Consider the following 70,497-nt stretch of genomic DNA (forward strand, 5'->3'; position numbering starts at 1 on the left):
ATGTCCAAATATAAACACAGCCAGCGAACAAATGACGGGTCATCAGGAGGCCTCCATCTTTGAGCTGCACCCTTCAGACCTGACAGCCAGACTTTAGTTGTGAATCATCGGGGAGGAGGAGCTGCAGTTAATCCAGAGAGGCAACAAAGAGATTCTGAACCCAGGGGTTGTTCCCGAACAGCATGGATGAGAGAGGCCGGAGCTCCCTGGAGAGTGCCGCTCGGTGCGACTCGGATTTTGTCGCAATTCTGTTGCAGCCTGGCGAAACCCTACCTGTAAGCTGCACGTGAACAGAGAGAGGAGAGGTGACGTGTTTGTGACTGAGAATGACCCTCTGAAACCCGACCATGACATCAGGCGTTATTGTTTTCCTTTAAACACCTCATTCCCAGATATAGATTAGATAAACAAATAAATGTCTGTTTGCACATCAGTACACCTTGAACATTTCCATTTCAGCGTATTTATTTACAATGACTCGTCTGGAGTTATTACACATTACATGTCTATAAAAACTGTGTGTTAAATAACTTGAGGTTAAACAATCAGAGCAGTATGAACACCTAGAGGTTTTGACACTGTTATCCACATTTCAATAAAAATGGTTTATTTAACCTAAATGTTTGGGTTTTAATACAAAAAAGATGAGCACTGTTTATTTGTTTCCAGTTAAATCCTAAGGATGTAATCAGTTTAAAGGTGTGGGAAAAATGTCATAAAAAGTGTGTTGTTATAAAATGGCTCCACGGATCTCCAACCCACCTCAGAGAGGAGATATAACCCCCATTAAAAAAAAAGCTGCTATTTTTACAGAATAAAAAAACAAAAAAAAAAACCGAGAAGATGAACCCTGTTTCCCTCCTCCTCTCCCAGAGGTTGGAAAAAACAACAACAATAGGGCCCTAATTTGAAGGCTTTGTCTGAATTCCCTGTCGGAGACATTTGGAGAACAAAGGCCGGCCCTGGTCCCCTCGGACGGTCCGGGACATCGCTCTGATCTCCGCCTGGTGACTCCCTCCCCCGGGTCCCGTCAGGGGTGACAGGGGGGCGGCGACCAGACAGACCAGCGGGGGTGAGGGTTGTCGTCGAGCGGCCACTTTTTTAAAAAATAAAAAAAAATTAAAAACACCCCCCCCGGCTCGGTTGTGTCCAAAAAGGACAAGAGATTGAGGCGAGAACGCTACGAACCGAGGAGCTGAACGCCGAGACAGATGCTACACAGCCGCTCCGCTCGCGCCGCGTTTCTTTTTAACCCCCTGCTGAAGCCCCGCCCCCTGTTTAAATCAGGAGGAGGGGTGGTGTTAGGGGGGCTTGAAACCGATGGGCTACAGGAGGAGGGGCTTAATCCCGGGGCAGCTAGAAACCGCCTCGGGTTTTTTTTTAAACCAACGTTTTTGCAGAGCGGTGTACTTCAAAGAAAACTTATGGATAATAAAAATTCCCCGGTCCAACTGTGCTGAGCGCGAGGAGGAACAGCAAGGTCATGTGGAGGAACGGGAGGGGACGGGGGGCGGGGTTTGAGAGCCACAGTTAACACCAAAAATGCCCCCTCCCTTCCTTCCTCACCCCCACCAGTGACGCCTTCTTCTGAATTTTAACATAAATGGTCCTAAATGAGAGGGCTGTGGCACTTCTTCCTCCTCTTCTCATGCAAATGCGCGGGTTTGTCCCCGCAGAGTTTTCTCACCTACAGCCCCGCGGTCTGTCATTTGCATATTCCCGAAAAGCCTGGCTTTGTTCCCCCGGCTGGGAGATTAGTTTGAATGAATCAAAAACTGCCAGCATCGTGTGAAAGCAACAATGACAGTGGCTGGTTTGATAAATAAAGGCTTAATGATGCAGATCCACACGGAAGACAGAAGAAGATAACAGGAAAAAATGAGCATTTTCTGCTGAAACGCTCTGATTCCTGAAGAGGATTAAAGTGATTAAAGTTGGTACAACTAAAAGAAGCAGAGCACTAGCTAAAAGCTAAAACCTGAAAGTAGCAAGGGTTTGCTAAAAGCTTAAATCGCAAAAGACTAGCTAGAAGCTAAAAGTGACAAATGGCTAACTAAACTTAGCAGTAGCCGTAAATAAAAGTATCAAAAGGCTACCTGCAAGCTTAAAATAGCAAAAGGCTAGCTGAAAGAACCAAAGGCTTGCTAAAAGCTTAAATAGCAAAAGGCTAGCTAGAAGCTAAAGATAACAATTGGCTTAGTCGTAGTAGTCGCAATTAAAAGTAGCTAAAACGTTTAGCTACTTTTAATTGCGATTTGAGACTTTCAGCCTAAAAGTCTCAAAGTATCAAACATCTAGCTACAAGCTAAAAGTAGAAAAAGGCTAGTTGAAAGTATCTAAAAGTTAGCTGTAAACTAAAGGTAGCTAAAGGCTAGCTAAAAGTACCTAAAAGCTAGCTGCAAGCTAAAAGCACTGAAGGCTAGTTAAAGGCTAAAAGTAGCAGAACAGAAGTTAAAAGCTAAAAGGAGCCGAAGACGACAGGAAATAGAGCAGCGCTGAAGCAGGTTTCACAGAGAACAATGTTTTTGAATGAACTGGGGAAGATGTTTGTAAATAAAGTGAAATATTTTGAAAACTGTAAAACTTACAGAAGTCACAGCGGCCGTCTCTTGAAGGAAACTGTTTCGATAAACGGAGGGCCAAAAAAGTATGAAGTATACAGAAGTAAAACAGACACAAAAATAAAGAAAACAGGAAATTAATCGTGTCAGTATTCACACTGCTAGGAACTAATAGTTAGTAATTAGTAGTTTATGTTTGGGAATCTTGTGGACAGTGAACAGGAAGTAAACTCAGTAATTCATCAGTCAGGTTAATTATTCTCTCTGTCCTGATAACTGAGGTCCACATTAACGACCTGTGCTGCTGTGATATTTTAAGGTTTACTGTGTCCCAGTTGCCTACTTTCTGCTTCTCACCTGCAGTTTTTGTGCATAATCAGAACGGCTTTAAAGAGATAGTTCGGCCTTTACCAGGCAGGGTTGCCAAGTAAGAAATGACGAACTGTAGCGCTGCTGCTTTAAAACGACTGTGTTTTAACTATCACACGTGCTCACTGAGGTGCTATGTCTCGGACAGATGAGTGTGTTGTGATTGGTGAACATGTGCACAGAAAAGGAGGAGTACTCCACTCTAAAACTGTCTTATAACAATGGTAATTAGCGTATATCTAGCAACACAGATGCTGGGCTTTCAATGAGACGTCCAGGCAGTGTGGAGCATCTAAACAGTTATATCTAAAATGGTGGATACATGGACATTTGTTTGGACTCACGGTGAGGTTGGGTCGCTGCTACATGTTGAAAAGAGTGCGTAACATAAACACCACTCTTTTATCCGCCATCACCACTGTTATTGATCTACTCGTGCATGTGCAGAACAGCTATCGACTGCAGCCGTCTGCCGTGCGCATGTGCGATTTCACACGTTGCTGCTTCCTCTGAAATGCAAATGTCAGGGTCCGAAGAATCTCCGCTCTGAGACCTGGGATCAGAAAGCTGGTGGCGTACATGAGGGGCTGATTTACTACTACTTCGTTCCAAAGCGGCGCCTCCCCGAGACCTGGATTCAAAGAGGTTTCGGTGTCAGAGGATTTGATATCGCCATTGTTGCAACAGCAACAGAACGGTTCTGGTTTCACTTAAAAACAGCATAGTGTAAACAGACAAATAGGTCTGGAACAAGAGACGTTCATAACCTCTCCACAGAAACCTCACCTTAAAATAGCTGAACCATTCCTTTAAAAACAGAAACTTTTTTTTTTTTTTTTAAAAAAAGGAGAAATCCTGCTTGTTTTGAAGAGAGAGGGGACCTTGAAACCGCCTGGCCTCCTTGCTCCATAATTGTTTTATGCTGCTGGAGAGCGGCCAGAGCACGTTGTTGTTTTAATACGATGAAGGTGGACCGGTTTGATTGACGCTCGGTTTGGCCAATCGGGCAGCAGCGGTCTGACAGGGCTTCCTGTAGTGGAGGGGGCGGAGCCTATGAGACAATGCTGCGTTTCATTGCTGAGGAGGGCCTCGTCGTCAGGGGCTTTCTCTCTCTCTCTCTCTCTCTCTCCCCCCTCTCCAGTCCCAATTTTCCCCCAGTTTACCTTCGGACCAGCCTGGAATGGACTTCTCCAGTTTTTCCAGCAGCCTGGATGGATTTTTGGAGAAACGCTGGCGTTTTTAGCTCCCTCTCCGACATTTCTCTCCAGTGAAGTAAGCGCCGTACCGTTTATAAGTCAACGGCTATAAAAAAAATTACATTTCAAGTCGTAAAAATAACTGAAAAAAAGGGCGCGGAGGTTATTAAGTTCGACGTGTTTGCTTTTAATGGAGTCGCTAACCCGGACAGTCAGAACGGTTTCCGCCTATGAAAGTTTTTTTTTTTTCTTTTTCGTGTTAAATGGAGCCGTGAAAAAGTTTGAAACGTGGCCAGAATGCGGAGCTCCTCCGCCCGCCGCCGCCTCTCTGCCCGAGCCGCGGGGACCCGAGGACCGTAAACGCAGCTCCGACACACTTCCACAGCCATTAAAAGCCAACATTACCCTTATTTATTTCCTCTGTAGGACAAAAAAAGAAGAAAGATTTATTGTGTTTTTTCTGACGCTTTTCTGCAGAGCCCGCCCGCCTGGATCGTTTTCTCGCAGCCCCTTTTGACTAATGGAAATAACCTCGCTGTTTTTATCTTTTTTTAAAAATAATTGTCTTTTTTTATCTCAACTTTAAAACACGCCACACATAAATAGACTCGCTTGTGGTCGCATCGCTTAAAAAAAGCAAACAATTTGGTTGTGTTTTCACCTTTTAAAGCAACTTTTTCTATTCTTTTCGCCTTTAAGTTTTTGTGCGAACAGCTCTATCTAAAGGTTAGTTTTAGGTGTGTTTTGTAGTATTAAACTCGTACCTTAATGCTGTTTAATGCTGGTATTTTCTAATATACTGGTTGTAGTTGTTATGCTGGGCAGCCCCCGTGTCCAGACGGTGAACCAACCCGGACTGCGTGTACATGTTTCGGGCATCGGACCATTGCTAACTCCGCTGATTGTCGCAGGCTTTAATTTCCACCTTTATTTATTTTTAACTCGTCTGAAATTGTATATTTGATGCTCCTCCACTATTCATGGTGTATTGGCTTACGGTCGGCTCGGATGCGCTCGGAAAGGACGGGGTAAATTATTAAAATTTGTTTTGTTTTTTGTTTAAGGGGGCAGGCTGAGTCGCGGGGTCCGGGGGGCTGGTTGTAATGGTGGGCGGCGGAGCAGCTGCGCGGCCGCTCCTCCTGCTCGTTTCCCCGGGAAGCGGAGCTCCGCAGCGTCGGCTCGCAGAGTCGGGGAGGAGTGTCGCTCGGGCGAGAAATTATTTATAAAAAATAAAATACAAGTGACCGAATGAGCTGTTTTTTTGCGGATGTAACGCGGGCAGTTAGTGAGGGGTGTCCCCCTCTCCGGGTCCGGCTAAGGTTCGCTGTTTAGCTAGTTTCTGAAGTGTTTTTTTTTTCGAACTGCGTCATCGCTCTTACGGGCCGCTTTTTACCTAAAAAAAAAAAAACAAGGGAAACCTTTAGACTACCCCACAGTTTTTCACCACCTCGGTCTCCTGCTCGGTTCTGTGTCGAGTCATGTTTCTGTCGTTGTGTTTTTAGGTCGGCAGTATGGCTGAAAAGGAGTCCGAATCGCCTGGTTGGAAACTAAAGACATTATTATTACTATTATAGCCCAAACTGGCTTTTATTCCCCACCACCCCGGAATACTATCCGCACGGACAGTTCCCGTCAACAACTTTCCCCTCCGTGGATAATGGATGGCAGAGATTTCGGTCCTTCTAGATCCGTCCAGGTCCCGCCTCCGCTGCTGGCGGGGCTTGCCATGGAGCCTCACCGACTCGGAGCAGCGGCCGCGGCCGGGAGGATTCCTCCCTCGCCCGGCCACTTGGGCTCGAGCCACCCGCCGCCTCTCCACTCCGGGAAATATTTGCCACCGGCCATTAACCTGCATCCACACCACGGTAAGCGTTCGGCGCGCATCTATGTGACGATTTGACGTGTTAATTTTAAATGCGCAAAAAAAAAAAAAAAATGCGCGCAGTTTTGTGGCTTTTCCATATGTGGTCATGGCTTAGATGTAGGTGCGGTTTCATCTGAAGCCAGGTTTGGATTTCATACGGATGAAACCCCCCTTTTTATTTTTTATTTCCTTAACAAGTTTCAGCCCATGTAAAGGATTGTCGGTCGTCGCGGTGCACTTTAGCGGAAAATTGCCTGTCAGATTCCGCACACAGCACAGCAGCACCGTGTGCGGGTCAGCTGGTGATCAGGCTCTCATTTCATGCAGTGGCTTCTGCTGGAGCAAATCCGCCTTAAGACACCCAGGAGTGCCTGTTTGGTCGGCAGAGTGGACGTGGTGAAGTTGTGTCACCCCCTTGGATTGTGTTGTTTTATATTTATTGTTTTTTGTCTGATTTGATGCTGCTTCCTTCCAGCCCCACAGAGAGAATCTGTAAATGAAAAACGTGTTTGTAAACAAACTTTCAGTCCTGCATGCAGGCACGTATGTCACACACTTTCCCTGCGTTTGTGAAAACAAAACAAAACAAACAAAACGTTGTTTAGATAGGAAGGAGGCTCTGAATGTTTGCAAACAGTGTTGTGGTGAGGCGAAGAGGAAGTCTGAAGCACCATCCTGTAAAACCATATTCTGTGGAAGGCAGGAAGAACAAGGCTGTTGTCTTTTTTTTTTTTTGAAAACTGAAAGCCTGACTCTCATTGAGCAACTTGCATCCTTGTGAAGTCACGTTGCTGGTTACTCTCTAAACTACCCCCCAAAAAAAAAAAAAAAAAAAAAAAAAAGATAGTAATCATCATAAAAATAATAATAATATTCCACTTTTGGTCGCCTTTCGAGCGGGATGTGTAGGGCTTCCAGTGTTCAAAGGGCACGGCTCTGATGAAGCGTTAATTTGACACCCTGACAAAGCCCACACACTCCATTCACACACAAACATGAAAAGGTGTCAGAGATGAAATCGGCTCACAGCGAGGGGTGTTACGATGATTGATGGCTGTATTGTGGCAGAGAGATGTACCGGGGTGCAGTTTATTGCTGCGGCTCCTGCTGAACGTTCCCAGGCAGTAATCTTATTCAGGATACAATGTTTACTCTACAGTCTCGCTGCTGCAGTAGCATGTTTCAGTTCAGGGGAGGAGATACTCTCTTGTTTTTTATCCCCCCTCCCTCCCCAGAGCTGAAAAGCGCTCGTGGTGTGTGCGGACGTGCTCATATAAAGTGCAGCCAGAGGGTTGGGGTTGGTGGAGTTGACCCAGCTGCTGTTCCAGCCCGGATCGGGGGAGTTTAAACACACACACACACACACACACACAAAAAAACAGTATTCATTTTTATCCTGCCCACACACTGACCTCCTCCCATCGCCTCCTTCTCCGCTCACACGCGTTACAGGTCATTTAGCTTTACGGTGCGCCCCAATATCAGATCCCCTGCACGTTTAAAACCAACCAAGATCGCCGTCCCTCGTTCGTGATAACACTCTGCAGCCTTATTATGTAATAATTACCCGGCAAATGCGAAATGTTCACGGTGTGCCAGTTGAATTGCTGTGAATGAGCTGGGCGCAGTGAGCCAAGGCGGTCCTGATGGTGTTTCTGTTTACAAGAGTTTCCTGTCATTCAGGATATATATATTTATATATAGTTTTACTTGTTTTTCTTGGCTCAGTTCTTGAAAAAGAGACATGAGTGTTTACAGCTGCAGGTTCACCCGTTTGCCCCCAAGCAGAGTTTGTAATTTTTATTTTTTTGAAGGGGTTGTGAAGCAACTTTAAGCTTTTAAAGGCTTCATCAAGCTGCAGACAGTTTGTTTACATTTGTGCTGCTGAACTGATGCATTCTGCAGCAAATTAGTGCATATTTCCATCACTGCATCCCCCCTCCCCCCTTTAATATTTTTTATGTTACCGGGCTGGATGAATATGACGAGGTGCAGCTTGTGTTTGTAGATGTGAAAGGGCTGTAAGTGGTCCGCCGTCTACTGGAGTTCTGCCGGTGTTTCCAGCACCAGCTTGAGGCCATCTGTCCTCTCCTTCCCTCCTGTGTTTTCATCCGAGAGCAGCAGCGGTACGACACGGACACCGGGCCAGGGATGGCTTTGCTCCCCCTGAGCTGTGAAACGTTGCAGAGGGAACGCAGAGCATCAAGAATTCAGAATTATGCACTCTGGTGTTGAGATTAAATAATTGAAGCTTTCACTGCGAGTCTGGATTTTAATGCTAAGTGCTTTTTTTTTTTTTTTTCCAGGATCTAGCAGTCGTTTTAAAATCTAACACAATGTATTTTTCTGTTTTCTTGCGCTACTTTTTTTATTCTAAATGAATCATTGTTGCAGCAGCTTGGCAGATAATTCCTTCATTACTTTGTTGCGTAAATTGGACGCTGTTATCAGTGAATTTGAGAAGTTTCAAACTGGAGTTTGAAACCAGTGCCTGCTTAAAGAGCCCAACATGTCGCTGGTTGCAGCATCTCTCTTATCCTTCAGTGTATTCTCAGCGGAGGAGCAGGAGATCAGTGTTGTGGGCAAGTCCTTCGAAGGGAGGTCAATAGAGGCAGATGAAAACTGCTCCAGACAAATGGGAGAGGAGAGCTAAACGGGCACGATCTGTAGGGTGGAAAGCAGTGTTTTGTCTTGGGAAGGTTAAGAAGCTGAGCTTGCTGTTTGTGTGTCTGTGTGTGTGCGCAGATGAGAGGATTGTATGTTGGAACATGTGATTGTGCTTAGTTCAGTTACGGCCAGGGTTTTCCCCCGGGACTGTGGAGAGAAAAGAAAAGATTTATCTTGACCACAGCATATTCATACAGAGTTAAGACAAATGTGGTAAACCTGCAGTTGTCCTTCCATAAGGTTTCACACACACACACACACACACTTATTACACTTGTGTGTAATAACTCTTGGAGCTCGCAGGGAAGGCCAGAGATATCCGCACCACTTTGTCTTCCTTGCTGCTCGGTTGGTGTTTCTGTTTAGATTAATGTGACGAGTGTGTGTTTATATGTATTCAAGACCCTTGCATGGGGGGAATGTGTGTGGATGTGTGTGTTGGAGAGGAGGAGAGGAGGATGTGGCTCGGACATGTCCCTGCTCAGATTAATTGAATCCTTCAGGAGAAAAAACAGCCTCCTTAAGAGAATGCACAAGGCACCACTGGCCTGCTGCAATAAACCTGTCAGACACAGACAAACTACCAAACTACACACACACACAAATACAACACACAGCTGTCAAACATGAGTGATAGGATGGTGTGTGTGTATGAGAGAGAGAGAGAACTGGGAACAAGCATGCCACAGCATGCTGAAATACTCAAAGCATTACCTAAGTCATTCACTCTACCAGAACCCTCCCTTTTAACACAAACAACAGCCTCCAGCACACAAAGGTCACACACACACACACACACCGCTCGTCTGTCCGTCCGTTTGTTTGGCTGCATGTTGAGTCTCTACATGTTTCATTTCATTTCAAATAATATTATTCTCGGGGCTTTTAGGTGCGATAAAAGGATAAAAAGTGACATAAAGGAAACCCACAGAGAACCCTGTAACAGCCCGGCGTCTGATTCAGAGCTCCAGAAATGACCCGAAAATATCAGAACTGAGTCACACGCTGTGGAGTAAGGCTTCAGACCTGTCAGTCACCAAGGGTTGTTTTATTTAGTTTCTGGTAAACCAAAGTTAAACCTCCTCTGCGTTTAGATTTGTGGGTGACGTTGTTCCAAATTTCTGTCCATTTTTGTAAATGCGTGTTCATCTGTGTCGGCGCCCAGCTGTGCTCGTCGTTTTCTCTGACACCTCGTGATTTTTGCGCGCTTACACCTGTTGCGTTCTCCAGATATCGAGTGTCAGAATGACTCCTGCCACCTTGGCAGAGGAGATAAGCGCCTCGGTGTGGCACCGCGAGGCTCTCGAGGTGCGCCTCTGTCTAAGCCTTGTAGCAAAGTTTTAGCACAAAGCTTCGGAGAGCAGGATGGAATAAAAAATCTTGGCTGGGCGCCTTATTTTGACTGTTTGGCGGAGGTGGATAAGTTGGCCTTTGTGCGACTGGATTTAGGTGGCTCAGTTCCATTTAACTGCTTCAGTTACAGGGTGTGCTGGATCACTGTCACACTCCCGTGGCTTACTGAGCCAGCAGTAATGTTATTAGACACACACGCTTTTCCTGTTTCTCATTCAAAGCAAGTCCCGACTGCTCCTGCGGTAAAAACAGCTTTGTATAATTGATTAATTAGAAAAAGATGACCAGCTTTTGTCGCATGTTGTTGTACTTTAGCTTCCAAGTTTGGATCATCTGAAACATATTCCCTTTTTTTTATGGGCATATTAAACCAGTTAATTGTGTCCTGGAAGCTGCAGGAATGTTTAAAGTGAATTTTAAAGTTTTGCTTTGCAGCAAATATGTCAGCATGCCCTCATCCTTTCACTGCCGTGATGTTATATTCATTTTTACATCATGTTACATTATTTATGGGTGTCCTGATGCTAGATTTAAGAGTTCTTCAGTCTGGGTACTTGCAGATAACATTACATAATGTCTTTAAAAAAAACATTTCTTGATTTAGACTACAGCAGACAGTCTGCGATCCTAACATCATCTGTGTTTATCTGAAAATATCTCCAAACTAGACGTTTCTTTCCACTTTTTTTTTTAAGACCTCGGTTAGTTGCGCAGTGAAAGAGGAAATGATGTTACGGAGCTTAAAAGTGGTATCGGTCTGGAGTATCAGGGTGTTTTTACGAGTAAAAGTACCCGAGGCTGGTATCGGGACACCACCAGTCAAACGTCTTTAAAGCAGCAGGTCTCAGTGTTGAGATGCAGGCTCGAGATGATCTGCAAAAACTCAAATTCAATTTAAAATTGATTGCTGAAAGCATTTTTTTTTTATTGTCGTAGCTATGAGGGAATTTGTAGGTTTAAAGTCTAATCAAATAGTCAAGGCTACAAATCTGTTATTGTTATTTAGTGGATTAGAAGCAGGAAAGTCTGTGCACCACTTAAATCTTAGTTTTTGTTGTTTTTTGTTCCCAGCACCTGGTAGCAACGCGCTGCTCACAGAGCCACGGGGCAGCTGTAATGCATCAAGCTGCATCCTAACTCCTCTGTGCTTTTCCTGACAGGGTGCTATTTTCAACACAACCCTCAGGAGTTTGTCCTCGTTATTTTCCAGCCTTCCTCCATCAGCGCAGCGTAAGCATGTCGTCCGACTTTAATAACTTTCCACGTGAAACGCGGCAGCAGCGCTCAGTTGCCTGGATCAAGCAAAAGACCAAATGAAAGATTTTCGCCTCAAGGATTGTTTGTAACGGTGTTAATATTCAAGGTACTCTGTGAAACGTTTCAGCCCTCGCTGTTTCCAAACATTTCTACTTTCTGAGCAGTAATCATCAATGCTATGTACCTGTATATTCTACTGAAAGCATGGCAGTAGGTATTTTTGTAAACTGTTAAGTCTCAAACAAACTCTACATTTAATGTGTAACATTGTTCCGCTTCACTTGTACTCTGAAGTTGGAACTTCCAAGTCGGACAAATCGACTGGAACGCCTCTCAAAGTGGGAATTATAAGTCGGAAAGTTCACCAACCGTGACCTCATATTCCAGTATGGCTGCCTTAGGCGTGAAAAGTGAAAATAGCGGCCATGTTAAGCTCTTTGTCGAAACACGAAACACATTTGATTTACGCACAAGTTTGTCATTGCAGTTAAGAAGTGGAATGTGCTGCGCTGACGGAGACAGCCCTGGTCGTTTCCTCGGCTGTTATTTTATTTAGTTTGTTTGGCTCTCTGTTCTTATTCCACTAGTTAGTCTAGTGTGTCAGGCATAAACCTGACAGTTTTCCACCCCCCAAATAAAAGTGCCATTACAAGACCTTGAGTTGTGAAGGAAGTGGACCTAGTTCCTCATTTAGAAGTTGTTACTGATGGTTGTTTACTCAAATATCCTGTCTGGTTTTGTAACTCAAAAATCATAAAAGTATTATTTATATCTGAGGTAGTGCAGCGTAGTGACATTTGTGTGCAATTTTATGGAGTTGCTTCGCCGCATGTGGTGAAGTTATAATGTGTCCACGGATTGTCCCTTTTTTTTTTTTGCAACTCTTTGCATATTTATTGCTGTGATGCAAAGAACAACGATCAGATAAGACTTATTGCAGTTCTGTTTGCAAAACTAGTCATATGTTGAACTTCCCTTTTTTTAGAATTTAAAACAAACCTAACAGAAGTAGTTTGTCGTCATTATGAGTTGCCAAACAAACAGATGATTGGAAATGACTCGCAGTGGAGAAACTTTGGGCCACAAGCTCTCCGTAAACCTGGACATCCTTACCTGTGTGTGTGTGTGCACGCGTGTGTGTGTTTAAGGCTTGTCGTCTAGCTTTACAGGCAGGATTAATGCTTACCAGTTTCAGTGTGCCAGTTAGCTGTGCCAAAGATGGATAGAACAGCAGAGTTTTACTGTTACAATGTTTTTTTGCGGGGAATAAAAACCAGAGATCAATAGAGATCCCCCCCTCCCCAGCTAACCCTGCTCTGAGTGCCACTGATGGATAACAGATGGGTTCACAGAGTGTGTGTAGGTGTTTGTGCTACTTTTTTTTTTTTTTTTTTAAACCGCAGAATTTTCTCTAAAAATCTCTGCTCCTCCAGTATTGTTGTTTTTGGATTTGACTGCGCTTCAGTACGTCTTATATCGATTTGCGATCCTCTTCCTGGATAAGACGTTGTGTTTTCTTTCCACTGTGTGGGTGTTCTTGTGGAGCAGATACGCGGTGGCGTTTCAATCAGAATTAATCTTCAGTGGGCCATCGTTTCTCTGATATTGAGATTTTTTTTTCTTTTCTTTTCCTCCTTTCTTACGAGGATCTGAAAATGGATTCTTACAGCGTGTTGGGAGTCAGAGAGCGCGTTTCTTGGCAACTCTTATCCCTGTGTGGTAAACTAACTGTGCTTTGAACTGAGAGCCTGTGTGTGTGTGTGTGTGTGTTGAAGAGAGAGAGCGAGGGGAAGGAAAGGGCTGAGACTGAGAGAGGAAGGTAATGAAAGAGTAATTCCAAAACATTTAAAAACACATTTCCCTCTCAGCTTACATTTGGCTGTTGTTCCTGGAACAAGGAGTGCAAATGTTTTGCCTCGTACTGCCCCCTCCTTCTTTTCCCTCCTGTGGACTGTTACTGTTCAGAAAGGGGAAAACTAGGATTTCTTGTCTTGTGTGTGTTTCCACACTATGAACACGTAGAAGGAAAAAGAGCCTGAAGGTGGCGTGGATTGATTCGTCTTCGCCTTTTAAGTTTTTTTTTCTGCGTACTGAAGAAGCCTCAACGTTTGAAACGGAGAAATGAAAACTAGTGACATCCTACCAGAAGTTTAGCTTCGTCCACAGGAGGTGGATGTGTATATATTGTGCTCTTGGAGGGGTAATGTGTCTAATGTGCCTTAAACACAGCAGGTAACAATTAGAAAGTAACCGAGAGCTGAGGTGGTTGGTTAGAATAACACTTTGTGACATGTAGGCAAACACAGGAGTGATGCATTCAGACTGTGGTAAAACTGGATTTAAAACTATCGTGTCTCTTTTACTTTTTTCTTTTACTGCCAATTAAATCACTTCAAAACAACATGGACCTTTCTGGATATGATGTGTCAAAGAGATAGTTCAGATCTTTTAAAGCAAGGGTTATTTTTTAAAAACGCTTTCTGAAATTAATATCTTACCTGGGAAATAATTAAATTTTGACTAGATTGATGAGCTAAAGGCTAGTCCAAGTGGAGTTAAGGCCAGAGTTGTTTCCATTATAAAAACGACTCCAATCTTATTTAACTTAAATAAACATTTTTTAAACAACCCTTAGAAAAACTTGGACACTTAAAACAATATATGTATACAGTATATAGAAGAGCTGTTTTGTTTTTTAAGTAACAACTGGGCTACAGTGAGCTGATTGTAGCTGTTGCTCCATCTTCTGCTTTCTACTTGGTAGTTGAGTAAATATACAAGGGCATGACTGAATGATAAGTTATATTTGTTTAAGTATCAAACACTGGCTGAATAATTGGTCTACCTCTAATTGATAGTGATGTAAAGTTTTATAAAATGGAGTTTGCACCAATCGCAGTAAAATCTTTGCAGTCCAGGTTGATCCTGGTGCCACTCTGAGTATTTTAGCTCATCAAGCCAGTCAGAATTGCACGAGGGATGCAGCAATCGATTATCTGGAGACCAGAATCTGATCATTTTTAGATTGACGGGGCTGTCTGAATTTCAAAAATCACATTTCCTCCCCCTTGGTCAGTAAATGTACCATCAGTGAGCAGGTAATTTGTCCTAAAAACGACACAAATTTGTGCAAGCTGTAACATTTTATCATAACCAGACAAACTTTAAATTCAACATCAACATGTGCTGTTAATTACAGTTTAAAAAGAGAAATCACAAATTGGCTTCTTTTTTTTTCAACATAACACAGAGCTGTGTGATCATCAAACATGTGAATTTATGCAAAGATGGAAAGACTTAAATAAATCCCTGTAAGTCAGGGTGTGGAGGGGTCCACCTCGCTGTAAGTTCAGAGCAGAGAATAAAGGCAGAGCGCTTCACTGCTGTGTGTGTGTGTAAGAGTGTGTGAGGGCACCTCTGTGATTAATTGGAAAGCTGCATTTGGTATTGATTAAAAATATGTGTGTGTGGAGGTGCTGACGGACTGCGGCCTTAATGTACTGATTTAGATGCAGGGAAAACTCAGTGAGCGCAGCATGTCTCCCAAATTCCCACAGGAGTAATACAAAAACACACACACACACACACACACACACACACGTTCAGCCCCTTCCCCCCTTCTCCATATACAGACAGCAGCACCCTTTCCCCTACACACATGGTTAGTTTTATCAGCGTAATGGCTGCGTGTTCAGTAATGGTTTAGGAGACGGGTGATGGCCGAGGGGGGTGGGTGGGGTGGGGGGCTTGGCTAGCCATGAAACCTTTTGCAACTCCCCCGAGGCTGCGATTATAGGAGGCAGTAATGATCTAAAGGTTGCACGTTGGTCGGGCTGCGAACACGACGAGGGTAGAGTCTAATAAAGACGATCGATAACCATATCATGCTAAGATATGCGGATCGTTTTATGAGGATTCACTCGGTCAATGTTCCACTGGTGGAACTGGTTTTAATGGCGTGTGTGACGTCAGCGTGCTTCGAATGGAGCGCACGTGTGTGTGTGTGTGTGTGTGTGTGTTGTATATCTGTCAAAGCTTCGCATCGGCTCCACGGGTTGTCAAGTTTGGGCTGGAGGTGTGTTCAACCCTCCCGTTTGCTTGATTTACATAAAATCATTTTGATTTATGCAAACAGGAATTTGTTTACATTTCTCTTAAGTTTGCATAACATCGTTATTTGGTCAAAAATATTATCATATTCCTGCTGGAGGTGCCCCAGGAGAGACATTTGAGACATTTGTTGTTGTATTTGTCATGTGATTGTGAGCATATTTTAATTTTAAACTTCTTCTCAACAAAATAAGAGAGTCAGTTTTGTAAAAGGAGTGTTCAGACTGAGTTTCTGTTTCTGTCCCGTGAAGTCAAAGTGCCGGTTCAGTCCTTCACCTCCGTCCCGTCAAACCACCAGCGCCGAGGAGAGGAGAAGCACCTCCCTCCTCATCTACCCCATGTGGTTTCATTCCCGCCCTGATGGTTGTGGTTTTCAGTCCACAGTTACATTAACTGTTCACCTCTTCCTCGTGCAGTGCGTCTGTGGTCTGTCCTGTTGAAATGGAGTGGACGGCTGCTCTGTAATAATGTGATTACAACAGACTGCTTCGGTGTAGAAACATCAGCACGTATTGATTGAGCTCCCCTCGCCCAGACGCACACATAAAAGCACCATCTTGTACAGAATAAAAATCAATCGGCGTTGTTTGGTAGTTTTGTTCTTTTTAAAGAGTGAGTGACGGTCTTCGTTCTCCCCTGCAGGCGACGCCTTCTCAGCAGGCTCCAGCCCCTTCCTGTCAGGTTACCCAGGCCCCTCCCCGTTGACCTCTGACCCCGCATACAGATCAGCCAATCCCAGCGGGCTGCAAATGGCTCAGCTCTGGGCATCACATGCTCACGAAGGTAAATAACCTCACAATACATTTTCTTTTCTGTCTCCCCCCCCTCCTCCCCTCCCCTCCTTTTCTCTTCCAGTCCATAATTCAAAGGCATGAGTGGTGTCACAGTTTCATGGTGTTTTTCACAGTCTGCTCGAGTTCAATGCCCAGAAGGCTCGTTCTTCTGTTTCTCGCTGCTCCCACCAGCAGGATCCTGTTCCAGTTCTGTGTCACGGCTCCCCAGCTCTGTCCCAAATGTGTCTCTCTTCCTCCGTCCTCCACCGCTCCTTTTACTTTGCTGTTACTATAATCTATCTTTCGCTCTCCTCCCGTCCGATGCGCCTTTGCAGCTCTCCTGGCCCACTTTTCCACGACATCCCTCTCCTGCCCGAGCTTATAAACGCTCTTTCAGGCACACTTTCTTTAAGGCTTTCTTTCAGGACTGCTCAGTGAGTGATTTAATCTCGCTTCCCCCATGTCTTCTTGTGACTCCTTATCGCGTCTCATTCGGGTAGAAGGTCAGACAGGAGGCATCTGACACTACATGCTGGGGAGGTGAAGGGAGAAGGACAATCGGATTCTATTTAAGGTTTTCTTTAAAACTGATTGCATCACCTGAGTGACACAAATCTTGTTCAGTGCTCTCCAAACACGGCAAATCAGATTGAGCCAAATTTGATTAGATTGAATTATTTTGACGTTTGTCTTGCGCCTCTAAAGGCCAAGGATTGTTCAAGGGTACAGTATTGACATGTGATTGCATGTTAATGTCTGACCTGGAGCTTTCTGAGATTTATAGATTAAAAAAACTAATAAGATATCTTAATTTTGATATTGTCTTGGCTGTTTTTTGCTTTGGGTTTTCACAAAAAGGAAGGAAAGTAAAAAAATAACTAAGATTATAAAATAAATGGAGGTGTTTTGTCAACCTAAAAATTCGTTGCACTGCTGCGCTTAACATTTCACTTCTTTTTGGTTGCAGTTTTATCTTTATTTCTGCTCACACTCATGGAAAAAACATCAAGACAGGAGGACCAGAGACATTTAAAACCACATCTTGTAGTAATTCAACTTAGGATGATGAGCAAAATCCATGTTAAAGCCATCAGCAAGCTGACAAGAAAAATGTAGTGTTTATTTATTTTTTTTGTCTTTAAGAAAAATGCTGTACTGTTTGTACGTATCTAACCCCAGTCATGAGCTTACACTGTCAGTGGGTAATGTGGCCAACTTTGGCCAAGCATCAGAGGAAATGATAGCATCAGTAATAGCCTGTGCAAAAAAGAAAAAGGTCCACAAAATTTGCATTTTAGAAATATTAATACTAATGTAATATTGTGGTGAAGGAGCTGATAAAAATGTGAGTTCACTCGGTTAAAACCGAGGCACGCATCAGTGCAACCAGTGGAAAAAGTCAGTGTAGAGTCCTGTTAGTCCAGTGAAAACCATTTACAAATTCACAGTAGTATTTTAAATATAAAACAGAATCTGGTTTTGTGAAGATTTCTGTTTAAAATAAACAATTATAAGTCACATCATTAAGCCTATCTGTGGATGCTCAGCTTTTTATATATATCTATATATTAACAAAGAATAAAAAGTTAGGACTCAATGTAAATTTAACTCTAAGTGATGCTTTGATATCTGAATCTAAAGAAACTAAAATCTCCCTGCAGGTTAAAAAAAGCCATAACACTTTGTGTGATGCGGACGGACTCCATCGCAGCCTGAAAGAGATTTTTAATAGCCAGTAACCGAGTTTATAGCAGCTGAAGTTTCTAAAAGGTGTGGATATTTCTGGACAGCGTGTAAAGAGCCAGGCTTTAGACTCTCTGCAGCTGTACAGGAACCAGACGGTCAGCTGTTATCTGTGGTTAAAGGAAGCTTTGCAAGAAAATATCTTTATACGTGTTCAGACGTGCCTCAGGGCTTTTTTTTCTTTTTCTTCTTCTTCTTCTCCGAGCTCACTTTTGCTTTGTTTCGTGTTGGAGCAGCACAACGTTCCTAACCCTCTGGATTTGCACACGCATTTATTTCTTATCAATTTGTTTAACATGGCACCATCGAGGTTTACTCAGCAGTAAGCTTTGATCTTTTATTAGCCGCTTCCTCTGTCATTGGTAATGACCGTTTAAAATAAAACACACACCGGGGGCAGGGGGCTTTTTTGCCTCTGTCGTGGGCTTTGCCAGAACAAGTTTAGAACCAGCGGCCTATATTAGGATCTGGTCTCTGAGAGCAGCAGCTGCCTGATGGGCAGACTGACCCGTGACACACCAGGTCAACGCTAATCATTTTATACAGAACAGAGTTCATATAGTTTCTAATGCGCTCAGATCTCAAAGGAATACGAAAGCAGAGCATTTCTGAAGATGGATTAATCATTAGGTTTTAATTTTCTTTACCAACTTGAATGGAAGGGCGTTCTGTTTTTAGTATAATAGAAGCAGATGGGGGTTTTAGACTCACTTCTTCAGGAGCTGTGTTAACGCTTTGATTGGCACTTTAAGACCTGTTCAGTGATCAGTTTAGATAAACAAAGCAGTCGTCACACATGCGCTGCACACAACTTGCTTCATAAGGTCAGTATTCACCTCTGACTTCCTGCAGAGATAACAGAGCCATTTACAGAGCATGTGAACAGCCTCTGAAGAGAAAGGGAAATTTTCCGGTGACGATGTGTTAAAATGATTCAAGATCACAGACCTTAAAAATGGGTCCTGGATACAGAGTCGACATCAAGAGTAAATCACTTTAAAGCTGGATCATTTACAAGAAATATGCAAATCTGTACATTTCAACCAAAAGACATATATATATATGTGGAAGTAATATAAAGTACAAACAAAGGTTAGCTGCAGCTCTCTGACATCACTGATGAAAGAGGAGTCAAATATTAGAGTCACCTTTTAGTTCAACTCTAAACACTTTAAACGTAAAACGGAACAAAAACATTGTGACTTTCATAATATAATCCAGTCAGGATAAAAGGATTTTATTCTAGGAGTTGGATCAAACTGCATTCATTTCATTAGATCTTGTGTGGCAAAATGATGAAATGATGTGAAATCTAGCCGCCGTTCTTTTCTCTTATTTAATGTGCTTCAAACGGATTGATGTGGAGCAGCAACCTTGATTTCGTTTTATTCACAAATTGCCAAAAACATAAATGAAACATGAAATTATAACATATTTTCTTCCTCCCATAAAGTCTTGATAGTTATGTGGTTTGGCAGCAGATGTTTTTTTTTTTTCCCTGATGTGTTTGCTTTAAATTGCATTTCTGTCTTCAGGCTACCCCCCTCTCCCGAGCAGCCTGTACTCCAGTCCATACATGTCCCTGGGACACCTGGAGCCGTCCTCCCTGTCCCAGCACCCCCTCTACGACCCTCATAAAGGTCAGTCTGTGTCTCTGACAAACAATCACCGAAGCTGGGGGCTGAATTTACTATCACCACACATTCTGTTGTAAATTAACACCTTTGTAGTTGAGACTTTTTACTGTAGTTGGCAATTGAGAAAATCGCTGACTGACCCGGGAACTACTTTTGCGATGTTGTTGTAAACCTTCTGTAAGTTTGTTGTTGTACTTCTTCTGCAAAACGACTTACTGTAAATCTCACGTTTATCTCTGCCTGTTCTGCAGTGTCCCATTAGTGTTTATATAATCTGTTTCAATAGTGCGTGTTTACAGTTTGGATTTGTTTTTGTTTGTTTTTAGATGGATACTTCCTGCCATCCTCCTTGAGACAGTCTCCTCTCCACCCCCCGTCTGCCTCATCAACCACCCTGTCCAGCTCCACGCCCCCTCAAAGACATTCCCGGGACGGGGGTAGGGACAGGTCTTACCGGGCGGAAAGAGAGAAGGAGCGAGAGCGGTCGCGAGAGGAGCTACGACCGCACAGTGTGGTCGACCTGACGCTGGAGGGGCGGAACGAGGAGGACCGCAGGGCGGGCAGAGACCGGGAGCAAGAGAAGGACAAGGACCGGGACGCAGACAGAGACAGGGACAGTTGGTCCTTCCACCCTCACCAGCAGAAGTCCCACCCCCAGCCTTCCACAGTTGAGCCCAGATCCAGACTGTCGCCTCCACAGCCCTCGTTTCCTCCTGGCGGTGGTGGAGGTGACAGCAGGTTTCTCGGACCAGACAAGGACAGAAGGAGTCGGGATGAGGAGTGCCCTTCTTCTCGACCGCACCACAACCAAAACTCTAATTCTAATAACTCGAACTCAGACCGGCAGAGGAGGAATGAGTCTGTGGCCACGTCAGGCGGGACCCTCCACATCTCCTACGTCCCTCCTCCTCCTCTGCAGCCGTCCAGCGCTGGTCTCCCCCACCTCTCTGCACACAGAGAGTCCATCAGAGAGCAGCGAGTCAGCGCCACTACTTATGTGCCTTCTGTTGAGGTTTTCGACGAGCGGGCGGGGCCCATCCAGATCGCCTCGCAGGCCCGCGACAACAAACACAGAGACAGAGAACGAGACAGAGAACTCGAAAGAGACAGAGAGAGGGAGAGCTACAGGTATCACGAGAAAAGCCTCATGGAGCACCCTCGCCTCTCTCTGTCCGGCGATGTCAGCAATCAAAGAGAAGAAGGGTCTGTTATCTGTTCCAATGGTTCCTTCGGTAAACGAGGTCAGGACACTTCTTTCTCCTCGAGTCAATCACGGTTCAGCTCAGAAACCAGGGACGTCTCCAAGCACTCAATGCGAGTCGGCGTCGAGCAGATGGGGGCAGAGCCGAAGTGGAACGCCATCAGCCCGTTGGCGAATTATGCCACAAATCACATGGCTGCCCTGGCAGCTCAACACGGACACGCACTCTCCTCGCCTCACAGCCAGCAGACACAAAAGTCAAACTCCCCTCAGACGTCCCATCGGCCGAACAGCTCGCAGTCGTCGCCACAAACGCACTCCTCCCAACACGGGCGGACAGGCGAGGAAGGGAGTCAGCGACGCTACCTGGACCAGTCGGTGCTCTATCGCCCAGGCGGCTCGCTGATAGGAGCTTCCGGCGGCGGAGACCGCGGAGCTGGTCCGGACTCATCAGAGGTGTCAGCCATGCAGAGTCTGATTAAATACAGCGGGAACTTTCCTGCCGAAGGTCCCGTTTCTTCCAGGCACATTTTGGATGGACGAGGGCCTTTTGGCGGTCTGGGTAACCTTGCGATGGACAACGAGCGGGACAAAGAGCGAGGGAGGGATAGGGACAGGGATAGGGACAGGGACAGGGACAGGGAAAAGGTTGCTGTTGGATCGGGCAATTCGGGAACCGTCAGGATGCCCCCTCAGCTGAAGAGAGAACAGGAGCGGCCTGACAGCGCCCGCTCGTTTGGGCGGGAGGGGGAGGGGGAGGTGCGGCACCCTCCCGTTGGGATCGCCGTGGCTGTGGCCCGGCAGAGAGACAGCGGGAGCAGCAGCAAACAGACCAGCAGATCCTCAGACACACCGAGACCCCTGCTGCAAACGGCTATTAAAGGTAACAATGTTTTACTTGTGTTGCTTTTCTGTTTATTTCACCAGCTCTCTGTTGATTATTTTTACTGGTATGGGTCAAAAATGGATCAATCAAGTCATAATAAGTATACTTTCTCCTCCTTCTGCTTTCTGCCCCGTCCTGTAGTTTCTGTCAGACTCGCTGCAGGCAGCGTAAAGCCCCCTTTGTTTAATCAACCAAGAAAAAACGATTCCTCGTTTTTAGTTTCCGTGTTTAATAGAAGATTAATTTTCTTTCACATCAAAGTTGTATTTCCTCCGCAGCTGTTTGACTTTGAGGTGTTCAAGCGTGCAGCGTGACCTGAATCGTAAAACCAACTTTTACCACAAGTTTCTAATTATGTCCCAGATTGTATTCTGATGAAAGGCTCCTTCCTGTGACTTTGCTGGCACTCTGTGCTGCATAGCTGGTCTCACAAGACTGCACTCTATTCTTGGACATCAAGGTCGCTTGGCGACGAGGCTCCTGCTCAATCTTTCTGTCCTTCTCCGTGTTCCTCTCTCAGCTCCATGTGTCATCGAGCTCCTTCTGTCCTCCCACAATTCAGCCCCCCCCCCCTTTCAGTCTTTTGCTCTTTTCATTTAGTTGAATGTCTCTGTGCATCCCCGCCTTTCCTTCCTTTTTTTTTTTTTTTAAAGGAAGGCTTTGTGGAGGCCCTTGTCCCACCTCAGGCCCCCTTCTTTCTCCACTCTTTTCTCCCCGCCTCATCCACCCCTCTGCATTAAGCGCGGCATTACAGAGTGCAGCTAAAAGCCACAAACAAGCCTTGAATTACAAAAAGACCACGTTGCTAAGCAATGCATCAATCCATAAGCTGCTGTAGATGTTTGTTGAGGGGAGTATTTTCCTCCTCTTGCTTTTCAGCAGAGTGCACGGTCTGTCAGTGTCAAGTCCTCACATTGAGAGGGGCTTTAAATAAACAAGCTTCGCACTGTAAAGAACAAATGAATGAACTCGGAGTTGTACAGAGGAGAAGAAGGGCGGTCGAACAATAGAGGAGCTGGGCATAGATCAACTGATTGATTGATGGGAAGGGACGGGTTTGTCAGGAAGTAAAGAAGTGAGGAAGGAGGCCGGTGAAGGGCGTGCAGAGCTAATTCCTGGCTTGCTGATGCGGTGGATAGCATGTGGGACAGGCTCGCTGTAACCTTGGTAACAGAAACCTTCTCTACAGAGCGTATCAGGGATTGTCAAAGTATCCTGTCCCTTTTCTTTCTTTTTTTTTAGGTCAAGCACACACACACACACACACACACACACACACACACTCAGAGCAGACCTGAAGGGTTCAGCACACATGTATTAAACCCTTCTGCTGCTCAGGGACCTCCAGTCTGCTCTGATGAGATGCAGGAGGGCTAAGGGGAGAGAATACGAGTTGGAAAGCCTCATGTTTATTCTGGATATCCCGACTGAGTGCTCCAGTCTTTCTGTTTTGTTTTTTTTTTATTCTCTCTCGCTCTCCATCTTTGTCTTAAGCCTTTGGCCCTTTTAATCAGCGCGATGTGTTCAGGGCTCCGAGTCTGTGGGTGCAGTAATAAGGCAGCAGTGGCATGTTCACTGTTAATTTACAAGAGCTGACAGGAAGAGTTGAAACTGTCAGCCTGTTTCTGTGCGCGTGTGTTATTTGTGTTGAGGCTGGAGTCCAACGTAGTATTTTCAGCCTCTCATCTTGTTTTGACAGACTGAGTCATGTCATCCATTATCTAGCTGGTGTTAGCTCTCATTTTCTTTTTTTATCCTCACTGCAGATCCTCTTTGCTTACTTTTCTCTTGTTCCCCCCCCGCTCTCTCTCTCTCTCTCTCTCTCTCTCTCTCTCTCTCTCTCTCTCTCTCTCTCTCTCTCTCTCTCAAATGTGTATTACACGTAGGATTCAGTATTTGCCTCATGCTGCTCTGTCCACTTGTCGTCATCTGCTTTAACCAGACTTTTATAGCAGTTTCTGGTTCAGCGCTCACATTGACAGACATACAAACATTGTAAAGACAAATTATTCAGATTTTGATGCATCAGGCAGCTACACCGCAATAAGATGACACTGAAACAATTGTTCAGATTTTTTTAATTGGGGTTCCATGGAAAGGTTATGAACAGTTAATATCTTACCTGTGTAGAAAGCTTTTTAAACAACCTTAGTTTGGAGTAATAGAGTTTAATTCTGATCGGACTGATGAGCTAATGGCTAGTCTAAGATTAAAGTGGACTAATAATGTTTTCAAACAACTAATCTTTAATGTTGTAGTGGTTTATGCAAATATTGTATTTTATTAACCTTTACATTGCTGTCTGTTTTGCAATACACTGTTATTAACACAGAGTACTTCGTATTATGGTTGTAGAGGTATATTTTTATTTATTTATTAGATTAATGTTTCCCAAAGCTTTCAGCTTCTGACCCACAAAACAACAGTAGCAGAAACTTGTAGCCCCAAATATCTCTGGTTAAAGAATGCAAATATTGCAATTAGGCCAATTAAACAACGACATAAAGACAAAATCACCATTTTATATTTTTAATGGTTTGTAACATCTACTTTTTTTTGTTTCCATCTAATAGCAATTGTGGCCCAAAAAAATGAATTGGCAATCATTTTTACATTTCTTTTTGTTAATTTCTAGAAATTATTTAAATACCCCAAACTTGATGTTTTGCGACCCATAGTGGGATCCAGACCCAACTTTTAGAACTGCTGTATTAGTTTAGTGTATACATGGCAAATAATAAACTAGACTACGCCATTTCTTGCTCCAGAATCCTCTGCAGCTTTCAGGAAAAATGTGTTTCTCTTTCAGTTTTCCATTAAGAAAATAAGTGCATTAAAACAGTATGTTGTTCTGTTTCTATTAAGCTGAAGCTTTTGGCCTGAAGCCTCAGTGTTTCCTTCAGTAGCTGATGTGAATCAAATGGGGCTCCACAGCAGTTTAATAAGTTTAAATCATTATGTTAAAATTACTCCAAATTGACTTTTCTTTCTCTCTCTCTCTGGTTATTGCTGCAGCCTTTCATTGAACACTCTTTACAACTCAAGGATAAATTATTGAACACTGTATGAAGTTTCCCAACACCCACAATGCAATAGTTCCCTGTTTGAAGTGAAAAATGACGTCAATAAACCCCTCATGATCCTTAATGACGAAGCTGCTGAACTTCCATGTCTGGATTAATTTTTTTTCCCTCCCTCTGCCTGAACCCGTTACAGATGAGGAGCGAGGGGAGGAGCGCGCTCGCCACCACGATGACAGACTGCTGGCTGCTCGGCTGGATCGTGAGCAGGAGAAAGTCATCAGGTGAGGATTATTCTAACGTTGTTCTCAACTCAAACGGGAACGATAAAAGCTGCAGCGACACTAACTACGCTTCCTATTTAACATTTTCGCATTTAAAGGCAGGATTCGGTTAAAAAACGTCTCGTTTTGTTTCAGAGAGTCCAAGAACCTGCCTGAGTTTACTCCGATGCACCTCGCCCCTCTGTCTGGAGGGTTGACACCCAGTATGATGACGCCCAGCCTCATGACTCCCAACCTCATGGTCACAGGAGGGGCCGCTCTAGCAGGGGCTGGTCGGTGGCCTCCTGACCCCTCAACTCTGACCTCTCACCCGTGGATGCCCCGGCCCGGAGCCCCATCAGTCTGGTTGTCCAGCTCTCCATACGGTACATCGACACACATGTGACTGAAGTTATTTGCAAACTGTTGTGAGCACTTTCTCATCAGAGACCCGTGACATGAATAAAATAATCAGAAGTTTTAGTGATTCTGGTACGGATCGTGTCCATTTCTAAAAAGCATCTCAACCTTCCTGCTTTGCCGTCAGAGTTCAAAACACGTCAGCTGAATTCTGCAAATACACTTGTGGCCTATTTGGATCGGCCTAGCAGGAAAAGTGAGGTGTTGTCTGTCTGTTGGATGGTCTTGTCCAACAACAGACTCATGGGGTCAAGTGTCACAGACATTCCTGATCTGTGGAGGACATTCCAGACCAGCTTGTCCTATGGTCGCTGCTCAGAAATAAACAGCAGCGAGACGCACGCAGTCACACGCCGATGTCAACTTCCACATAACATCTGACAATACAAGAAGGACGGGACACACGCTCATACAAAACTCCCCAAGGGCGTCTCTGTCTAGACACTGACGGGTAAAAAACAAGAAAAAAAAAAAAAGCAATATGGCTTATTTATGCAGTCAGTGTGGACAATGGAGGAAGATGTAATTGAGCAGAAACAATGTTTTCAATGAGCATTTTTAACATGCCTGTCTGTGTTTTCTTTCATTCAGGCCTGGGCCCCTCCTCACTCCACCAGTCCCTCCCTCCGGGCTACCCACCCTCTCTGCAAGGCTCCATGCCCCCTCCCTACCAGTTTGCCCGAGACCCTCAGACTGGGCAGCTTATCGTCATACCTACTGAACACCTGCCACATTACGGTATGAATGAAATGGTTATCCCAAAGAAGACGACTAATGCAAATACAAACTGAATTAACAATATAAGCAAATGTTGTGGCAATGAACTCTACAGAAGTGGGATTTGGTGAAATAGGTATTTAAGATTAACTCCACCTCTCCGGGATGCAGGAGGCGACGTCCTGGAGCGCGGCGCTCCGGTGTGGTCGAGTGTTTACGGTACGGGCAGCTCTCTGCAGCACGCCGCCCAGCTGCAGCTCCTCTCTCAGCACCAGATGATCCGGCAGCAGGAGCTGTTCATGATCCAGCAGCACACAGCTCAGGTCCTGGAGTATCAGAGGAACGCGCAGATAGTCGTAAGTGAAAACATGCGTGCGTCCGCCTTGCACGTTCTGTGCAAAAGTTCTCACAGGAACCCGGAAGATGAATATATTGTTTTATATACAGTTCAAAGATTCAGCAAAAAATGGGAACAAATTAGTCTTTGTGACAAACCTTTAGAAAGTCTGGTGATAAAGAACCTCTTACAAAAGAAGATTACAAGAAATACTGGCTCTTCAAAGATAAATATAAAGGAAAAAAAGGAACAGTAGTGCACAGTAGTACAAATTTACAGAGATGCAAAACAAAAGTGTTTGAGTCCAACTCCTTACTGATTTGACTCAAGCTGTCCTTTCAGCTTGCTCCTCTAAAAGCTAAAATAAGAAGAGAAAAGTCAAGCAAAACTACAACATGCAATAGAAATATAGCATTTGGTTTGCATGAACAGCCACATCCTGCATCTTTAGGAGTCCACTTAGAGGACTTTTAATAATGCACAGAAGACATAAAATCAACTGTCCCAAATGTTTCGTCTGACGTGTTTCAGGAGCGGTTTAAAGCCAGCGAGCACCGGCCAGAGATCGAAGACAAAGCCGACAAGCGAAACACCGACCTTAAAGCCCGAACCTCTTCCATATCCTCGCCCTCTCCTTCACCAGTCCTGCATCCCCGCAAACCTCCCCCTCCCTCTCGATCACCCACCCCATCCACGTCCTCCCTCACCCCACTGCCTCCCGTCCCCTCTCCGGTGACCACCCTCAAGTCAGAGGAAGAGAGGCAGAGGGGTCTGCCTCACGCGCCGAAGCCCATGATTCATCCATCCTCTCCCCGCTCAGCCTCCCCACCTCCATCCTCGCCACGACGGCCGAAACAGGAGGTGGCAGAGGACGGGGAGGTGGGACGGAGGGAAGGGCAGAAGCCAGACCCAGCATCCTTTCCGAGCATCTACGCCGGTTAGTTGCTCATCATCTTGTTAAAGAAAACCTGTAGATTGAGAGAGAAATGCCAGACTGTATTAAGATGACTTGTAATATTCAGTGAGATGTTTAACATTTGTGTTTATCTGTCAGATCTACCTCCAGGTTACCCATACCAGTCCATCACAGCCCCGTACGGCTCACCTTTCCGCCCTTATCACATCTCAGCATCGACAGCCGAAAACACAGATCGCTCCTGCTCTCCTGCTTTAGCTGCTTCTTTACCCTCAGCTCACCGCCACTCAACGCTGTTGGATGAAGATGTTAAACCACAGAAACTAGAACCATCGAAGACCGGATCTTTTCTTAAACAGGAACCCGGCGAGGAGCAGCATTGTCCTGATGTGACGCCAGAGCCGCTCGGTCTGCTCCGTCAGAGCTGCAGCCCCGATCAGGCCGGTCGAAATATTGACGTAGAAAGGCAAACCCCTAAAGCCCAGCCTCCTCCACTACCTCTGCATGCCCCCAGTCCTCCAACGCAACAAGCCAAAGGGCTACAAGTCATGGAGGAAGAGAAGGAAGAAGGTCCAATTAAAGTGGAGGTGTCATCTTACTCGTGTCTGGCGGCTAACGACACGTCTCCTACATGTGCGGAGGCTGAGCCTAAACCAGAGGTCGTCACGGATTCAGACCAAATGCAGCATCCGTCACCCATCACTGCAGAACCGGACAGCCAGGAGCTATCTCAGATGTGTGTGTCGTTAGAGCAAACCACCAGCACCGTGTGTGAACAGGAGCAGCATGACACTTCCTGTCTGGAAGAAAGTACCTGTGAACTTCCTGTCCTCAACTCGCCCCTCCAACTTGTCATCGGCCCCGAGGATCCCATGGAGGGTATGTTTGCCCTGATAACAGCCAGTGAGATGGCCCAGGCCCGGTCCAGCTCTCCGTGCCCCCCAACGCTTGTGCTGCAGGTGGAACATCCACCCATGGCTTCAGATCTAAGCAGCGCAGGAGATCTGGAGATGGTGGCTCTGGAAGGAATGGCCCTGCTCAGCCAAATGGGCCAACATGAGGCCGAGCCCAACATCCAGGATCCAGGCAAGCCTTAACCCGTCACTTCCGCTGCTTCGTTCCAATGTTCCTCCATTGTTCTAACGTTTTGTGCATCTCATTCAGATCTGACATTGGAGGGTTTAGCTTGTCTTCTTGAAGCAAGCAGGCAGATTCTGATAGAGGCCATAGAGCAGCAGTCCCACATCGATCTGCCAAGAGCTCTGGACCCCAACAAGAAGTACAGCTGGAGGCAGAGGAAGGAAGAGCCAGTAAGATGAAGAAAAATATCACCCAGATAATAACATGAGTCTATTAGGAAAACCTTTCCGCAGATTTCAAAGGTCTTTAAACTGTGTGTGTGTGTGTGTGTCTGAGCAGCTGTACAGTAAAATGTCAGTGGACATGTTGGACGCTGTGGAAGTGGAGTATCGTGTCCGCCTGGCCGAGCTTCAGAAGACGTATAAGGAGAAACAAAGAGAGCTGAGCAAACTGCAGCGGCGCAGGGACAAGCGGTGGGTGACATTTATGCCTCGCAAATAAAGCTTGATTTCCATCTCTGCCCGACGCACGCCGGTAACGCTTCTGTGGTTCGTGTCAGTGAGCGGCAGCAGCAGGAGGACGAGAGGAGGAGTCTGACCAGACGCGGTCGAGGAAGACCCAGGAAGAGGAAACACTTGGTCACACCTCCCAAACTGGACAGCAGGCCTGGAAAGTGAGTGTGCCGATCAGTTTTAACCATGTATTTATCCTCTTTTTGTGGTATTTTTTTTCTGTATACACACATTCTGCAAGCGTAAATAAGTGCCTTTTTCAGGGCGGGTAGGACAGTTCTGTATTCAGAAGACTCTGAAGCTGGGGATGGACAGAGGAAGAGGTTCTGTGTGTCCAGAGACGAAGAGGAGACTGAGACGGGAAGTGCAGGGCTGAAGGTGAAGAAGAAGAAAAAGAAGAAGAAGAGCTGGAACGACCAGGAGCCATCCAGCAGTCACGCTCTGGAGGTAAGCCACGTGTGTGTGTCGTGTTTGGACATCAGCAGCGGCTCTGTTTGCTTTATTAGTCACACGTTTTTGGTGGCGTTCGTAGGTGCTGAAGGCAAAACGCGGCCTCATGTGCGAGCAGGAGCAGCTGGCCTCGGACCTCGACAGAGCACTTTCGCTCTCACAGCTCGGCTCCCTCGGCGGTTCCCGCAAACTTCCGTCCAGCGCAAAGTTAGAAAAGTCGAAGAGTAGATCTGCTGACAGCGGACTTAAGGAGCAAGGCGCCCAGTCCTCAATTAAAGGAGGGAAACTCAAGCTGGGTGCCAAAACTTCTGCTTCGGAGAGTGTTCGGAAGGTGAAAGGTCAGAGGAAGACAGCCATGTTCTCGCCCATGAGATCTGAGCTCAGCAGCTGCTCCAATAGTAAGTACTTAAAGAGCAAAAAAGATTTATATTTAATGTGCTTGATTAAAGTTGAATGGAGTCCAAAAACTACTTTCCGACAATAAAACCGTCTCAGTTTCAGACAGCAGAGGTGCTTGGTTTTCTGTTGGCCCAATTTAGCTTTCATGTGTTGTAAATTACACAGAGAAAATTGCATAAAGTCAGGAGTAAACAGGGATGTTTCGTGTATTTCCTAAAAATAATATTCCTCAGAAGCTTTGTTGGATAAAACAAATATTCATATGATTTTGTTCAAGATACACCGATCACCGTTTTCTGTTTTCAATATCTGTAACTCTGACCTGCTGTTTCTGGCCTTTCTTAAAATTCTAATCAAAAGCAGACAATATCGTCTGATTCCTGGCTGAACTGAAAAGTTGCTGCTTTCATAACAGAAAATTTTATGCCAGATCTGCTGACCTCTGAGAAATTGGTGCATAAATTTCTCAGAGATCAGCAGATAAAGAAAAAGACGGGAGGAAAATCTGGATTTATTTTAACTGATTTCATCACAATGTTTAATGATTCATATGCATGTTTTTATCGTGGAGCTGTAATATTACCAGACCTCAGCTCCTCAGGTTTTTAAATATATGTTAAGTGTTTTTAATTCAGTACTTTGACCTGAATTCAAGCTGAATTTGCTGAATCTTGGCTGATCAGATCAGGCAGAAATTCAGTTTTTCTTTGCCTCATGAATCATTAACTGCGTTTTCTCCACACTAGACTCCGACTCGGAGGAGCTCATTTCCGCCCGAGGGGGCTGGCCTCCTCTTTCGGCGGCGCGTTCCCACGGCAACCAGACCAGGAAGAGGCGGTCGGCGGGATCACCGACTTCCCTGCTGTCCAGTAAGAAGTCTCAGAAGAAGAAACACAAGCACTTATCGCTGCTGCTGGAGGAGGCGGGCCTCAGCTCCTCCGACGACTCCTTCGATCAAGGTTACTGACCAAATCTTAGCGCTCCGAGCCGTCACTGTGTTTCTCAGCCTCCTCACAGCTAGTCTTTTTATGCCTTTTTGCTAAGGTAGCTGTGTTCAGACTGTGCTTTAGCTTGACGATCCCTACCTCTCTCGCTGCTGGCTTCTCTGCAACGTTGCAGTGTTTTGTTTTGTTTTGTTTTTTTAAAGAGTTTACCTATTGCTATGGAGATTTTATAACCTGGAAAACAAAATTGTTTTTGTAGCATTTGTACAAATCATGTGAATTGTGAGATGTCTTTCTTTTTTGTTTTTTTTTTCCTCGAAAAAAGTTGTATTGCAGTTTTGGTACCTATGAGCTTTATTAAAGTGGTTGATTTGATTGGTACGATTGCAAAGTGCTGTGGTCCTTGTGTCTGCTTCATCTGTTTGTCGTTCCTGTCAGTCTGTCCAGCTGCCACTGCACCTCACACATCCGTTAGTGCTCTGTTCGTCAAATATCCCTTCAGTTCCCCCGGAAAAGGTTGGGGAAACGCAGGGAATGCTGGTAGGGGCTTAGCTGAATCTGAACAGATAGATGAGTTGTCGGTCAGTTTTAAAAGCTCATAAAAGACGTGGATTTGTAATTCTAGTTGGCCTTTTTCTTGGAGTTGGCTGCCCTTTTTTTCATCACACTAACTGTTTACTGATGATGTGGCTCAGTTTGTCGTGGGGAAGTGAACGCATCACGAGCGATTCGGGGGATATTTGGACAATAGAGCTCCTCCTGTGTGTCTACTAAACCTTCGAATAACCCTTTTCCCTGCTCTCTCTCAGACACCTCGATCTGTCCTCTCACTTCCCCCCCTTCTTCATCCTCAATCCCTTCCTCTCCCTCCCTCCGACCCCCCCACTTTTTTTTCCCACCCATGATGCTTTGAGTGTCTCTCAGCCTGTTCCATGTGCTTGTGCTGCTGCTACTGCGACTTTACAGAAGCTTGGCCAGGACTAGCGCAGCCTTGAGCCTACACGACCTCGCTGTGGCGATCCCACGCTGTGGCTAAAGGCTTTGCGCAAGCTAGTCTGTGCTAAGGCGAGGCCGCGCTCCCGTCGCTGCGCTGCCCCGCCCTGCCTGAGGCCACACCCCTGTCACCTGCTCTGTAAGTAGGAAGTGCCCCTCCCTTTATATTTCATTGAACACTAACTTGAACAGAAATTGAGATACACACAGATTTTTTTCTTTTTAAATCTTGTTTATTTTGTTTTTGTTTATTGTTCTCATGAATTGAAAGCTCTTCAATGCTAGCCATGGTTACCCCCGCTTACCCAACTCTGTGTCTCCTGGCGGCTCAAACGTTCGCAGGAAGACGGTTTTTTGTGTTGCGCTGCAAAAGAGGCTGTAACCATGGTTACTCAAATGACACACGAGCATTATGCCAAAGGGGCCTCACAGGGCTGTCCTCTCAGTGCCTGCTTGTAACGTCTGTCTGCTGCCGTTAACACAGTGGATTCACAGCACAGCGTCAGATTGAAGGTTCATTTTAAATTCTGATCAAATCAGTTTGCTAAATGTGAGAATCTGTGATCCTGGGGGGGACTTATTTTACAAAACTGGGGGTTTTCTGCTTATTCTGGCTTAATCAATGCCTGACTTGATTTCACAAAAGCAGTTGATGCATCTGTTACCATGGAGATTTATCCCGCATAAATAGCCTGATCAGGAGCAGGCTAACAGCCAGGCTTAGTTAAACCTGTTGGTCAGGACTCTGATTACAAATGTCTTTTTGTACATTTATCGAAAACACTTAATTCTTGTTTTCGTCCATTATTGTGTACTCTCCCTAAAACGCGCTAAACAGCCCGCAAACTGAAATGTAGTTCTGTAACCGAACTGTGCCTGTCACTGTTTTCATAATTAAAGCGGTTTGTGTGTAAACAGAGGGACAAACTGCTGCTCATATCGGTGTCAGACGTGTAAGCGTGTTTGACCCGTAAGACTGTCGGGCTGCATGACTCTGCATTTGTGAAACCAGTCTAGCCTGGGCGTTCTGACGAGACTCAAAGAGTCCAGCTTTCTCATCTGATCCTGGGTTCCTACTTTTGTGAAACACGCCCTCCCCTTTGGTGAGAACTAAAGCCAGTTTGAAAATGGCCAAACTTAGTTTACAGGCTAATTTGACGGTTCTCCTCGTTATTGATCCACCTTCTCAGACGGATGTTTTGATGACTGTTAAGGAGATCTTGTACTGTGGATCCACCTTCACTGTTAACTCTCTAACCCCCCCTGAGGAGACGCTCCTCCTGTTCATCTGCTGCCATGGACCTAACTGCTAACTTCCTGTGTTAAACAGCTAACCAGCAGTATGGCACTCTGTGTGTGTGTTTGCCTTTTCTCTGCTGGCTTGTCAGAGGAAAGGGAGTCCTTCACCTCTCCCTGGCAGTTTTTTCTCATTAATAAATGGTGTCTAAGCCCAAGTTTTGACTCACTCTGTCTCAGCAGGTGTGTGTGAGTGTGGAAGTGTTGCTCACGTGCATGTTTCACGCACAACTGTGGCTCCTCTGTATCTTCCTGTGCAGCTTTAAGTGTGCCGGCGGGCTGCAGTGGTTCGGACAGCGCGTCTCCTCTCGCTCTGCTGTTGGTTCTCAGACGCGTGACAGCGCAGACTCGTTGTTACTCTAGGATCGTTTAAAAGTCTCTGTGACCACCTGCAGTCATTAGAAGCAGTGCGTGAGTGGCCATGTTTGTCTGTGAGCTGATGGTCTTCTCTCTAATGCAGAGACCTCGGAGGAGGAGGAGGAGGAGGACGACGACGAGGAGTCCGACTTCGACGACGGCGGCTGTGAGGAGAGCGGGCTGGGACTGCTGGCTCGGTTTGCGGCGAGCGCGCTCCCTGCGAGCCCAGCCCCGCTGAGGCAGCTTCATGATGGGAAACGCTGCAGCAGGCAAAGCACTCTGGGTAACACACAAGACACTGAATGAGCTGCGTTTGACTCTGGTGTTTTTGGAACAACAATAAAGCCAAGCTAAAAGATTTCTGAAGTGTCTTTGAAGGGTGCCAAAGCAGCTGCTGTCAAAAATTTCAACAAATATCTACTTTCTTTTGTAAAGCTTAATGCTATTCTGTCACAGTTTTTGATTTACTTTTCCTGCAGCTTTGAAAAAACCCATACAAAGAATAAATTTCACTATGCCAATCAATCAAGAACAGTGTGCTATGACGTTTAATAGCACTACATCTTACAGTGTAACAAAATGCACTGAAAACGTTCGACATAAATTGAGTTTTTTTGGCTGAACTAGTAAGATATTGCAAGTCGTTTGGAGCTCTTCGCAGTGGAAACATCATTCAGAGTTTAAATGAGTCAGAAAGTTGGACTTTACAAGACTGAACTGGTGTTTTGGTATATTTTTATACAACCACAGAAGTTTTTATTGTATTTGGAGATTTCACCACAGACTGTTTAATTACAAGCTATCCAAATTTTTGCTAAACGAACTCATTTTACTCCTAAAATCTTTACACTCCTTATCCAGTTTCCACATCTTCTTTCACCCAGTGAGTCTCTTAGTTTTATAGGACTTAGTTTTGTCTTGGATCACCCCAAAAAGCAAAGTGTGCACATTCACACTGAGTCACATTACATATTGCTTAACAAAACAGCACAATAAAAAAAACACATTTAAAAAGATGTTTTTGCATCCCACGACCATCTCCTCTCCTCCTCCAGGTTCATCTGAGTGCGAGTGGTCCGACTCAGGATCAGACTTGAGGCTCAGAAAGTTTCCCTCCCTGCTCCACGGGAAGCGCGCGGCGCCCGAGCTCCCCCTCCTGCCTCCGGCGACCCACCGGGCCGACCAGCCCAGCCCCACCAAGCGAGACGAAGCGCTGCCTGCCAAGCGGAAGCCCCTGGCCAAAGCTCGCCCCTCGCCTCGGTCCCAGCGCAGGTTTAGCTTCGACCTCGCCGCCGGCTTCGGGGGCTTCAGCGAGGACGAGGGCTGGAACCGCCGTCGCAGCGAGAGAATCTTCCTCCATGACGCCACCGCCACCGCCAGCCAGATGTCTGTCTCTGCCTCTTCCTCCACCAGCCAGAGCTCCTCCTCCTCCGGCTCAGCACCACCTCTCACCCCAAAGACCCCCTCCAAACCCAAAACCACTCCACCCAGCCGGGAGGGGAAAGATGTGGTGAAAGTATGTCAATAATTCATTCAGCCTGATCCTTTTTCTCTCCCCTGTTTCCTCATCTTCCAATTTTTAGGCATTTTTTACTACGGCTCCATCTTTTGCTTCAAACTGTGTTGCTTGACTTATTTGTGTGTATTTAAGTGTGTGTGTGAGTGTGTCAGAGTGCCAGCAGGGCTTCTCAGCACTTCAGTCACTGCAGCACTCCCCTGCTGACTGTCGTGTTGTTGACAAGAAAGGACAACTGCAGGCAGCCTGGGAACATTGCACTCTCAGTGTGTGTGTGTGTGTGTGTGTGTCCAGCAGAGGCTTGGTGCTCACATTTATTCATCTGCATGCTTTTACTCTGTGTCATTTTGGAAAAAAAAAAAACAGAAAAAGAAGCTGAAGGACTCCCCCGTGCCTGTCAGCCCGTCCACTTTGTGCGGTCCAACCGCTGACGGTCCTGCTCCTCGGAGCCTCAGCCCGGCTCGCAAGAATCAACCAAAGGCCAAAAGCAAGACCAGAGAGGTCAGTGGCAAGATGAACTGACTGCCGAGCCAATACGGATCAGAACCTAATTACCCTCTTTGACTAAATGCACTAAAACATCAAGCTCTAAAGGGACCGTGTGTGTAAACGGTTTTATAAAAAAGAGAGAGATGTCAAGAAATGAGCTGTTAGCTTGTTTTGTTTTGAGGGAAGTAAACTCTGTGTGTTGTGAGAGATTTCTGCTGCTCACCATCTGCAACCAGGCGAAACTCCGAGTTGTTTTGGAAACACTAGAGGCAGCTGAAGTGTGTTCTGGGCTTTTTGTGGTCGCAGAAGAGCAGAAAGTGCTGCTGTCATGCTGCTGCTGGACTGAGAAGTTAATTTGTGGTCTGTCAGCCTGTTAGTTTGGCTGATTGTTAACATTACATGTTTTCCTTTAGATAGCCGAAAATAGTAGACCTTGTTTTTACTTTGAAAGAGATTTTTAGGACATAGTTGCAGGCAAACGAAATCCCACCTTCTGTTTTTTATTCAAGGTTTTCAGTAAGGGATGTAATAATCTGGTCTTTATCAGATTCTAAGTCCTCTCCTGCTGCTGCCATAGGATTTAGGAGAGGAAGTAGCAGTCAGGAGCTGCTAATCAAAATATTGATTAACTCATCATCATCAGTGTGAGCACCTCTATAATAGCAGGAGTTTGGTCAGTTTGCTGTTTTGGAACATACAGGTGTGTGTTAACACAACACCACGACAGAAAGACGTCAGCGGTGACCTTAGAGAAGCAGCTGCTGCTGCCCATCAGTCAGAGAAGGGTTAAAGTTTGTTTGGAGTCCATCATTCTACAGAGAGGAAGATTATTCACATGTGAATTTACAAACGGCTGCCAGTCTTCCCAGGAGAGAAGTAAACTCACCCCAAGGTCAGACTGTGCAATGATCAGAGGAATTACCAAATAACCCAAGAGCTTTATGTCAGGCCTTAGTTAGCAGGTTAAACAATAAAGTTTATGGTAGTACAATTTGAAAAATACTGAACAAGAGCATGACTCTGGTTTGCAAAGTTGCATCTGAATGAACCAAAGGATTTCTGGAACATTGTCCTTCGAACGAATGAGACCAAAGTTCAGCTGTTTGGATATAATGCAAAGAGCCATGTTATAAACAAAACACTACATACCAACTGTCAGGTGGTGGAGGGGTGAGGATTTGGGTTCCTTCTGCAGCCACAGGACCTGGTTTCCTTGCAGTCATTGAGTCGACCTGAGCTCCTCTGTAGACCAAAGTGAGGACATCAGTCCAACATCTGAAGGTTGGACCAAACTGGGCCATGAACCAAGACAATAAACCCAAACACAGCAGCTAATCTGCACCAGAACGGCCAATACTCTAAAACAAGAAGAGGGTGGACTCTAACCACAACTTCATAGTATTTGACTTACCAGTGTTTCTGCTAAGTATTATTTAGGTGTGTATGTCTTTTTCTTTTTTCTTTTTTTTTACATAAACCAATTTGTTTTGTGTGTTTTTTATTTTATATTTTAGCCGTCCAGGGGCGCTGTGAGCCGTCTGATGGAGAGCATGGCAGCAGATGAAGATTTCGAGCCAAACCAAGACAGCAGCTTCAGCGAGGATGAACTTCTCCCACCGCGAAGTAACAGCGTGTCAGAGAGGTCCTCTACGCCTGGTCAGTATCCACACACCAACACAGACAGCAAACCCCCTCTGTGCTGTAGGTGACTAATGTTGCCGTCTGGTTGTCTGCTGTGCAGCTCCGGTGCAGTGTGTGCTGGATAAGGATTCTCTGGTGGACGGACTCAGAGTTTTGATCCCAATGGAGGACCAGCTTCTTTACGCCGGACATGTGAACACCGTACACTCCCCTGACATGTGAGCATCCACGAAAACACGAGACCGCTTTCATGTTTATAGGCCAAATGCTAATTTAGCGAAGTAGCTGATTAACTTTCAATTGACATTCATCAGTTCTCAATATCTCAGGAATGCAAATAATATATTTACCAAAATGTAAAGCTGTTTAAACATGCAGAAACATTAATCTACAGAACAATTAAAAAGGAAAGGCTAAGAAAACAATGAGCTGTTTTTTGGGGGGCTGAGTTTTACTACAACGCTGTAGTCAGTTTCACTTGTATCTGTATAAATAAACGTCAACAGGCTGCGTGGTTGTGCTGTCAGTTCATTACAAATGCCTTAGTTGGAGCCCAACCTGTTAAGTCTCTGAAGTCCCTGCTCGAAAATAACGAGCCTAAAATTCTAAGAGTATTTCTCAGGAATTGCAGCAACAGTTTAGATCACCTTGGCACCGAAATATAGCTCACACTTCTAAGATATAATCAGAAGTGTAAGCGTGGCAGCAGATGCTATTGTTTCACGGAAAACGAGGAGGAAAAATAGGGGAAAAAATGAGGATTGTTTTTTTTTTTCCCCTCCTGGGAGAGCTGTGAAATCCCTGCTTTCAGTACACACATTGGTTGTTTGTGTACGTGACGTGGGGTGAACAGCCAAGACCCAGTTTTGTGTTTACATCGTTTTGCACAATTTGTTTACTTGCTGGTTTAATTGTTTGTGGTTTTAACTGTTTGTTGATTGTGGAAATGCTTGTTTTTTTTAGCTTTAAGCTGAGATTCTGACATTCCTGTGGGTACCACACACGTCTATGGTTAATTAATAGACGTTGCATTATTAGAAGTAGTAAACAGGAAGCGCAGTTCTGCCCCCGGTACAAGGAGCGTGGGGCTTGACAGGTTCAAGAACGCCGCTTCTGCAACTTCAGCCTGTTTTATCTATGCGTGTGTGGAGTTGGATGGAAAAGGCCCTGTTGTGAGATTTTATCCAGAATCTGTAGTTAAAGAGAAAACGTTCCTCTGCTAGTTGATGCACATCCGAGGAGTCAAAATCAAGATCTAAAAACTCTAATCTGCCTTGGGCAAAAAGACCATCTACACTTCAAAGTGAGCTGCTGTAACTCTTCTCTGTAATGAAAACCCGTGGCTTCAGCGCATTGATCCCAAACTTTTAAACACAGCTTCCTTCTCCCGTTTTTTTTACCCCCCCTACTGTAGCTACAGCGTGGTGGTGGAGGGGGAGAGAGGAAATCGACCACACATCTACTGCCTGGAACAGCTGCTGCAGGAAGCTGTGAGTAAACTGCAACTTTCTCACGAATAAAGAGGCCGCTGCGCTCTATTTCTCCCTGTGCAGGAGATGTGAGATCTGGAGACATGGACGTGTCGCGCGAACGTGCAAAGTCAAATATCTCGTGGTCTGAATAACGGCTCTTCTTTGTGTCTACACAGATCATAGACGTTAAGCCTCCATCGGTGCGTTATCTCCCGGAAGGCACCCGCATCGCTGCCTACTGGAGTCAGCAGTACCGCTGCCTTTACCCTGGAACTGTTGTCAACGGTGCGTCAGTGACACACAAACACACATTCAGTAGAAAGCACAAACCCCTCCCCTTCGTTTGTCGCCGTCAGCCTTTTTGAACCTTGTGATTTTCCTCCAAAACAGGAAGTTCAGACATCGACGAGAATGACGACCTCATCACAGTGGAGTTTGACGATGGGGACACGGGCCGTATCCCCCTCTCCCACATCAGACTGCTGCCGCCAGACTACAAGATCCACTGTGAGAGCGCACACACACACACACACACACACACACACAGCCTTTAATTATTCTCAGAGAAACTGGAGCACACAAACTTTTCCTCATAAAATTTTCACATATAGTCGTGGATTGGACTTTTATTTCCCAGTTGGCTGCTACTAAAACACACCTATTCAAGTATAACATGGTTTCTTTGTTGGTGTTTGTGTGTCTCTTATGAGTTTTCACCTCAAATGTGGTGAAGAAAAAAAGAGAAATATCATAAATCACTTTGTGTTATACAAACTATAAATATTTACTGAGAAGGAGGCTCCAAGCATTTTATTTACATCTAGGTTACTTTCTCTGCTGGTGCTTTTGTTGACATCAGAGGCTGTTATTAATGTCTTTACATCCTCTTATATGTTTTCATGAGTGAATGAACGCTATAAACATATAAACACTCCGGCTCAGTTAGGAGGTTAAAACATTACAGATGAAACGCAACAACAAGCTGCTGGTACTCAGACGTTTGCTTTTTTCTTTTACTGCCTAAATGTACAGCAGTCATTGTTCTTATCATGGGAGAAGTGAATAGTTTGAATTCCTGGAGTCAGACAGAAAAATGTGAACTCTTCTCCCGCCCAGGTGCCGAGCCGTCTCCTGCGCTGCTCGTGGCGGGACCCTCCAGGAGGAGGGCCCGCAAATGCAGCAAAGAGGCGGGAACGAAACCAGAGGAGACCACGCCCAGGATCAAAGGGAAGCCTGGTCGCAAGCCAAAACCCAAATCAGGTAAGGGCTGAAAGGCTTTGGCACATTAAACTTTAATAGTGCCCCCCACCCCCACCTACAGTAGGTCTATGCTTTCCCTCCTCAGTCCTGCAGTTTGAACTGATAAGGGGGGAGGTGGTAAACGTTTCCACAACAAAGATCACACCACTTCAAGAAGTCAGTATCCAATCCATCCGTCTGTCCACTCCTTTATTTATTCGTTTCCCTCCACTTATCAGTGGTAGGTCCATAGACATGACAGGTTCAGGAGAGGAACCCAGACATCCATCTCTCCAGTGACACTCCTGCTCCTCCTGGGGGAATCTCAATGTGCTCCCTGCCTGAGGGGATCCATATACAGCCCCTCCAGTGAGATATAGGTCTTCCTCAGGGTCTCCTCCATGTAAACGGGCCCAGGGAGAGGCGTTCAGGAGGCATGCTGATCAGATGCCCGAGCCACCTCAGCTGACTCCTTTTGATGGAGTATGATGGAGCTCCTCACCTTATCTTTAAATCTGAGCTCGCCCACTGTACGGTTCTTCTTCTTTCAGCTTTTTGGTCCTGACCCGTATAACACAACATCACCATAAGTCAGGGTTGGAACGTAGACGGACCAGTAAATCAGGAGCTTTGCCTTTCAGCTCAGCTCCTTCTTTACTAGACAAACCGGAGCAGCGCCTTCATTTCTGCAGATCAGGCCATGATCCGTCTCCCATCTCCTGCTCCTTTCTACCTTCAGTCTTGAACAAAACACCCAGATACTTTGAAGTTGTTCGCTCGAGGCAGAGGTTCACCCCTGACCCTGCAGAATGTCACTTCCTTTTATGTAAACAGAAGCACGGTCCGCATCCTTTATATGTCCGGTTTTAAGTTTTCAATAGACTTTCACAGTTTTTTTGTTTGTCAGAAGAGAATTTCTTCTTACTGAACATGATGGTGGTTTTTGTTTTGGACCATAAAATTGTTTTTAACTGAGTACATACTTAAAACTGTCAGATTTTTTGCAAGCCTCTTTGTTTTGAAGTGTTGAAAAATCTTCTTTTTTAAGGGTAAGACAGCCCTGCAACCTTCAGGCTCACCTCACATCAAAAAATCTTTGAGCATGATTGTGGAAAACAGAAGTGGGGTTAAGGAGTCAAGTGGAGGGGTTAATTGGGATTGGATCTGAATGATGTCCTGCAGTGACTGACTGGAGAGTAGTTCCCCATTTAAAGCTGTTCACAACCCTTTAACATCCGTGGGTCATTAGAATGAGTGAAACAAGTTTTAAAGAGTTTATTTCTGACATAATTTTACTGTGTTTTATCACCGAGACCTTTCAAGAGCTGAAATTATATTTATAAATTAAAAAAAAAAACATCATCTTTGCATGAGTGATGTTTTTCCATCAATAAAAACTCCCTCCTTTCAGATCCGTCTGACATCAGACGACTCATATTCCTGTCCTGATATCAGTTTATTGCTGCTTTGTTGTTCTGTGAAGCTCAGGGTCTACATTACGAGCTGTAATATATGACACGCTGCCTGTCGAAAACTGCTGACGCTGGACGTTTTTCTGACTCTGTAAGCACTTCTGGGATGTAATGTTTTCGTTTTCAGAAACGTTTTCTTGCTGATTTGTCGACCCTGAACAGAACCACAAAAATCATGAAGCCTCGTGACAAACATGTCAGCAGATCTGGAATAAATTCAGCTGCATTAAGGTTTGGATAAAAAAAAAAAATTAACCTTTTTTTTATTATTTCTGCTCCTTAGAATCTTCTGGCAGTCAGGATAATCAGGAGAAAGCTGATCTTTTATCAACCTCCACCCAACCTGCTGAGAGAGCCGTACCTCCAGCAAAGCCCACCCAGGACAGGACCTTCTCAGTCCAGAAAACCGCTCAGGAGAAGCCCCGGCCCTCGTCCCGACCAACCATAGCAGCGCAGGTGAAACCGAGCTGCAAGAGCTCCATGGCGTCCCCCACAAGCAGCCCCGCGCTTCCCGCTCCGGTTCAGAGGAAGAGCGGCTCGGCTCAGCCTCCGAAGCCGGTCTGGGCCCTCCCCCCTTCCCTTTACCCCTCCACCTACGGGAAGGTCCTGACGGTGGACCTGTACAGCGAACCGAACCTCAGCTCATACAGCAGCCAGCGCACCGTCAGTCCCACCACCAGCAGGCCCGTGTCGCGGCCCGGCATGACCGTATCGTCCGGCGTACCCAAACCGAGCGCCACGTCCACACCCAGACCCACGTCTGCTTCGTCACCCAAAACCAAGCCCTCCTCGGACCATCGCCACGGCTCCGGGCTCCTCCCCAGTCCGATCTCCAGGCTGTCGACGGGCAGCTCCTCTCTGACCTCCAGATCATCGTCTTCTCTGTCGCCCACCTCCATCTCGAAGCCCAAACTGAAGGTCCCACCAGAGACGTCCTCCAGAACCGTCCCGAGGCCGAAGCCCAGCTCCGGACAAACTGATCTCAGCTCTGCAGTGAGGCGGAAGCCCCTGCCCGCGGAGCCTCTGGTCAAGCTCGACCACGAAGGCGTCACGTCCCCGAAGACCAAGAAGACCAAGGCTCTGATGCTGCTGGAGGGTCGGGGCATCAGGCGAGACCACAGTCCCATCACCGCAGCCAGCCAGAAGCTGCCGAAGACCAAACTGGGAGCTCCGGAGAAGGAGACCAGTCTGCCTGACAAGGAGGCCACCTTTAAGTCATCCATGCTGGCTAAGGACAAGGCGGACACTTGTGGGAGGGGACAGGAGATGGACACGAGAGACGAGAAAGTTAAAAAAGAGGAAAGGAAGGAGTTGGAGAAGAGAGAGGAGAGGCGAATAAAAGAAGAGTCTCAGAGCAGCAGCAGCTCCGAGTCGGAGGGGGAAACTGAAAACGGGAAGATGAAGAAGAAGAAATGTACCTCGAGCTGCTCGTCCTCCTCTTCATCCTGCTCTGGCTCCTCCTCATCTTCGTCGTCGTCGTCATCCTCTTCGTCGACGGATGACTCCTCCTGCAGCTCGGATGAAGAGAGGACTCCGCCGCCGCCGATCCCGAAAACCCCAGCGCAGGAAAAGCCTAAAGAAAAGGTGAAAGAGGAGGAAGAGGAGGCGAAGGAGGAGGTGGAAGTCAAAATGGAGGAGGAAGAGATGTCTCCTCAGTCAGACTCTCCTCCGTCAACTCCTCCAGCCCCCGATGCTCCTGCTCCCACTAAACCTGCCAAACCCACCACCGGGAAGGGCTCCGGGCAGAGGGGCCGCCCGCCCAAACCGAAGCCCAGCGGGGGAGAGGGGAAGGCGGGGAGGCCCAAACGGAGGGAGGGGGTCCACCTTCCAACGACCAAGGAGCTGGCGAAACGACAGAGGCTTCCCAGCGTGGAGAACAGGCCCAAAATTTCTGCTTTTCTTCCAGCCAGGCAGCTCTGGAAGTGGTTTGGGAAACCCACTCAGGTGAAGAGAAAAACCTTTAAACAACAACAAAAACAACAATCTAATCAGCTACTTCATCCAAACTCTCCCTTTTCTGTCCTCTCCAGAGACGGGGCATGAAGGGCAAGGCCAAGAAGTTGTTCTACAAGGCCATCGTGCGCGGCCGGGAGATGATCCGCATCGGGGACTGCGCCGTGTTCCTGTCCGCCGGCAGGCCCAACCTGCCCTTCATCGGCCGCATCCAGAGCATGTGGGAGTCCTGGGGCAGCAACATGGTGGTCCGGGTCAACTGGTTCTACCACCCGGAGGAGACCAACCCCGGCAAGAAACTCACCGACAAGAAGGTGGGAGTTAAAACGGCCTCCGTCTCTGTTCACGGTGCTCGTACTCAGCGAAAACGCTTCTGACAGTCTGGACTGGTTTCCTCCTCAGAACTGGGACCAGATGTGTGGTCAGTCTCTGCCAGCTGCTCTGCACTCTTCCATCCAGAGGAAGGACTTCATGGAGGTGAGAGACAAACATTTATTTAAATCCTAAAAATAAAGAACGATCCGATGTTCGTTCCCCTCTTTTTCTTTAAACAATAGCATCAAATACAACATCTCATTGTGGCTTTTAAAGCATCCTTATAGTAATAATAAGAGCAGAAGTTGTTTTTGAATAATTAAGAAAAAATCGAATCATGAGCATTTTGTTGCATTTCTGTCTTTTATGGCAACTTGATTTCTTGGATTCTGATCCAGCTCGTTTCTTGAGTTTTGTTATATTCCCCCGTGAACCACCTATCGGGTTGTGATCTAAACAGTTTTTTGGCCACGAGTTTATATTTCCTAAACGTTTCAGAGCTCTTTGTTCTGTGGCACAAACATTGACTCATGCCCATCTGGTTTCTCATGCCCTCTGTTGTGCGTATTTCTGTTTTCGAGGCGCGTTTCCTCCAGTTCTCTGTACCGACACTTTGACTTTTTTTTTCTTTTGTCTGCCTTTGTGTTTTTCCTTCACAACCTTCCCGTCTTGTTTTGTGCTCGCTCTGAAGGTTACAGACAGCTGCCTGCGAACAACACTCTGTTAAACGTGTTCTTGAAGGAGTTTTATTGTCCTTTTTATTGTTTCAGCTGACAGCTCTTTTTGTTGGGTTCATGTTTCCTGCAGCAGCTCATTAAGTTCTTCAAGGACTCACTTTGAACAACAGACTCATTTGCTTATTGCACTGAAAACTTGTGCCAGCGTGAGAAATAAAAACACGATTCCTCCACTTGATCCTCTGTTTTCATCTCCATTTTTGATTTGGTCCTTCTCTTGCAGAAGCTGGCATCATCAGCAGCCGTACATCTGACTCACAGTGTGGACAAAATTTGCTAAAAACTGTCAAATTTCCACATTAAGTGTAGATTTTGGCATCTAAACGGCTCACAGAAAGTTGGACTTTACCCGTCAGAGCTGGTTTTTTGATACCATTAATGATTTTCACACAGTCGTAGTTTAAATTTTGGTTTTTATCACAGATTTTTTAACTCTCTGTGTGATTGTGTCACTAATTTTTGAGCTGATCGTCTTGAAACTATTACAAACACACAAACATCCAAACGTGGACGTTTTCGTCCTCTGTCCCCCGGTGTGTCTCACTGCTGCAGGATGGATGGTTTAGTCTGCATCCAAACTCTCATGGTGATCCAACACGTGAGGCACAGTTTCTGTCTGCCTACTTTATGTTTCATGAAGAGTGCTGTCAGGGAGTGAGAGACCCAGGTGTGGTTACCGTGGTGACCCCAGTGAGCCATTTTTTAAAAACTTGTCTCTGTTTACACTTTGTATCCAGTTTGAACATCAAAATAAGAGCACTTTACCAGCTTAGATGTCTACAAAATAAAAGTCCCAAATTATAAATGGGCGTTTTAGAAGAAAGTTGACGTTTGTTGGAATGTCAGGCTGTAGTTTAACTCCTCAAAGGTGACAGATTTGATGTTTTGTCAACTCTGTCCAGCGTTTAGCAGTAAAAAGTGTTTCTTCTGCCGCAGCGTGCCCTCTACCAGTCGTCTCACAGCGACGAGAACGACGTGCAGACCATCAGTCACAAGTGTCTCGTGGTGAGCGTGGAGGAGTACGAGCAGATGATCCACACCCGCCGCTATGCCGACAGCGAGGACCTCTACTACCTGGCCGGCACCTACGAGCCCACGACGGGCATGATCTTCAACACGGACGGCGTCCCGGTCATCTGCTAGACGAGCTACTGAAACCAAACCTTTGACCTCGCCCCGACCTGTGGTCCAATCACTGCTTTCTCGCGTCCCCGAGCATTTCTCCGTGGGCCGAACGGCTCTGCGACACACTTCAGAGGCCGGGACAAGGAGACACTACAAGACAGTATTATCAAAAAGGACCTCGTCTCCTGAAGCGTTTGCACACACAGACTTCATGAACACGTTTTTACATGTAAATACACCCAGACGCAAACAGTATGTATGCTCACACCTGCACAAACTGTGTAAATACTCACCCCCACGTAAGACACGGTTATCTAGAGGAACATACGAGTGTTTTTATTTTCACGTTATGGATTTATGTCGGAGTAAGTTTGTTATTTTTGGTTCCCCGATGAGGTTAACAGCCGAGAAGCTTTAACGAACTGTGAATGATAGTAGACGCGCGTCCGCTGGGTGTTTCTTTTTCTTTTTGTTTCCCGGGACGGACATGAACAAAAAGCCGGTGTGATGTTGTGATGTTGCCGTGGTGATGTTACAGTCATGTTACAGTCGTATATAAATGTATGTACAGAACAGCAGGACGCACAGAGAAGAGGGAGAGAGAGGTGGACTCACAACGTGAAGCACTTAGAAAACACTTCAGCCCACTCCCCGACAATCCGAACTCGGACTAAACGTCCCTGTTTTAATAATAAGAAAAAAAAACTCCTTCAGTGACTCAGGCTAAACAAAGTGGAGGTTCTGCTAATGGAAGCACTTCTCAACTTTTGTAGTTTAAATCCACTCTGAGAACACACTATGACCGAAAACCAGCTGCAGTTTGTGGATCGTCTTATGTTTTGCACCCAGATTCAGTAAAAACACTTTTCCTCCACAGCTGCGAAATGCGCTGCCTTCAAGAGGCTGTGGAGGAGCATTCTGGGAAACGCAGGATGTTTTATTTTTTATTTTTTGTTCTTAGCTAGATTAAACCCCTGATGGCGAGCTGATGCGAGGACAGCGAAGGGCTGCAGGCATCAAGGTCACGGCGCTGGTTTCCACCGCGCAGCTGTCGCCTCCGATTAGTTCAGCATAATTCACCTTTAACACTTATTTTCCACGGGCTTGGCTTCGTTTCTCTCGGCGGCGTTCGCAGCCCCCCCGATCAGCCCGCGTTCTGCTTCTTCGGAAGCCTTTTGCTCCCGTGCCGCCCTCTGAGCGACGAACGAGGAGGAGGCGCCGCAGCCACGTCCCGTTTCACACACTCCTCCCGTTTCTGACCTTTTTTTTTTGTTTTTCTACGTGCCTCGTTGAACTTTCCTTTCCGTTTTTCTTTGGTTCAGGTGAGACTGTTGAATGTCGTGCTCAGGGCGGTGAGTGCTTCGCCTTACGTTCCCAGGCCTTACGATGATGTTTTGCCAAACCCCCTCCTGTCCTTCATGGATTTAGCTGCAGAGGAATAATCCCGTTTCCTCCAGCCTTCGCCCGTTCATTAGATTTGTCCGTGTAGCACGCTGTACGGCTGCGTTCGCCTCTCTTTACGTTGCTCTGCCTCGCTGCAGAGATTAAAGACTGTCTTGTTGATATTCAATAGGTTTAATATTTTCTACTCTCTTGAGACCTGGTGTTTACTACATTTGTCCGCTCAATCCTGTTTTTTTTTCTTTTTTAAAGGCGGCTGCATGACGTTAACAAGGAAAAGTGTTTTCTTTTTAAAACAACGAGACATCTGTCGTTTTGTTGGGAATATCTCGACGTTTTAGCCACCCAGTAAAGTTTAATAATGTGCTGCTAATCTGTGAACCAGGTACAGAGTGACTCTATGTGCTTTTGTTTTATATATATAGCTAAAATCTTATCGACTATTGCCCAATATTTTCCTTAAAACGATACTTCAGATACTTTAAGGTGAAGGTTTTATGGAGCTGTTATGAACAGTTAATATCTTACCTGCTGTCGATGGTAATTTGAGTGAGCGCAGTTTTGAGAAATGGAGAAATATCGTTAAGGTTGACGAGCTAAAGGCTAGTCATATCTGAGGCGGGGTCAAAGTGGATCGCTTTCATCTTTTAAAGGTTTTATAGTGGTTGAAGAAAACAAACACAAAGGGCCTGCCATGATAAACCCGTTGTTACTGCTGTGGAAACAAACCAAATCTACTACTACTATTACTTTTAAATACATTAATCTAAACAGTCCTTGGGTCGTCATAGCAACCACAGCTTGCGCCTGTTTTTATAGGTGGACATGTAATATTATAGAGAAGAAGAAACTGATTCTGTAAACATTAAGATTAATCAGTTCCAGTCGACATCATGAAAACAGTATTCACTTTGACGTTGCCGTCAACGTTGCGTTACGAGGTTATTCTGTGGTATTCCTGTGGGAGGCGCTACAGCTAGCTGCTGCCACCGCCATTTTCTGGGGTCACAAATAACCACAGACATCAATAAAAACTAAGTTTAGAGACAACAGCGATCCACTTCAGCCTCTGCCCCACTCCGACTAGCCGTTAGCTCGTCAGTGAGCTCGTTCAGAAGGCTACCTGCAGCAGGTAAGATACTCATCGCTCATGACCTTCCAGCATGGCTTCACTTTAAACGATCTGAACTGTTGCTTTAACGTGCTGCTCGTGCGTCCAGTTCAGTCGCTCGGAGCCGACTGGACGCCTGTCACGGGCGCTCCGGCGTTAGCGGCGCGAACAGGTTAAAATGGCCGTTATGAATGTTTGTTTACCCCTCGAGCTGCTGAAGCACTTTTTTTCTGTGTGTATGTCCGAAGTGTGTGTGAGTGTGTGTGTGTACGGAGATCTCATCTCCTGATGGCACACACACCTCTGTAACCCTTTAGGGTGTGTGTTTCTGATTTTGCCCCCCATATCTCCACCCAAAGCCTTCAAACAGGGTCCGACACACATTTCGTCCTTCGTCCCCTCCGCTTAGATCGATTTAAAGAGCCCCACTTTGTTTCTGATGTTTTTATCACCGTTTCAAGTGTAGCTTTTTAGCACGTCTTTTAAAATGTAATTTTCTTTTTAAAAAAAATGTATATGTTTGTTTCCCCCCACCCCACTTTCTGAACAATCGTCCACGCCTCTCAAGCAATACTGCTGATGGGCACCGGGAGCTAGCTGCTAGAAAGAGAGGAATGGGAGAGCGAGCAAAAGAGAGAATGAGAGAGAGAGAGAGAGGTGGACTGGAGGCTGGTTCTTCGTCTGCTGTTCCTTCAGTATCGTTCTTGTCCTGTTACAGAGAAAAAAAGATTATTTTGAAAATAAATAAAAGAACCATCTAAGTTTTGTAAATGATCCTTCGCTGTCGAGGGAAGAAAGCTATCAGATTATACTTTGTACACATGTCTAATCTTGTAAAAATGCAAAAAGAGTACATTTTAGAAAGAGATATCTGAAACTAGATATATTCTGTCACCCTATACTATAAATGTAAGAAACTGCTTATTTTATTTCTTTTTTTTTTTTTTTTTTTTTTACAGACTACAACCACGTTTATCAGTGTTTCTTTGGAATTGTTTTAGTAAGTCAATATTTTATAGTTAATCAATAAACAGATGGAACTGTACCCGTTTTCTCGTGTGTTTCTGACATTTAAAATGAATTCATTTAGTCCAGGTTTGGGAAAACCACTTTAAGCTAAATGCAGCAGCTGAGTACACTTTATACCCTGAACATGAATAGAAATTTAATATTAGACTTTTCTAAACCTTCCAGTTTGATTGCTGTCAGAATATTGTTTCCTGACCTTTCATCATGGTAGCACCTTACTGACAGAGTTAAAGCAGCGCTGACTTTATGTAACGCTGTAAATGGTTGCCACGTGGCGATAAATTGATCATAAACATCATCGCTTTACGCTTGGAACGATGGCTCGAGGGAGTTTAAAGCTGCTGTGCTCATGATAACCTGAACAGGTGGAAATAAAAGAAAAAAATTAATTAGATTTAAGTGTGACGAGTGTTTTTGTATAAAAGGCCCATCCGTGGTGTGCGCTGGTAGCTGACATCTGAAGGAACACCTTTCCCTGCCAGGTGTGAGCGCCTCCAGTCAGAGCGGCCCACTGAACATGGAGGAGCGGCGGTTGGAGCTGTCGCCTCACAGCAAGAAGGGCGAAGGTTCACCTCCCGGCCTTTTCTGGGTGCAGTTTCCGTGTTCTCCCCGTGCAATCATGGGTTAACTCCCACAGACCCAAAACATCCATGTTGGGTTCATTGAAAACTCTAAAATTGTCCCTAGGTGTGAGTGGTTGTTTGCCTCGTGTCCATTTGTCTCCATGTGTCCCTGTGATGGACTGGACACCTGTCCAGGGTGTCCCCCCGCCTCTCACACAGTGGCTGCTGGAGACAGACACCAGCTCCCTGAGACCCGGAAAGAAAATGGATGGATGTTAGCTCCAGGTCTGAACAGGGCCTGAACACGGAGAACAGAACTATGAGTGCCGCAGATTTAACGGGACTCTGAGCACATGTGATCAACTAATCACATGTGCTCAGAGGCCATGTTGGATTTTGGTGTTCTCCCAGGTGGGGGAACTCGGACTTTCTGAGTTCAGGAGGCGTTCCAGTTGATTGGGAAGTTTCAACCTTTAAGTCCAAGTAAACGCACCACAGCGCTGTGCTAACTTGTCTCCCTGCACAACCATTTTAGACCAGTCTCTTGTGTAATGTTCAGTAAAGGGGATCAACCCTAAAAGCTGCTCAGACAGAAACAAGTGTTGAAGCTGGTTATAGTTTTAAAGGAATATAATTTAGAAGAATAAATAAAAGAGGCGAATCTGTTCCACGGTGACTGTGGGCTAAAGTTAGCATGATAACTTGTTTTCAGATTTAACACCGACTCCCAGAAGGCTAAAGTTTCACGGTTCAAACACAGAACAGGCAGGTGCCCGAGTGAAAAGATCCTTTCTCTCTCTGCGCCTCGTTTCAGATTGTGCGGGCAGCTCCTTTAATCGACAGTGGACCATCGGGCCTCCATTTTGGCAGCTCTGTAATGAATCTGCTGGTTGGGAGAAAATGGAGGGAAGTTCGGCTTCTTCTGCTGAGCTGAGCTGCTGAATTTAACATGAGAAGCATTCGCCATTCGCTGACCATTCATGACTCTGTCCTCAAAGACCTGGGAAGAGGATGTGTGTGTGTTGAGTTTCTGGGTGAGTGTGTGTAATTAAATCTTTGCTGACTTGAATTAAAGGTGTGTTCCTGTTTCACAGAGACAGCAGCAGTCAGGGCTTCGGACACATCGGTTTCCTCCAAACGTTCGGCATCAGCATAACATCTGAGCTGCTGGGAGTCACACACACACACACACACTCGCTCCATCATACCTCAGCATCGCCTCACACAGACTCCCGTGGGTGTGTCAGCAAGCTGTATCCTGATTGGACGACATCACACGAAGAGAGGAATTCAATTGGCTGAGACGTCATTGCATTTTAAACACAAGGATGAAATGTAAGTGTGTGTGTGTGTGTGTGTTGGCACCTCTGAACCCCCTCAGCTCCTCCAAGCAGACGTGTGCGTGCAGCTCTTGGTTTCCCAGGAGACAGGTATCTGAGGCGGGGGGTTGAAAAAGGCTTTTTATGCAGACTGGAGTCGTCTCTCAAAGTTTTAGAGCAGCGTTTGTCCTTCAGCTCTGTTTTGTCAAAAAAAAAAAAGAAAAAGTACTCCTCACTCGCTCCTCCTTGCTCTCCATCCTTCTGCGCCTCCTTTATTTCTCAGGCGTTCAGGTTGGATCCAGAGACTTTGAAGATCTAAATTAAATTTTATTTTATGACAAATCTAACTCACCCTATGAGGACATTGTGTCCTCAGATGGGGACACAGTGTGTCCTGGGTGAAATATTTTCTTCTGCTGATGTTGACTCTTGCTTTTAATTGATTATTTCTAATTTAAGCTTTTTTTTCTTTCAAACTTCCTAATGTTTTTATTTACTGTTTGTTCAGGAAGTTTTATTAATTTATTTAAAGTTTTATTAATCCCAGACAGCTTTGGTGGGAAAGTAAAAATGCCAAACCAAAGCTCAGGGCTCAGGAGGTTAAAGGGACAGTTCAGATATTTTAAAAAGGGGGTTTCTGCAAAAATGGTATGAACAATTAGTATCTTACCTGTTGTAGATAGCTTTTTGGAGTTTATTCTGACTGGATGGACGAGCTAACAGATCCCTCCGACCTCAAAAGCAGCTCGTGTGAGCGCCGTGTTCATACAGTGGTGGCGGCTGACATCAGAAGGGACACAGCCGACGTCCTGGAACAGGAAGTGAAGGTTGTAGACGGATAGAACTCTGTCTTCTGATGGAGCGCAGATCCTTCACCGAGCGCAGGAAGGTCCCAGAGACGTCCTGTCGGTCGTTGGCTGCAGGCGCTGTCCCCCCTGAGGGTCCGCTGGTGGGTGGAGCAGAATCGATGAACAAGAAATCACGGGGCAGAACTTGTTTGAGTCAGCGAGGGACGGGAGGTAAACGAACTGCAGTCCATCAAGGACAATCTATCCCACCCCCTTCATGACACCCTACGAAGGCAGCGAAGAGAATGACTTCATTCCCGCCGTTTTGCAGCTCATCTCTGTCTAACAGATGAACACCAGGGAACTTATATTTACTACAATAAAAATGTTTTTATGTACAGTTTACCTCTGTCTTTATTAACGGTTACTGTTTTTATTTTTTTTGTTTTTGTTGTTTCTGCTGCTGTGACAAATCAGGGGATCAATAAAGTATCTTTCTATCCTCGAGAGCTCATTTAACGAAACTAATCATGCATAAAGTAAAAGAACAGTTTAACTCTGAATTAAGGATCTAAAATAGTGAAAGTTCTGCTGATTGATGATGAATCGTGGGTTGTTTTTTGTCTGAACTGTGATCTTTTCCTCTCGACCATAACGGCGTCTCTTGCTCTTTCACCTCTTGTGATTGATTTGAATGTAAAATGGCGACCGAGCCGTACAAATATTAGTTTAGAGTGCGATCCCTGGTGTGTGTGTGTGTGTGTGTGTGTGTGTGTGTGTGTGTGTGTACATGTGGCGCATATCAATTAGGTATCTATTATTCATGCTGACAACGCAATGAATGAAACATCACAGTCTTTGTATTTCAGGCATGTTTACTTGCCCCACTCTTTCTCTCCCTCTCTCTCTCACACGCACACACACACACACACATTTACAGCTGCCGTTGTGGATATTTAGGCAGGAGGAACAGTGTGAATGAAGTCCTATTGTGGCTGAGAGGACGGGGCGATGCCCACTGAATACCTGACAGCTGAACCCAACTAAAGACCACCGGCTCCATCTAATTACACAGAAAGGTCTTCATTTACCCAGAGAAGGAGGACAGTCTCCAAAAGTGTCCTCCAACTGTCCACACACCCAGACCCAGATAAGAGATGAGCTCCTAAAACTGTAGATGAGCCGGTTCTCTCTCATTTGTTATAATGTGCTCACAGCTGAGCGCTGGAGGAGCAGCAGCAGGTGCTTCACGGGTTCTGACCCCCTGGGTTTTGTCTGACAGGCTCTGAGTCCTCAGGCTGCAGCTGAACGCGGACAAAAACATTTTTACATCCTCAGCACTGAATATGTGTCTAAAGATATTAAAGATTAGCTACAAATGCACATACAAAGTACATTATCTAACATAGACAGATCTATAAACAACCAGAGTTTATTTCTGACGAGCTGTGGAGTCTGAAAAACCAACGTACTTAAAACACTCCAGTCTAAACAAATCCTGGTGGTTCAGTTAGTGGCAGTAGCAGCTAGCGTTAGCGCTTTTGGTGCGGGCTGGTCTTTATGTGAATGCAGGCCGGATCAAAGTGGACTGCTGTTGACTCAAAAATATTTACAGCTGTTTTAAAACCCTTTTTTTTGTCTTGTTCTGTTTATCCAGTGCCATTGGCAGCGGCAGGTAGCTGTAGCACTTCTGGTGCAGCCTGGGACGCTCCCTGCAGGTATATCTTCATGCTCCTGCCAGAACAGTTGATCCGAAAGGGACATCGATGTAAAGTTTCCAGAGTGAGGCTCGTCTGAATCAAACTCCAACGCTCACCGTCCTTAAAAAGCCGGACTGTCCCTTTAAGATCCTGACCTGTGAACCGATCCCTTTGCTTTTCAGCTTTCCAGTCCCTCACTGCTGCTACGCCAACGAACAGGCTTGAAGTAAATCCATGTCAAATCTGACACGGAGTCACCTTTCTGGGAACAGGGCTGCATTAATTAGTTTCATCTACATCACCTGTTGACGCCTTTTTTCCACTATTTTGCTCAAATTAGGGCCTCTTATCGCTTCAAAAGACACAACGGAGCTTTGCCTGGGTGTAAAAGCTGACCGGCCTAATGAGCAAACGTACAAATATGATTAAAAATGGACGAAGAGAGGGTGGCGGGACGGGTCAGGTCAGCGGGGTCACACGTTGCTGCTCGCATTTAGTTCTCCTGCTTCCGAACTCTTTCATCCGAACTTCAGAGGTGCAGAAGTGATGGGAAACCACTCGTTGCTGCAACTTCACATCGGTTGTTTTGGAGCAACGAGCCGACTGCGGTGAGGCCTGCTGCCGTGTTGCTTCGTGGCGCCTGAATGAGCCAGGGCCAACACGGGTTTGGTCGAAAGGAAGCAGAGCTCTGGGATCGGTCCTGGCGAGGGGTTTATTAATCTGCAGGTGTTGACAGGAAGGGCAGTTCCTTCACTGCAACATAAAGCGAAGATTAGACACCTAAAAGCAGCAGTTTGTCCTTCTGGTGTTCTTCTTTTCCCGTCCTCCTCCTCCTGTCTTCATCTCCACATTATGTGGAGCAGAATGACTAACGATCAGTTGCTCTGTCATTTGCCAGATTGTTGCTTTGCCCGCAGCATCGTCCAAAATTAGCACGGGGCGCGCAGGAACACAGGAACGCAGGAACGCAGGAACGCAGGAACGCGTGCACGCGCTCGGAGACATTCATTGGAGCTCGTCCTGTTGGCTCTGAAACAACGATTAAAAAAAAAAAAAAAAAAAAAAGAATAAAAAAATTCCCAAACGCCCAGCACTTTTTACAGCTCAGTGGCTTGTTGTTTTTTTCCTGAGCAGCAGCGCCCTCTGCTGGACGCAAGCAGCAGCTACAGGTTTCTGTCTGATCCCTGCAGGGGGGGTCAAGTCTCTTTTTTAGGAACAAGTCCTGCCAAGTCCTAAAAATTAGGAAATAGAAGATGGCATTTAGTTCTTCATTCGGTTCTGATGTTCGAGAGCAAAAAAATAAATAGAAAATAAATAACAAAACCCGATAACAGTCCCAGGAGCTGCTCCACTTCCTGTTTCACCTCAGAGATAAAACCATCAGAGCTGCCTAAAATATCAAAACTACCAAACAAACAAAACGTCGTGTTTCTAACAGCAGCAGCTGGAAGAACCCACTCCCACAGGAACAAGACAGATGGAAACAGCTGTTTTATTAAGCGTTGCCGATGGTACATAGTAGAACCTAAACATACTTCTCTTTTTTGTTTTTGGCACAATCCAGGAACATTCAGCACAATCAAAAGTCTAAAAAATATAAATAAAACACGTTTCCAGCTCAGGCTGGTTGAGCTTTTGTTTTGTTTTTGTTTTTCTCACCGTTCCTCACAAATGTACATGATTTGGCGGATTATATTTTAATCTGACTGATGAGACGAGGAGCCGATGGGTTCAATCTGCATCCGTTTACCTGAGTTTCTGCTCTCTCCTGACACCAAACCCGTGGCTGGGATAAACGGGGAAAAATAAATAAATAAGCGGAGGTAAAACCATACAATTGGCATTTGCACCTCCTTCGGAACTCAGGCCTTGTTGTGATTATAACAGGACTGCCTCATTAAATCGTATGATGGTTGAATCTTTTCGTTGCCCTGATCAGACAACACAAATATCTGCAAACTATGTCCCAGCTCGTGTTTTTACACTATGTACAGAGTGTCTGAGCGCCCCACCCTTTTTTACACGGTCGCTCACAGCGCGCCGTCACATGTTCATCGCCTTCCTGCCGTTCGGGGCGAGAAAAAGGAGCGTCAGACATTTAAAAATAAAGACCCCGAAGTGGAGGATTTTCGCACCCGACTGCAATGACTGCCTTATCTCATGTTTGTGATAAATCTCATAATTTGAGGGGATTCCTAAAATCACTTTGATCTGGATAAGATTTGCAGCAACAGTAAGTTTTCACAATAAGAGACACCACAAATATAAAGCTCACAAAGAATCCAACTCACCATCACGCTGAATCAGTGGAGCTCTGAGCCTGTTTCTCAGTAACCAGACGGTCCCATCCAGGGCTTCCAGAGACGTTTGTTTTTTTACTCGTTTTGCTGCTCGTGGGTTTGTTTTTAGGGGTAACGGATCACATGACCTAGATGAGCGTTCTGACACGCATCAAGAGTGAGTCATAGACGGATGTAGTGGAGAGAATCCGGTCAGTTTTTAAAATAAATTCAGTCATTCAGACTCCAAAAATAAATTTAAAAAAGGAAAATACTGTAAGTTAATTATTCTTTCTGTGCGGCCCGGTACCAAATGACCAACGGACCGGTACTGGTCCACGGCCCGGGGTTTGGGGACCTCTGCTGTAGGAGAAGGGAAAGAGACTCCTCGTGTCCTTTAACGACACGTCTCCCCTAAATTCAGCAGCTTGCCTTCAGACGCAGCAGCAGGACGTGAGCTCCCAAACGGCTCCAGACGCCGCAGATATCAGGACTCCATCGTCGACGTGTCGCGGCGTTTTAGCTGTAGAGAAATTAAAGGTTCTTTACTGCAGCGAGTGCATTTCTACAGCCTGACATTAACCTTTTTTTGGCATTATGGGATTTCTTTTCCCCCACATTGTTCCACAGACACGTCTTCCATCCCGTCCTCCTGTAAGCTCAGAGGCACGTTACTCAGAACGACGAGTCGGGAACGTGTGACGGATCTGTTCACGAGCAGAATGGGAAAAACGGGACTATTACCGAGGAACGGTCTTAAAGACATCTTCCAATCTATCAAAGAACAAAGGGTTTGTCAGGGCCGACGTGAGGAACTTCAAGAAAGGGGACAAAAAGTGAAAACAGACCAGACGAAAACAATGACAGCTCCATTAAAAAAAGGTTACAAATCCATGACACATTGTGTGTAACTTCTCACAAACATAAACTTTAACCTTAAATCTGTTTCCTTTTCACGGCAATAACGTTTCAGCCTATCTCTGTCTGTCTGTCTGTTAGCAAAATATCTTATGAACTGCTGGACGGATTTCAATAAAACTCCCAGAATGTGATCATTAGATGAACGTCCACAACTGATTCCCTTTCGGAGCCAACCCGGTTTAAGATGGCCGCCACAGCTAATCAGCCTCGGTACACACAAACAGGGCTATAAGCTAGTCAGTTTGGCAGGTACTGAGATAAGACTTGGTGTGGTAGTAGGTGAGAGTCATGAACAACACATATCACGAGGGCTGACAGATCGAGCCACATGAAGCGACGCTCCACACCACGTCGTTTCTCTCATCTCGGTTTCAAACTCAAAAGGCGGCGGAGGATGTGGAAAACTCTGCTGTTCGTTAACAACCACACAAGGACACATTGTAACCCTGCGTAAATCTCATATAAATGTGTCAATAATTTGTATATAAATCTCTCCCATCTATTCACAGTAACAGACACATGATCAAACCTGAACTCTTGCATGCTACATTTAGAAGGTTTTTTCCTTTTTTCTGCCATCACGTGGTGCAAAAACGTGTGAAGATGCAGGAAAAAAAAAAACACCTGCTGGTCTTCTTTTTTCTTTAAATGATTTCTTTAGCTCTAAACTTACTGAATATTCGTAACGAGGTATGTTAGTTCTGAAAATGGACAGAAGGTTCAGCAGAAAACGAACAGCTGCTTTGAAGAGTCTGTGTGAAACGTGTTCCTACACACATTTATGGTTTTATTTTTTTATTTGACTGCCACTCTCAGCCTCTTGAATCTGTCGGATCATATTTGATTTGGCACGGCAGGTTCGAACAGCAGACCTGCTTTTCTTACCGTTATGGGATGGCTTTAAATGAAATGTCTCGTGTATTCAGTCCATGTCTAAAAGGTCAAAGTTGAATCCTTCCATCGTTTCTCCTCCTTGATGAATCAGTTGAACGATTTTATTGACTTTAATGGAGTTTTTAGACGTCGCCTCTCCACTCTGAATGACTCGGGGGGGACATCTTGAAACCCTTGGCTTCCCTGCGGAGGAACACGACTCCAACTCTACGACTCCCCGAACGTCCTGGCAGCCCGTCGGCTCCCGTGCAGGAGGGGGAAAAAAATGTCCCGCCGCCGGAGAGTTCGTCGCAGAGGAGCGGTGTCAAAAACGAGTCGAGAAGTTTGGGATTTTCTGTTTTTTTTTTTTTTTTTTGTTTTGGTGTCTTTCTTCTCGTTCTCTGCAGCTGAACTCCAGTTTGTTTCTGCTGCCGCTGTTTGGGTTTGTCAGTACCGTGTAGTGTTGAGCCTGTGGAGTCCTCCTCCTCCTCCTCCTCCTCCTCCTGCTGCTGCCGGGGCGGTGAAGCTGTAAGCTGCGTACGCCACGGTGGAGCCGATCATCAGGCCTGTCATGTAGGAGACGGTCATGGTGTTCCCTGGAGAGAGGAGCAGCAGGAGGTGAAGCAGGAAACCACCTCATGCAGGTGAGCGACGGTTTCAGACGAGTTTTAATCAAACTCCCAGGTGAGCGCCAGTAATATGGTGGTAATATAAGTGGAAAGGTTATGAACAATAAATATCTTACCTGTTGCAGAGGGCTCTTGTGGAGAAACTGACAGCTAAGACTAAAACTGGATTACAGCCACCTTAAAACAAATTTAGTTATTGTTCACAATCTTTCCTCAGAACCCCACTCCAGCTGAACTATCCCTTCAAAACCACTTCTTAAAGGCTCTAAATTTGAAATATAGACTTTGGCATCATTTTACAAGCCAAGACATAACAAATTTGCACAAAAAAAGGAGTAAATAAATAATAGTAGGCCTAATTAATAATAATGCTGTCTCACACTTTGGTCACAGTGTGTGTTTTGATCATTTATAGCCTTATTTATAAGACAATTAACAGCCAAAAGTGATAAAATAGTCCACAGTTTTTGAAACAAATATCAAAATGAAGTCTCTCGACTCCTTTTGGCTACATAGCTGTAGGTCACATGTGTCAAACTGAAGACCCGTGTGCCAGATCCGGCCCTTGGTAACGTTTTATCTGAACCCCCGAGATAACATTTTAAATGTGATGAGATCTGGCCCTTCAGCTTGGGACAAACTGAGTCTCATTTTGCTTACAAAACTGAGCTCGTTTAGTGAAATCGTCTCTTCTCGATTTCTCAGTAATCTTTGATTTTGCAGTGGAAAAAAGCAACAGAGAACATCAGATAGAACTGATCAAACTCCTGCTGATAAACCTGAAGCCAAGAAACAAAATCAGATATCTGACTTGAGTTAATGTTCATCAGAGTAACAACGACTCTCTGTTTAATATTTTCTTCTTGTTTCTGAGTTAATGTTAGTAGCTTTATAACTGGATTTGTGTTGATGCTTTTTAGTTGTTTTATTGAAGAATTCTAATGATGTCTTTTTAATTTCAATCTATTTTTATTGGTTCATTAAAGTATGTTCGTTCTTAGTTCTGTATAATATGTAATTGGGAGAAGGTAACTGATGTTTCTATATGAATGGTTTGACATGTTACATCTAAAATCAGGGTTAATTTATGTATATTGATAAGATTGGCCCTTGGCTAGGTCTGAGGTTTTAATTTTGGCCCCGTTGTGTTACTGAGTTTGACAGCCCTGCTGTAGGTGAGTGGGGCTGGTTCAGTCTCACCCCTCAAAAACAAGCAAAAAACCCAAAAAAGAAACACCTAAACACACCATTTAAATATAAATATATCTAAATGTATTGTTTGACTGACGTGAGCTGCGTGAACAGCCTGAACCTTTCACCGAACAAAGACCTGGACCGCAGGAAGTGTCCGCCTCACCTGCCAGCTCCCTCTGCTCGGGCGGCACTTTACCAGCGGCCTGGATCATCGGCACGGACCCAAAGTACCCGTTGGTGACTCCCATGAGGAGGGAGAAGAAGCACGGCCAGGCGGGATGGGACAGCGTGGGCGCGCTGGCTGGGTACACACACATGACGAACAGGGGGATGAAGACCACCCTGAGGCAGGAGAAGAAGAGCAGGCGGCCTCCCGACCAGTCGTACGGCAGCGCTGCCAGGATCTGAGGACAGAGGAGGAGGAGGGGGGAGGTTCAGCAAGGCTGCCAGGACATTTGGTGGAAAAAGTACAAAATCTGAATTTATAAAGTTCTGAATGTTTTAAGTGAGAAATGAAACCATAGGTTGAGTGTTTGAGCTGCTATTCTCTACATGCAAACCAGGGGACATAAAAATAAAATTAAAACCATTTTTTCTTCGTTTTCTCTTTGTCAGATGATAGGCTCTCCTTCAAGACTTTTATATTTTTAATCTTTGTGTTTATTTGTTGATGGTTCCTAAACGTTCGTCCAGATCGAAGCAGGAAATGTATTTTCTATTTTTCTGCCCCCGAAGGGAGGAGAGGTTTGAGGTTTGATTCTTTGATTGTTCTTATTTAGAAGAATATTACAGAGTCACTTCTGTAAGAAAATCTGTGGACTAAATAAACCGAGGGAACCCATTCCTCTCCCCCTCTGTTTGGCTCCTGGCGGGCTCCACGCTTTGCTCTTAATTAAGACATGTTTTAAACTCTGAGCTGACTGGATTAGTTTCCATTCTTCATTTACCGTCTCACTTCTTCCCGCCCATCTGAAATAAAACCACTCACAGCTTTAACTGAGAAGCCTTTACATCCATTAGGGACGCTGCAGTTTTTTCAGTCGGTGTGGTCGTGGCTTAGAAAACAGGAGACAGCAAATGTCCCTCCACACAGGTGTTTGTGCTCGTTGCTGCTGATTGGTGCTCTGGTGGAGCTGAAGCAGTGAAAGTACAAGCGTAAAAAACTTCAACAAAGACCGATTTATTCAGACGCAGCAACGAGCTGTCAGTCAGAATAAAAATAATAAAAGTTTTACCCTCCTCTACCTTCCAGCACAGCTTGTATCTGAATGTTTCAGTTTGATTTGTGAAAGGAAATGAAAGCTTTGAAAACATTTCAAAGCTTCCTCCTCCTCTCCTGATGAAGACAAGTTTAGTTAGCAGGCGAGGTCGAAGAACGCGACTCGTCGTTGGACTTTTTACGCACATGGCAGCAGTTCTTGGCGCGTCAGACTTCGTGATGAAAAAAAAGAAAAAAGCCACGTTTTTCTTCTTTTTTTAGGCATCCGTCCTCGTTGTGGTTCTGCCAGCACAACCTTAGCTAACACGGCAAAGAAAATGTTCCAGACCTGTTTTAGATGAAAACTTGGCACCCGCTGGAGGAGACAAGTATGGAAAGAAAGTGTGGGCTTTTAAAGTGGTTTTATTTTGAAATTCTTCTTTTATTTAAGTACACTGAGGACCAGATGGGGATGTTTTGTTCTCTCACATGAGAGAAAATGAATTGATTTGGATTGTTGTAAATATCTGACCTGTTAAATCTAATCAGGCGAATATTTCTCACACTGTCCCTCTGTAGACTTAGGTTTCCATTTTGCTTCTTACACCTTTTGTGCTTCATCTGCTTAGATTTTTAAACACCTTATAGCCTTTAAAAAAATTAGCAAATTAGCACTTAGCTCTGGAGCCAGGGGCGTGGACATGAGGGGGGCCTGGGGGGCCTAAGACCACCCATTTCAATCAAACAGTCACAATTTCTCTTTTTTTCCTTTTCTGTGCACTCTATTAAACATAATAAACAACTTCAATTAAATTACATAACTTTACTAAACAATTTAAACAACTCTTGGCTGTTTTAGAGCTGATTTTAGAGCCGTATTTTGTCTGTGGACTGTGACTGGAGATTACAAATTTAAAACTTTGTTTTGGATGTTTTATGAGGTTGTCTGAAGTGTTTAAGTTGTTCTAATGAGATTCTTCACATTTTAATTACAGTTTTTTCTTTAAATAATTAAACAGTAAGTTGGTTTATTTATAAGGTCTGCAGGGGTACGGCGTATCGCAGGAACGACACAGTGGGCCACCCACTTCCAGTCATTCCCACCTGTGGTTTTATTTCCGAATACAACCCTGTATGGGGCATTCACTGACTGGGAAAAAAAAGATTTTTGAGTTATTTAGGCTGTAAATCAGTGGATTCTGGCAACAAGCTGATTGGTGCATGCCTAAGTGTCGTTTGTTTTGCTATGTAAGACTTCACACTTCGCTGACCTTGCCAACGAAGTCGGACATGTTGAAGGTGGCCATGATGAGGATGGGGAGCCATTCCCCCAGGGTGTGGTTTCGTATCTCCGACTCCAGCCCGGGGAACAGACACAGAGTGATGCTGTAGGTCACAGCTATGGACAGCATGTAGGCCCAGATCACACGGGACACCACGTAACGGTGCAGGATCATGTCTGGTTGGGGGGGAACACACACACACACACACACACACACGTTTCAATCAGTAAAAATCTCATGATTCAACTCAGTAGGTTTTGTCGTTTGGAAAGCTCTCAGCAGCTAATACGAGGAAAAGCATTTAAATTTCTAATTTATCTGCTAGAGTCATAGGGTAATTGAGAAGAGAGTGGAGAGGATGGAAAAACAAAGAGTACCGCGGACACCAGGCCAGCTCTTCCTTATCTTGGCTTTCGGAGCATCAAATCGTACGTAAGTACCACCCGTAAAGTCCTCGACGCCTTCATCTGTAGAGGCTGGTCCTGTCCCTCCATTCCCCTGAAGAGACGCATGAGAAACATCCAAATGTAGGAAGTCAAAGCTATAAATCAGATGAAGTGGAGTTGGTGGAAATGTTCTTAATAATTATTATCTTAGTGGTTGTGGAAAGCTCAGGTCTTTAATTTTGACCAGACCGATGAGCTAACAGCTAATTGGAGCGAAGCCAAGAACAAAACGGATTTCTGCCATCCTGAAACAACTCCAGAGGTTCGAACAAACATTATTTTGTAAACCTTTGTGTTCCAGTCAGTTTTATGTTAGTTATTTGTTGGGAATGCTGTGGTTATTTTCAAGCGCAATGGGCAGCAGCAGCAGCAGCAGCTAGTGGTAGCATTTCCAGCAGGAACATTGGAGTATTTCTGTCAGAAGAACTGTGTAATGTAAAAAATGATGGCAATGTAAACGTTTATGAAATAGCGTTTGCATGAACCGCTGTTGAGAAAGCCACCTACAGCAGGTAAAATATGAATTTTTCATAACTTTTTCACAGAAAATAAACTACAACAATTGTATGGCTTTAGTTTCCTCTTGTAGATAAACTGAAGGTGAAACAAAAAACAAAAGTGGTCAAAGTTGATGGTAGTCATAATGCTTTTGTCCACGTGTGTGTGTGTGTTCACTGGATTGTAACGTTGCCGAAATATCTCATGAACCAGTGGACAAATTTTATTGAAACTCAGAAAGTAATCAATAAAAATACTCGTACAACTGTTTTTTCAAGATGGCTGCCACAGCTGGCTGGCCTTCCACAAAAGTAGCTGCACTCAGGTGGATTTTACAGATACTGAGCTGAAATCTGGTGTGGTAGTAGCTGAGAGTCATTCACAACCTTACTGAGCAGATCTAGCAGCTTTACATGAGTATGAGAGGAGCTTCAGGTCGACTAATGCATCGTTAGAAGGTCTTTTCGGTCTCTCGATCACTGATCTGGTCCTTTTAAAATCTAATCTTAAAACCTTTTTATTCAGGCAGGCTTTTAATACCTAGTGGCATCTTTGTTTCATTGATAGTTTTTAACTTTGCGCACCGTTTGGCTGCTGGAAAGGGCTCTATAAATAAATGTTGATTGACTGATTGGCAACATACACTCCGCATTTTAAATGAGATTGTTCATGATGTTATTTTCAAGGTTTCACCTGAACGCCATCAGAAGATCGTCTTACTTTAAAAATCCGGCGGGTGATATGCAATCCCCCGAGGACTGCTAGGCCTTTATTTTCTATTTTTTTATTACAAGAGGCCTCCTGGATGCTTTTTTATAATGACAGTGGCTTTTAGAGAGGATGGTTGTGAGAGCAGGCTGGCGGACTGATGTAAGAGAGGCTGACGAGCGGACTACAAATCAGCTGCTGGGCTACACACACACACACACACACAGCTGAAAACACACATTTTCTTCTTACAGAGGCACGTCCCTTTATGTACGCTTGTGTCCATGTTTTGTCAAATCACACACACACAGATCCATTAGTTGATTAAAGGGATTCTCGGGCCAGAAGGCACCACTAATCCTGATTATTCTCTGATTCGGAGCGCTGTTTGCGTTTCCCTCGGCAACCAGAACAAAGAGCTGCGATAATCAGCCCCCAGGACACAAACAACAGCGAGACACCAGAGGCCGTCCATCACACGCTTGTCTGCTGCTCATACAAACATAAACATGCACACATTAAAAGATGACAGCCCGAGGCATCGTGTCTTCCCTTTGAAGGATATGAACACACTCACACAGCGTCGGGAGGAATATTAGCTTCATGTCTTTTAGCTACAAAGTGGATTTAGCTGCTCCGTGCTCGTTTTTCCCTGCCGCTCCCATCATCTTCCCTTCCTCGGTAATTTTTGTAATGTTATATTCGTCTTCTTGGCAGCCCGTCACTCTGCACCGTCTCCCTCTCTCTCTCATCAACACGAGGCTAAGGTTTTTTTCTGAATCCCTCATGTCACGACTTTTATATCTCAACCCTGCTCTTTCTGCCGCTAATGTCTCTCCCTTTTAATCACAACCAAAAGAAAGTGAAATATGAATTACTCTGCACCAAACCCAGGAAAGAAACCCAGTCTGCCCACTGTTTTATTGTTGTGACGCTCGCGAAGGCTTTCATCAATAAAACACGGTAAGTAAATTTTAATAAGAGGATCTGCTGCTGGAGAAGAAAAGTCAATCTCTGCGTCTATCCTAAAATATAAAATATGACGTTTCTGACAGCGGAAGATTACTTCAGAGCAAGATGGATGGTGGTTTATTCTGCTGGGAGAAGGAAATCTAGATTTCTGACAGATAATTTAGAGGAGTGTCGTTTTCTAAGGTGTTGTATGGCAGCGTAATAAGAAATGTTTCAAATCTGTTATTTCTATAAACTGAACTAAAGCTGGAAGGAGCGATTCAATAAGTTAATAATTCAACTAAAAGGGACTATATTTAACTAGAGAGGATGCATGTTTATGAAAATGTGGTTGCAGAATGTTAGTTAAAAGCTAAAAGAAGCAAAGTGTTAGTTAAAAGTAGCAAAGAGCTAATTATTAGTGGCAAAAGGCTAGCTAAAAGCTAAAAGTAATAAAATCCTAGCTAAAAGCAACAAAAGCTTTACTAAAAACATAAAAGTAGCAGAACCATAGCTAAAAGCTAAAGGTATCATAAAAAGATAAAAAAAAGAGCTAGTATGCTAATTTTAGCTATAATGTTAATGTTTGTTATAAAAGAGGTCTAACAGCTTTAAGTTCAGGTGAACTAAACAGATTTATTTAGCTACGATAACATTTTATATAATCCGACAAAAAGCGGTGAAAAGGAGCCTCAGATTAACTGTGAAGCACGGTGGTGGTAATGTCATGCTGTGGGATTACTTCTCGTCTCAGAACCCGATCAGTTTGTTGTCATTGATCTGAAAGGGACCAAATCATGCCCATCTTTGTTTGAAGCTGAACTGATCTGTAGCTATTAAATGATTAAAAAAAGACACTTTTCCTGTTTTTCAGCTGAGATTTTGACGTGATGGTGGCAGCCGATACAAAGTTAGAGAATCAAATGGATATTTAGCCTGAACTTACTGATCAAGACTCCATTTCCTTGAAACAATAACACACAGGAACAGAGCAAAGTGGAAAAAAACACCACCAAACTTACAAATCTTACTTCCTCTGCTGTGACGTCGTGGTGAACCCTGTACCCGGTGGCGTTCTCTCGTGGGTCGTGACATTTGGCCGGACCTTTGCCCTGAGTGTGGCTGGTGTAGTAGCGGACGAATCGGGAGCGGCGGACCAGCAGGTGAAGCAGGAAGCAAAGCATCTCCATGCTGATGGAGGCGAGGAAGAAGATGAGGGTGTTCTTGTTCTCGTCGGAGATCAGCAGCTTGGTGAAGATGCGGGACAGGGAGATGATCACCCCGGCCGTGCCTGACGGGTTGGAAGTGGCGTTAAACATGACGTCCTTAATGCTACGGCTCTGTGAGCAAACGCTTCGTCTTTCCTGAGCGTACTCACTTTCTCCAGTCATCACCCCCTGTGTGTACCTCTTGGGCAGCATCCCCATGTAACCATAGAAACTGGACTGCTGCACTGAAGAGGGACACAGGAGAGGTTATCAGGGCAAACACCAGCCGAACACTGAAACAACACAATTTATTCAAAGGGTTCTTCTTCCTGAAGCCCCAGACGCCAGCGGAGAGAAGCACTTCCAAACTAATTAAACTGTGACCACAGCTGGTTGGAAAGCTTCACACTCACAGTGGAAACAGCTACGAGCTGCTAAATGTACGGTAAATGCAACACAAGACACCAAAACTACCACATAAATGAGGTGAAAATGAAGGCTGTGCTCTGATTTTGGCTGGATTTAAATTGAAATTATAATTATAAGTTACAATATATTTACTCAGGGTCAGTTTAGTCGCATATGTTAAAGAGATGCTTCAGATCTTTTGAAGCGTGGTTCTGTGGGAAAAGGGGATGAACAGTGAATATCTTACCTGCTGTAGACAGCTCTGTGAACGGCTTCAGTTCGGAGGAAAAGAGTTTAATTCTGACCAAAGTGACGAGCTAACAGCTAGTCTCGGTGCAGCTAATACCAGAGTGAAAATCTGCCATCTTAAAACAACTTTAGATTCCTAAAATTTCACATAGGTTCATGCAAAAACTGTTTTTTAAAGCGGCACATCGCTGTGAATCTTGTAACATTCGATTATTTGTGTTATTAGGCTGCATTGAAAATGCTAAAGCTAGCCGCTGCTGCTACTTTTTGAGCTTGACCTTTTAAATTCATGTAAATAACCATGTGATATGAAACTGTCAAACATTAAAAACAGCTTTCCCATGAACTCTATGAAATCTTTGAGACTGGAGTTGTTTTAAGATGGCAGTGATCCACTTTTGTTTCTCTAAAGCAGGGGTCTCCAATCCTGGTCCTTGAGGGCAACCATCCTGCAGGTTTTCCTTGTTTCTCTGCTCCAACACACCTGATTCAGAGGTTAAATCACCTCTTCATGTTCTGCAGAAGCCTGTTAATCACCCATTGATTCAAATTAGGTGTGTTGGAGAAGAGAAACAAGTAAAACCTGCAGGATGGTGGCTCTCCAGGACCAGGATTAGAGACCACTGCTCTAAACTGAGGTTATTCAAAGAGCCATCTACAACAGGTAAGATATTAGTTGTTCATATTTTTTCCACAGAACCACATTAACCCTTCAAGCTACAATGAGTAGAAAGAAGGATGTAAACGCAGGATGAAAGCCAAATAAGGAATTGTTTTGTTTCATTTTAGAAGTTTTTTTTTAAAAGCCCAAAAAAGAAGTTAAATTTAGAGATGTATCCTCCACGTTGAGGACAATGGTTGTTCAAAACTGAGACTTCTCATTGATCAATGAACCAATCAGAGCAGATGGAGTCATTCTGGAGCCAATTAAAACAAAACGTTTCACACAGAGACGACAGGTGGTTCATCAGAGGTTATCATTAACTTCAGAATGTAAATATATTTTTAAGGTTGTTGTCTTGGTTTTTACACTTTTGTTGATTGATCTCTTTCTTGCTTTCTGCTCTCCACACACACCTGTTTCAGTTTGGTAATCGCCACATCTGTTTTTCTTGGTCATCGCTCCACTCGGTGCTAATCCTACCAGGTTTCCTCGGCAGCTTTCTGTCTTTGGTCCTTGCTGTGTTGCTTGTTCCCTCAGCCCTCGTCGAGTAATTAACCCTGCGCCTGCTCCCTGCCTACGCAGCTCTTTCAATAAATAAGGATTGATTTATCCTCACACCTTCCTGCCTTCTGAGACTTTTTTTTTTTTTTGAGACGTGCTGGTGAGGCAAATACGCGCTGAAGTACATCTTAAACATGGTGAGCACCGAGGTCCAAAACCGACAACATTCGAGAAAATTTTTAACTTTGTGCTTTTAAAAGGAGCCTACCTGTACATCCGAAGGCCACCACTCCCACTGAGCAAAGGTTAATGACGTAGGACTGCTTCGTGGTGAACTTTTCCAGCCAAATATCAAACAAACTGACGAAGATGAGCGGCCCCAGAGCCAGGATGTAACCTGCAGAGACAGTCATGGACAAACGGACGGTAGATAGATCTGAGTTAGGACTTTACAACTCAAGGTGTCTTTGAGCTACATCATAACCATCCCCTGAAGTAGGAATCTATTCCTGAGCTACAAATTAAATTACTCCAGCTCTTCAGGCAGACAACACACTTCACAGGTTTTTCCCTCAAGGATGCAGGCAGAGTTATTTTAAGTTACAAAGAGGACAGCGGTGAAATCTCCCTCTCACTCGCACCATGTAAGAGCTAATGTAGAAACACCAAGATCCTCCTTAGAGCCATTTTTTAAACAACCTCCTTTTTTTAACTTTTATTAGGAGGACTAATGGGCCTTTGCTTTTTATGTTTCCCCAAAATCCCAGTTTGGGAATCTTTCATGCAGAAAAAGACACAGAGAGGATTTAAAAAACAGCTTTTTGACGATTCATTTTGGGTTACATTTCAAATTTCTCTATTTTATTTCTTTTCATCCGACATGAACGTTCACACTGAGGTCGCTTTGAAAAACATCAGATATGTATCTGATTCAGTACCACATACAGAAAAAAACCTTGGTCGGATATGAAAAAAATCTGATTTGTCCTCAGTCCAATAAATGTCACATTGGGGCAAAAAAATCAGAATTCAGTCTCATTTCTCTGCAGTGTGAACTTAGCCTAAGTCCTGCAAATTTTCTGACAAAGACAGAAGAGCGAGGTCCTGAGACTCCCAGGAGGAAGCCGAGGAGCCCCACGAATCACTTTGGAAACTTCCTCGCAAATGGCGTCCACAATTTGTTGCAGAACCCAGCTCGGAGAGATAAAAGTTTAGTAACGACTGTCTTACAGCCACGTTCTCCCTCACTTTGAGTTTGGATCTTTGATAAAAAACAACTTTTGTTTCACAGAGGACTGTTTACAGCTGCACAGCAGCAGCTTTTCGAAGAGGAACATTTTGTTCTCACAGCTCCGACTTACCTACAGTAATCCTGGTGTGCATGCTGAGTCTCTCCACCAACACATTGTTGAGGATGACGGCCAGCAGAGCGACCAATATGTACGTCAGGCTCATGTCGAACACTATAGATGTTCCTGAAACACACAGGAGAGGAGAGGAGCTGACCTCTGAGAGCGCAGATGTGCTCATGCATTCCCCCTGACAGATCTCTGTGCCAACGTGTGGGTCTATCGACGCTCGTGCGTATTTATACCCTCAAACTTGCGATGCAGGTAGTCTACGTCAGTGATGAAGCTGTTGTAGGGAAGCAGGAACCCAACTCCAGCCAACAGCATCGCAAAGTAGATGCCATGGTAACGGTCGTCAGGGATCGGCTCTTCAAAGTCTGAGGAGGTGAAGAGGGAGTCGAGGGTTAGGGAGAATTACAGTACATTAAGTCACGTTTAAACAGACCGACTGCAAAACATCTAAACCAGAGCTGAGGCCTCTGGATCTTTGCAGAAACTGATCAGGGTGAAGCAGGAACTCCTCCGCCAGTTCACGCTTGTTTGGTTTTGGTGGAACCGTCGATGACAAACCAGCTGGTGTCATCTGAAGAGTTTTCTGCCTCGCGGCTGATTCGGTTTCACAGATAAAGTGGGATGTTCGGGTTCTTTATGGAGCTGTTCCTAATCTCTTCCTAAACCCGTAAGCTTGCTTTAACCAGCTTCAAATGAGCGAGAGGAGAATGGAGAAAAAGTACTCCTGACTTTATTAGGTGGATCCTCTACATCAGGGGTAGAAAACCCTGGTCCTGGAGGGTCACTATCCTGCAGGTTTTACTTCATAAACAGCATTGTGCAAAAGTCTTGAGTCATTCTTCATTTGTTTGTAATTTTTTTTTTCTTTAAAAGTGGTCTTGATAAGTAGTTTTTCTAAAACTTTGGCTGCTTTTCATTAATTTTCTCTCCAGTATCTGATCATTTTCCAGTTTACTTAATCCACAACATAAAGCATTTCATCTGGTTCTTATTTATACCCCTGACTTTGACAGTCCCAACTTTTCTGAGATGCTTTGCTGCCATATCAAGTTCAAAATGACCTTCTTTTTTTTAGAACAATTTCTTCACTTGAACATTTGATTCGTTGAGGATGCTTCATTATGAATAAAGTATTTGTTTAAGAAATTAGCAAGTCATCCACCTTTCATGGTGGTGGGCAGTAAATATGCAGATTTATATGTGAGTATAAAGATGATCTTGCTGGCTGATTACTATTTAATTAAGAGCATTTTATTCGCCACACCTGGCTGCTGCTTATTGTCCTGATTCCTGTCGAAGCTGTAACATTGTTCTCATTTTTCACACTCCGCTTCTGCAACTTGGCAATAACACACTGTGCACTATCTCATTTGTTGTTTTATTTTTTTCATCTAACAATGCGTTTGTGTGATTTTCAACCTCAGTGATTTCAGCCTTAATGAGCACCAAGTGATTTTTTTAATGCTGTTTATAAAACTACAGAGCCTATAATTCAGTTATTTACTTAGAGTTTCTGTTCATATAGTTTTATCTTGTTGCACGTTTGTGACATTTGGTTTGATTTCTACAGCAGAATTAGGAATATTTTTTTAAGCAGAGCCGTCTGACGGTGTGAATATTACAGGATAAAAGGATTTAAATGACTTGCACAGCGTCGCAGATTAGTTACATTTCTCACATAAAACACGGTCCTAGACGGAAGCTAAAGTTTGAAAAGGGAGGAAGCCGACGGCATTGAATGACAAGAAGCAGAGACTCTGGCTCTGTGGCCTTGACCATTCATGATCTAATTAACGTGGCCCTTGTTCAACCTGTTACCAGGCAACACGGCAATTACATGTGAACAGGCCTGCCTTCTGTATTTTTACACACGCTTCCTTTGTGTCTCTCTGTGATGCTGCTTTCATCTATAAACGCTCGGATCTTGTTTTAACT

The 70,497-nt window shown here is 44.9% G+C and overlaps 2 protein-coding genes across 5 annotated transcripts in view; one reads left to right on the plus strand and one right to left on the minus strand.

The window, feature by feature from the left end:
- Positions 1 to 4,001: 4,001 nt before the first annotated feature.
- On the plus strand, positions 4,002 to 48,837 carry tnrc18 (trinucleotide repeat containing 18). 3 transcript variants are annotated; one of them, XM_017416673.3, is made up of 30 exons: positions 4,002 to 4,202; positions 5,629 to 5,991; positions 16,020 to 16,160; positions 19,429 to 19,533; positions 19,857 to 21,614; positions 24,834 to 24,921; positions 25,057 to 25,286; positions 25,912 to 26,058; positions 26,209 to 26,393; positions 26,906 to 27,311; positions 27,429 to 28,376; positions 28,455 to 28,600; positions 28,710 to 28,843; positions 28,930 to 29,043; positions 29,146 to 29,329; positions 29,415 to 29,730; positions 30,478 to 30,690; positions 33,425 to 33,604; positions 34,377 to 34,837; positions 35,204 to 35,338; positions 36,841 to 36,982; positions 37,068 to 37,185; positions 38,382 to 38,457; positions 38,616 to 38,724; positions 38,830 to 38,946; positions 39,556 to 39,699; positions 41,434 to 43,094; positions 43,181 to 43,417; positions 43,506 to 43,580; positions 45,092 to 45,298. In XM_017416673.3, exons 2-30 carry the CDS (start codon positions 5,784 to 5,786, stop codon positions 45,296 to 45,298), a joined length of 8,985 nt encoding a protein of 2,994 aa, XP_017272162.1. In that variant the 5' UTR covers positions 4,002 to 4,202; positions 5,629 to 5,783. The 3 variants fall into 3 exon arrangements, with proteins under 3 accessions (XP_017272162.1, XP_037834674.1, XP_037834675.1); XM_037978746.1 differs by lacking the exon at positions 4,002 to 4,202 and adding an exon at positions 4,431 to 4,852; XM_037978747.1 differs by lacking the exon at positions 4,002 to 4,202 and having other exon boundaries at positions 5,784 to 5,991; positions 45,092 to 48,837.
- Positions 48,838 to 54,411: 5,574 nt separating this feature from the next.
- Positions 54,412 to 70,497, minus strand: part of slc29a4 (solute carrier family 29 member 4) — a 20,384-nt gene continuing 4,298 nt past the window's right edge. The window contains exons 3-11 of one of the 2 annotated variants that reach the window (XM_017416785.3): positions 68,796 to 68,927; positions 68,563 to 68,676; positions 67,470 to 67,598; positions 65,550 to 65,624; positions 65,203 to 65,462; positions 61,946 to 62,066; positions 61,557 to 61,744; positions 59,251 to 59,491; positions 54,412 to 57,860 (exon numbers count right to left, since the gene is read on the minus strand). In XM_017416785.3, coding sequence (XP_017272274.1) covers positions 57,712 to 57,860; positions 59,251 to 59,491; positions 61,557 to 61,744; positions 61,946 to 62,066; positions 65,203 to 65,462; positions 65,550 to 65,624; positions 67,470 to 67,598; positions 68,563 to 68,676; positions 68,796 to 68,927 — 1,409 coding nt within the window. In that variant the 3' untranslated portion in view covers positions 54,412 to 57,711. Of the gene's footprint in view, positions 57,861 to 59,250; positions 59,492 to 61,556; positions 61,745 to 61,945; positions 62,067 to 65,193; positions 65,463 to 65,549; positions 65,625 to 67,469; positions 67,599 to 68,562; positions 68,677 to 68,795; positions 68,928 to 70,497 lie in introns of both variants that reach the window. The other variant, XM_017416784.3, reaches the window with a different exon arrangement.

Source organism: Kryptolebias marmoratus, linkage group LG12, assembly GCF_001649575.2.
Source record: "Kryptolebias marmoratus isolate JLee-2015 linkage group LG12, ASM164957v2, whole genome shotgun sequence".
Lineage (NCBI taxonomy): Eukaryota > Metazoa > Chordata > Actinopteri > Cyprinodontiformes > Rivulidae > Kryptolebias > Kryptolebias marmoratus.

Excerpts from the sequence above, each read along its gene's own strand:
- tnrc18 (XM_017416673.3), top strand. The coding sequence starts at position 5,784 with ATGGATGGCAGAGATTTCGGTCCTTCTAGATCCGTCCAGGTCCCGCCT. Across the intron at positions 21,615-24,833 it reads GCTGCAAACGGCTATTAAAG|ATGAGGAGCGAGGGGAGGAG; the intron begins GTAACAATGTTT and ends AACCCGTTACAG. Across the intron at positions 28,844-28,929 it reads CAGCGGCGCAGGGACAAGCG|TGAGCGGCAGCAGCAGGAGG; the intron begins GTGGGTGACATT and ends GGTTCGTGTCAG.